General features: G+C 38.1%; 4 protein-coding genes across 4 annotated transcripts in view; 2 read left to right on the top strand and 2 right to left on the bottom strand.

The window, feature by feature from the left end:
* Positions 1-216: 216 nt before the first annotated feature.
* eps8l1a (EPS8 signaling adaptor L1a) lies at positions 217-14,622 on the bottom strand. Its single transcript, XM_084744564.1, has 14 exons — positions 14,471-14,622; positions 13,074-13,188; positions 12,888-12,946; positions 11,297-11,435; positions 8,431-8,519; positions 8,249-8,323; positions 8,018-8,166; positions 7,722-7,931; positions 6,876-6,984; positions 6,624-6,764; positions 6,076-6,211; positions 4,273-4,447; positions 3,510-3,642; positions 217-1,244 (listed from the first exon to the last, which is right to left on the bottom strand). The coding sequence occupies exons 2-14, from the start codon at positions 13,186-13,188 to the stop codon at positions 1,176-1,178; spliced, it is 1,599 nt and encodes a 532-aa protein (XP_084600690.1). The 5' UTR covers positions 14,471-14,622; the 3' UTR covers positions 217-1,175.
* A 4,492-nt stretch (positions 14,623-19,114) lies between these two features.
* On the top strand, positions 19,115-37,321 carry slc6a16a (solute carrier family 6 member 16a). Its single transcript, XM_084743932.1, has 12 exons — positions 19,115-19,361; positions 27,683-27,893; positions 28,174-28,331; positions 29,975-30,101; positions 30,189-30,364; positions 30,657-30,767; positions 30,957-31,198; positions 31,485-31,677; positions 33,710-33,911; positions 34,970-35,129; positions 35,239-35,401; positions 36,837-37,321. The coding sequence occupies exons 1-12, from the start codon at positions 19,359-19,361 to the stop codon at positions 37,185-37,187; spliced, it is 2,097 nt and encodes a 698-aa protein (XP_084600058.1). The 5' UTR covers positions 19,115-19,358; the 3' UTR covers positions 37,188-37,321.
* A 6,404-nt stretch (positions 37,322-43,725) lies between these two features.
* On the bottom strand, positions 43,726-48,288 carry LOC146309982 (interferon-inducible GTPase 5-like). The gene is made up of 3 exons (XM_084745116.1): positions 48,142-48,288; positions 45,494-46,058; positions 43,726-44,527 (listed from the first exon to the last, which is right to left on the bottom strand). The coding sequence occupies exons 2-3, from the start codon at positions 46,041-46,043 to the stop codon at positions 43,890-43,892; spliced, it is 1,188 nt and encodes a 395-aa protein (XP_084601242.1). The 5' UTR covers positions 46,044-46,058; positions 48,142-48,288; the 3' UTR covers positions 43,726-43,889.
* Positions 48,289-53,338: 5,050 nt separating this feature from the next.
* The window catches only part of slc17a7a (solute carrier family 17 member 7a), a 21,749-nt gene continuing 14,139 nt past the window's right edge, over positions 53,339-60,948 (top strand). The window contains exon 1 of the mRNA XM_084744144.1: positions 53,339-53,460. Within this exon, the coding sequence (XP_084600270.1) occupies positions 53,399-53,460 (62 nt within the window). The 5' untranslated portion in view covers positions 53,339-53,398. The remainder of the gene's footprint in view (positions 53,461-60,948) is intronic.

Raw genomic sequence — 60,948 nt, 5'->3', positions numbered from 1 at the left:
ATCATATTACTTATTAATGTCAGAATATGAGAAGAAAGGTTGCAGTAAACTCATAGCAGTGATCCAAAATGCACATAATGTTTTCTATTTTCATTAAGTTCCTGTATTGCACATTATTATGTCATTTTGTGTCCCTCAGCTAAAGCCACAATTAAACACAGAATGAGAAAACATTTTAGTCTGCACAGAACATCATAGAAGGAAGCAAGACTGATATTGTACATTTATGACCTCAGTTTAATGTGTATTTCGTCTGAAGCAGCGTCTGGCTGCAACAAATGACAACAAGTGTCTCAATACAGGTTGATATTCACGCAATAAAAACTCTTAATCAATCAAACATCTGACTGTTCTGTAGAGTCATGCACATTTTTAACAGAATTCACTTGTTTATATTGCTCTAAGATGCAGATTCAGTCCATTGTTGTTAAAGGTCCAGTGAGTAAGATTTAGGGACGTCTATTGGCAGAATATGTCAGGAATGGAATATAACATTCATAAGGATGTTTTCATTAGCGTATAATCACCTATAAAAAATATATTCATTGTTTTTCGTTACCTTAGAATGAGCTGTATGCAGGCCGCCATGTTGAACCACCATATTGATACAGTAGCTCAGAAAAGACATACCAAACATTTGGTCTAGATACAGCTTTTACTGCTTTTTGCAGTCACCGTAGCATCTCCTATACATTTGGAAGGAGAGGGTGAAATTAAGTGTTTGCAATCCGTAAGTGCACAGATGTCACTAAAGTCTACACAGTGGCACTTTAATAACTAATCATGTGTATGTGATTCTGTTTATTGTACTGCATTTGTGATTACTGATAATGTTTCAGGTGTTTCCTTAAAAAAGAATGATATAAATAGTATATGGTAAATACACACAAATGGTTAAAATAACTTTAGTAAAACTTTAAAGTTTAAAGCCCCTCTGTCATAAAAACATCTAAAAATCAAATAAAAAAAAAAGAGTCCTGATATCAATTAGTATTGGTGTTTGGGCTTTATCTTTAACACAGCTCACTTTTCTGTCCCTGTAATCTGCAGCCTACCAGAGATATGACAGCAGGCATGATTAAAAGATCATCACTCCGTGTCCGGCTGTGTATAATACATTTATTGCCACTGATCTTTGATGTCACATCTGTATTAGTGGATGTCTGAAAGCTCCTTCACACGGCGTCAATCTTCAGCTTTTGCTTCTCCATCACCGTCTCTAGTTCTGTGGCTTTGCGCACATCCTGTGGAGGACACAAGACGAGATGTGCTTTAACAGAGAACTGTAAAGGAAACTTTTTTAAGGCAAACCTCAAAAGAAGCTTGCCAACCATTTTAGTCAAATAAAGGCCAAATTTAAAACACACCCTATAGACACCTATTATTAAATTCAGGAACAAGAAGGTTCTCTCTATGAAATACAAACACAAACTGATCTAAAACGTTTAATAAAAATGTGAAACACTGGTTGAAAAAAAAAAGTGATCACTGATCTCTGATCATGAACTTGTGCACACATAATGTACATGGACATGAACACACAGATAGGGACAGACACCTGGATAAACATACATGCTGATAAAGACTACGTACATGCATGTATATGGATACCTGGTTCCAAAAAAGGTGGGATGTTGGGTAAGAATTTAACCATATCCAAATCATTTTCGACTTGTATTTAATTGAATACAGTGCAAAGACAAGACATCTAATGTGCAAACTGAAAAACTTAAATGTTTTTAGTAAATATAAACTCATTCCGAATTTGATGTCTGCAACATGTTTCGAAAAATTTAAGATAAGGGCAACAAAAGACTGGAAAGCTCAAAAATCACCTGTTTGGAACTTTCAAAAATATTATACAGGTTAATTTGTAACAGGTGACAGTATCATCAATGTATGTGGTTGTGTGGGCAAATAGTCCAACAGTTTAAGAAAAACATTTTTCAACTCAAATCTGCAAGGACTTTAGGGATTTCACCACCATCCAAAATCCAAAATATCATTAAAGATTCAGAGAATCCAGAAAAATCTCTGCATGTAATGAGCAAGTCTGAAAACCAACATCAAATTCCTGTGACCTTTGACCTCTCTAGTGGCACTGTATGAAAAACTGTATTAAGAACCCACATCTACAAATGCAAGTTTCAGAAGACAGACAGTGGTACAGTGTGCTGTGGTCTGACGAGTCCACATTTCAGACTGTTTTTGGAAATCATGGATGCTGTGTCTAAAGAGGAAAAGGACCATCCAGATTGTTACCAGCGCTAACTTTAAAAGCCAGCATCTGTGATGGCATGGGGGTGTGTTAGTGCCCAGCGTATGGCCAAATGTCACAACTGTAAACGCTCCATTAATGCTGAAAGGTTCATACAGGTTTTGGAGCAACATATGCTGCCATCTGGACATCTTTTGCAGAGATGTCCCTGCTTATTTCAGAAAGACAATGCCAAGACACTTCCTGCAACAGTGTGGCTTCATAGTAAAAGAGGTTGGGCTGCCTGCGGTCCAGACTTGTCTCCCATTGAAAATGTACGGTGCATTATGAAGCAAAAAAATATGACCATTGACCACCTGAAGTCGTTTATCAAACATGAAGGAGAAAGAATTTCACTCTAAAAACTTCAACAATTAGTGCTGTCAGTTCCCAAACGCTTACTGGGTTTTATCTAATGAAAAACTGACGTATCACAGTAGTAAACATGCCCGTCTCAACTTATTTGAAACATGTTGCAGGCATAAAATTCAGAATGAGTGTATATTTACAAAAAACAGTAAAGTTAATCAGTTTGAATATACGTTAAACTAAATGTCTCGTCTTTGTACTGTATTAAATTAAGTATACATTGACATTTTTGCAAATCATTGCATTCTGTTTTTATTTACACAACGTCACAGCTTTTTTGGAACTGGGGCTGTACTATGCACATACATACATAGCCATGAATTAGGGAACATACACATACAAAATGCGCATAAATGAATGCACTGTGATGTAAAATTGTAATTTTATATGATTATGTCACCTGTATGAGCACATCACTGTTTCTTATGTGCTCAATTTAACTCATGTACTCTTGATAATGATGACATGTTATGACATTTTTCAAGTAGAAAAGCATTAAAAGGGACAAGAGTTACAAATTAGGTAAAAATCCTAAATGCAGTACATCTGTATCATGTTATTATAACCTGTTTAAGTCTTTTTTTGTATTGTGCATGGCAAATAAACTGATAAATAATTAAAATAAATAGTAATTAATAATTGTAAGATCTACCCACTGCAACAACTGACCTATGAGGTGTATAAAAGCTAATACATATTTTTGGTTCTGTGAATTGAAAAGTGAATAATCTATCATCAATGTAGGTCAGTAACAATGTGGTAAAATGACGTTCAGACTGTTCATAAGCCAAGGCTGAGCAAACAACTGGCTTAGAACACACAGACCCAAGCGTAAACCCACAAACACACAGTACAGTACATCCAGAATAAACAGTGGACAAACCTCGAGAAGGGCCTTCTGCACCATAATTTGGCTGTAAACTCTTGCACCTTCCTCTGGTGACACTGTGCGGAGCTCCTCCTTATTCAGTGAAAAAAGCTGCGCACCAGTTAAAATGCCCAGACTCTGGACCGTCCTAACAAAGGAGGAAAGCAACAAAATCAGTATCGGTGTCTGTTCACCTCTCTTTGTCAAACGTTCACCTATTCTAATTTAAACAACCGGATTCTGCTTATATCCAGGTTATAGGTTAAGAAGATCTAAGGATCCTCATTTTCTTGTTGCACTTAACAGTCCCTCTGAATGTTTAGTTCTCTGTTTTAGTTCAACTCCAACTCCACTCAGTTCACATTTGAGTTGCAATAGCAAGGACGACATTTTGACAGTTGAGGGCGCTATTGTATACTAAACAAAATCTAGGAATGCCCTTTCGAAAGCTGCTTGTGCTGCATGTGTGATGCTAGAAATTGTGGAGATGACAATACAATCTGATTCTTGTTCTACAATTCTTGGTACAGCAGAATCTGTATCACTTTCATTTAGTAAAATGTTAAAACCATTAAATTAAAACTATTTCAGCACAATGTGGGTAATTATATCATATTATTAGGCACACAACTGGTTTTGGACACCATGTTGGACATGAAATTGGATCTGAATAGTGGATGGCTATAAATAAACTAAGAGGTTCTACAAATTAGCCTTATTCGGAATCAGGTTTTGGATACAGTCTGAGCTGGCGTTTCCTCCAACAGTGCACACTCACTGCTGACTGAAGCCCTTGTTGGTGAGCCAGGCCTCCACCTCAGCAGCTGGTGAGTGGTAGTTCAGGGGAGCAGTAGTTTCAGCAGAAGTTTCAGCTGTGCGGGGGACAGCCGGCTGACGGGCTGAGCTTCTTCTCCTTGCCAGCCGCTGAAGAAGCTCCTCATTCATTATCAGGACTGCAAAATACACCACATTTCTCCATGTCAAGATTAGAGCTCAGCCTCCAGGGATAGCCCTGCCAGGTCTCAGCCTGGAGGGTATCATACAATCGCTTGTATGTGTGTGTACGTGCAGCTAATCTCTCAAACTACAGGTCCTATCAGCCTAATTTTTTGTGCACATGACTGTATGATGAACAACCTCTGTGATTCTCAATTTCTGAAAAAATCTTGAAAACCCTTTTTTATGGCTCCACACCACATTATGCTTTTTGGTCCTTCAAATCTTGTAAATGCGATATTTCAACACCAAGAGGGAATTTCTTCAAACTTGGCACAAATGACCAGTTGGACTTAATGATGAACTTTAGATTTGTGGTTAAAAGGCCCATCCCACTTTTGAGAACATGATATCTCAGGAACAGGGAGGGAATTTCCTAAAATTTGGTTGGTCAAATTTTGGTGGTCAAAGGTCACTATGACCTCAGAAAACATGTTTTCGACATTAACTCAATAATTCATATGCTAATTATGACATATTTTCACACAAATGTCTAATAGGATACTAGCAATGCTACTTACATGTAACTAATTAAAAGTAATTACAAAATAAATGTAATTGTAATCCATTACAGCTACTGCCAAAAATATGTAATTGAACTACAGCTGATCATCAAAATGTTGGTGATTACAAAGGGACTGAATCCAAATATTCTTTTCAGGTTACCTGGCAGAAATCAGCAGAGCACCACCTTCTCGTTTTTAATTTATTGTGATGTGATACATGTTCATAAAATGTCTAATGACATTTAGACCACAGTCAGAGGTCTGTTATAACCACTTTTCTCTGTAGTCACTATCAACATTATCCCAGTGTTTTCAGTTTAAAACATCTGACTGCGCCTGACTTCAAGTGCACCATGTTTTTGAAATCCTTTTCTGCAAATGCATGTATATTTCCTTGTCTTACATGAAATTATGAATTCATATGATGAATTGTGTCCTATCCTGCGAAAAAAGTGATATCTATGTAATTGCGAAAGCTACAGACTTTTGGCACTATTTGTTTTAAATTCATAGTACCGTATTTCAAGTATAGATTACATTTAGTATAGTATAGTATAGTATAGTATAGTATAGTATAGTATAGTATAGTATAGTTCCAAACCATTTACTGTATGTCAGACTAGTCTGGTTTTCCTGTCTGTAATATGAATTATATGAATGACATTTGACTATTAAGCCCTTTTGTTGCATCAAAGACATCAGTGTCCATGTAGGATGGTGCACCTTGGAACTACAAAGGATATTGGTAACCTGGATGTGAGGGTGTGGCACTCAGCTTCTTTCTCTTAGATATAGCTGCACAAAAGGCCAGAAAAAGCAGCTTAAAAAACATGTCCATCTACCAGAGACGGGACCTTAGTAGCACTTAAGTGACAGATGAGAAACAGTGATATGAGCTACTGCTGTTATATGCTGAAATATTATTTGATCACTCTTAATATAAAATATATATTTTGAGAACAGTTTGGTCTTCAAACCCCAAAGCATAACATACATTTGTTTATTTGCCATGTCTCTGGTTGACTTTACCCATAAATGCTGATATTCAGCATGCATGGGTATGGGTATGGGTACATTACCTTTGTCATTGTCTTCTCCCTGCATTGCTGTAGATGGTAAAACCATGCTCTGTGGTCGCAATGGACTTGTAGGACTGGTCCCAACTGGGCTTGGTGGGGCATAGGAGAAGTACTTTGTCCGAGGAGAAAGGGCCGTCTGTTGCAGAAAAGCAGGAATGAATAAAACTGGTAACACTTTACAATGAGGGTCACAAAGAACATTAATACATGGCTAATTATTGTTACATAATGCTTATATAACATTAAAGGTTAGATTATAAATTATGAACATCAACATGAAGATAAAGGAACAATCAAACTTCTTGACCATGGCTTGCTTCCACTGATCTCAACTTTTACCAAAAATAAGTCTTAAGTTGGAAGATGAACAAATATTGGACAATTACTGAGTTTAATAAACATTTATATTATGATATAATATTAACTTCTTGATATACATGTTAGTTTTATCAACAATACTAATAATAGATAGTATCCTAATTAATGTGTAAACCTTTGGAAAAAATGTTAACAAGATATTTATTAACAGTTTTGTGTCTGTACTGTACCTTTGACTCTCTGCGTACCACTGGGCTGTTTCTCCCAGTGTTATTAAGAGCTGACAGAGGCTCCAGAATGTTAGAGGGAACAAATCCTATCTGGTCAAAGCGATTCCGACACTTCCACCATCGCTTCGATGACTCAATGACCTGAAGAAAAGATGACTCACAAATCAGTTGAGGTTTGTGACATAATCAAAGAATATGTCTGCTATTTTTATAGGTGGGTCGCCACCTCTATGTCTAATTATGGGTGTGTACCTCTAGCGTCTCTCCTTGAAGCACAGAGAGTTCACTGCTGTTTCGAGCCACAAAGTCATAACTACAGCAGTAAAGTCTCTCACCCTCTGGGGGGAGCACATTTCCTTCTCTGAAATAAAAACATAGGCAACGTAAAAAATGAATTGATTTAGCAGGGTTTCGTCAAATTACTTTGAAATTTAGTCAGTTACTCAATACAAAATATATGGCAATTTTTGCAATAGTTACATTATCCAACATTATTAGATTACAAAAAAATCTAATCTGAATATTTTTGGATTACTTCAAAATTATTAAAAATATTACAAATAAAAACTGGATGCAGCCACAGAAATTTAAGTTGCACAAATATTCTTTTTTTTTTTTTTCTATTTAAACATCTTTAAAAGTTTTCAGTGCAAATAAAATGTATTTTTGCATACTGTTCTCTTTTGTGGAGCAGTTGTCTTATCAACCCTAAATGCTGGACACATGTTTTTATGAGTTAATAGAGCATTGTTATCATCAGATATTCATAATATTCATATTAATTTCTGACAATGTAACTATAATCTACTTACACATTTTCAAATGTAATATGGGCTGATTATAGCTCCTTATATTTTGTAGTCTAATTATGTAATCTTGATTACAGTAATCCATTATGACCTAACCCTGGAAGTCAGATATATCAATAATCCTTATCCCTAATGAGAAACATGGAAGTGAGTTATTCTGAGACTTAACAACCACCAGGCTGATTTTATTAGGCGATCTACTGCTAATTGCAGACATTAGGAATTTAGCTGGCATTGTCACTCCTGCTATAAAACAGAAATGTTCCTTCTGTAATGTCTAAAGACTTACACTTCATCAGTGTTTTCCCCAGGGCCCTCCACTGCCTGTTGAGCTTGGTTCTGTAGAGTTTGTGCAGCCCTGCTTTCCCTGAAAGCGTCTTGTTTGTGCTGCGACTCGATGGGATCTTCCATAGGCTGGCCATTTGAGTCATAGGCCTGAGGCTGCCACCCATCCAGGAAGACAGGCGAGTATGGAGGAACAGACACACTAAGTTGCGAGCTGGGAAAAAGGGCAAGAGGGTTCTATTTTAAAATGTGACACGCTCTAAAACCAAGATTTACACAAGCATACAGAAACACACAGACCAGGGTGAAGTCCAGTTGGGTCCCAGTGAAGTCCACAGCTCCTTTTCCTCCTCAGACAGATGTTCTTGGAGCAGGGAAACAGCACCGCTGGTCATAGCAGGACTGACCACTGTCGCACCTAAAGCTGGCCCTCCAGTGGTTTTCACCATCTGTGAAAGACAGCATCATCACAGTCAGTATCACAAAGAGAGACACCAAGAACCTATTACATGAAACAATACAAAGACCCACCAGTCTAAGAGGCACAAAGATGGGATGCAGCAGCTCTGGTGCGTCAGGCTGTGTGATGGATGACTTGAGACGGTCCTTAATAAACCAGCATATAGTGTTAGTTATATTTCCCTCTACAGTGGTATTATCAAAATTGACATATAAATTTCCACAGTTAATCATTATGACTGGTCGAATCTCACCAGCAGACTGAGGGAGTACTTGATTTTTTGAAAGATGTCCACAAATTCTTCCTCTGATGGAGGACAAGCTTTCATTGTCAACAAATTATCTGCACACAGAAGAGCACAATCGCAGCTACAACCAATGCAACATAACTAGATACATATGAAACAGACACATAAACACACCACAATCACTGTTGTTATTATATACACATAGACTTAATATGTGTTGATGGCAGTATCATTTGTATGCACATTCTTTACATAAGTAGAAGGACAGACACGTTAAAAAAAAAAAAAAGAAAGAAAGAAAGAAATAGTGATTCAACTTCTTCATTCAACCAAAAATCATACAGGAGAGGCTCTGAAATCTCCTACTATCTCCTAGTAAAAGTTGCCCTCTGAAGGAAATTTCCACTGACTGTTGAGTTTCCCCTTTATTTTCTGATTCATATTTTTTCGAATTCACCTTATTATTTACTTATTTTTGTCTTTTTACATCCTTTACATTGTTTTTTTTTTGTTTTGTTTTACATTGTCTTTTTTTGTCTAATAATTTTTTTCATCTTGTCACGTCTTTTTGTCTTGTTATGTCTCTAACGTCAATTTCATCGTGTTACTTCTTTTACTTCAATTTCGTCTTGTTACATCGTTTTTGTCTCCTTCCTTCTCGTTTATCTGTTTTTTCTTGTTATATGACTTTTGTCTAGTTACTTCGTTCATGTAATTTATTAATCTTGTTACATCTTATCATTTCCGTTGTGTTTCTTCTTTTACATCACTTTTGTCTCTTGTTACTTCTTTTTCTCTCTTGTTTTATGCCATTTTTTTCTTGTTATGTCTTTCGTGTTGTTTTTGTCTTGTTGTGTCTATTGTGTTTGTCTTTCCCATCCTCATTTAGACTGAAATAAGTCTTAATGTTGTCCGAAAAAATAATGACTGCATTAAAACTAAAATAACAAGCCTGTTTTCAAAATGTAAGGAGTGGAGTGTAGGCAGTAAAAGTGAAAAGTTGTCAGAAAAATTAATACTCAAATAAAGTACAGATCTGAATTTGTTCTGCATTTTTTTTAATATATAGGACCATTTATAAGCTGCCAAATGCAAGTTAAATAGCATGTTTTCAACACTTTGACAACTTTGAGAAAATGAATGAGTAATAAACACAGTCTATATTGTCTTCAAGTAGAGGTGTGGAGTGCTTGTTTTAGCTTGTTCCAGCAACTACTCCTATACAAAACAATGCCAGTGTTGGTGACTAATAACAATCCTGTCCTCTATTTCATTATTAATACATTCATACGTCCAACGCCTTTAGTCTTATCTAGGGTCGCGCCTATCCCAGCATGCTGGCCAGAAATGTGGGAAACACCCCAGTCACGTTGCCAGGACAACAAAGGGCAAAGACGGACACTCAAAGTCCCAATCCCACCTTTTGGCAATTTATTGTGCCCAACGATGAAGAAACGGCAGTCCACAACAAAATGCTTGATGTCAGGAACCAAACCTTAGTCCCATTTTATTTTATGGTACAATGAGAAAAAAAAAAACATAACAAGCCATACTTTGTATCAAATTAGACAAAAACTACAAATAAAATGTTTATTAGTGTAGTTATACTTTTATTAGAGCCTAATTAGACTTTATTAGAGAGCAAATACTGACACATTACAGCAGAACTGTACTTTAAATCAAAGTGGAGTCACATATCTGCTTACTGAGACACACCTTCTTTGGCTGGTCCCATACAACTTGCAGGGTAGCCAACACTGACGCCTATTTCTTTGATCACTTCACATTATCTGTCTACACCATAACAATAGGTCTGTGCAGTTGGCCATAGACAAAATTCACCTTTACTTCTACATGGTAGATCTACTTAACACATTGTTTTTAAATGAGGGAGTAGCAGATATGTGATTTACTTTAGTTTACAGTCCAGTTCTATTGTAATGTATCTCATTACCATCTAAGAAAGTCTAATAAAGGTCTAATGAAGGGTTTTATTTAGTCTGATAAAGCACATATTATTCTAGTTTTTGTTCAAGTTAATACAAAGTACAGTTTGTTGCATCTGTAAAATAAAGTGCAACCCAATCTTTTTTTGCCGTTCTTTCTGCTGATCTTCATGTCAAATAAACTGGTTATTGAGAAAGTCTGGCACTGGATGGCCACTTAATGCCAGGTGCATTGTCAACCCAACAGAATAAACTGATGAATGATTGAAATATTTTCCTGTATTGACTTGACCCCAGTTTCAATGGCTTCTTTGTCATGTTTCTTGGCCATGCTCAATGCAGGAAAGAATTTTTGGAATTACCTGAAGGATTCTTTTTGGCAACTAGCTTGTGGGACCTGCTCCCAGCGTGTAAAATATTGTGCCAATAATCAGCCTTTGTCTCCAGTTACCTGCCTCTACTCTTCTTCTGTTTCTCACAGACATCAGCATTCTCTAATCCAACTTTTCAACCTGTCCTCCTGATCTGATCTACGCTTCTTCATGCTTCAAACCCACCTTAAAATTATCATCTGACTACTGTATATATTTTAATTGTTGATGGGGATCCTGTAATTGCCTCTAGGTGTGCGCATATTTGAGTGCACGAGTGACTGAGTGAGTGAGTGATCACTGGACCTACAGCTTGTCTGCAGGTAATCTTGAATGCCACTGGACCAATCAGCCTATTTTTGTGCACATTCATGACTGTATACTGAAAAAAAACCTTGAAAAAGTTTTTTTAATGACTTTTATGGCTTTATGTCTTTATGGCCACAGGCATTATATTTACAGGTCATCCCATTCTTGCGGATGTGATATCTTAGTAACACCTAGCTGAACTACAACTGCAGGAGTTAGTTGATAGGTTTGAAGGAGAACTCTCACCATCTTGGTCCTCCTTCTTCTTGCTCTTTCTGCTTTTCTTCTTCTTGGTCCTTTGGTTGAGAACACTCTGGGCCTCAGCTGCCTGCTGCAAGCGTGACATGAATCGCTCCACATCATCGAAGCAGTGATTCAGAATCTCCTGATGAAGATAAGATAAGATAAGATAAGATAAGATAAGATAAGACAGTAAGATAGAGCTTTATTTATCTCAAATGACATCATTGTGCCACCAAAGATTAAAAAATGAGTAATCCTCATGATGTTACTGATATGAGACCATATGAAAAACATTCATGTTAAGCCTTCTTTGGTGTTCGTCTTAATTTGTCATAGTCATAAAATGCAATTCAGTGCAACAGCATCACCACAAACAACAATCTCAAATGTAACCATGGAGTTGAAGTGCTGCCATACAGTCCAGACTGAATCAAACCCCTTCCTTCATGTCTGTGAGAACTGTCTTTAACAGGCTCTTGCCGAAGTTTAAAAAACAAAATAAAATAAACCCCACGACCTTCTTCTATAATCACTGATGTTTGTTTTAATAAGTCTAATAATAATACCAATAATATGGCATAACATCCTGTACCTTTCTTATCATAGTCTGAGCATCATATGCACAACATTTTACATTAACATGGCCTGATGTCCTATTCTTATCAAAAATTCAAACAACACTTTGATTTATAAGCATAATAAACTGTCTTTTGGCTCTTCACCTCCTTCCCAGTGCTGATAACTGATAAAAGCCATGTTTTGCTTTGTTTTTTCACATACTCAAAAATGGAAATATTACATTTAAATTTATTTTAAATAAATTCACTGGCCAACTCCTTTGACTTTAAAAGGACAGTTCACCCCAAAATCAAAAATACATATTTTTCCTCTTGTCTGTAATGCTATTTATCCATGTTGATAGCTTTAGTGTGAGGTGCCAAGTTTTGGAGATAAGTTTAGATAAGTTTAGATAGGTTTTAAGATAAGATAAGTTTTGGAGTTTCCATATATAATATAACTAGTTGGCACTCGTTGAGCACTTGTCATGCTCAAAGTAGCAAACAATACATTTGAAAAACTCAATAGCAATGTCTGGTTGGTGGGTGTAGTTCAGTAAAACGTAAAGCCGAGGAGGATGCCAGTAATGTTTACATCCCACGCTGAAACAAGCATGAGCCTTGAGTAGATGCATGCCTTCAGTGCAGTGATACAGTTGTTGGGTGTAGTTCGATGGAAAGAAAAAAAATAGTTCATGAAACTGCTTACAACAAAGTCTGTGGATTATCTTGTAATCAGGTCATAATTTCTAGAGAGTCGTTGCTGTTTTTTCAAATGTATTCAGTTTTTTAAATGTATTGTTTTGGCACTTCGAGCACCACATGCCATTATATTAGAGAGAAAGTGAACATCTCTACAACTGGAACTCGGCAACTCACACCAACACAATCTAGACTAATTAACTGCAAGTAAGGGGAAAATATATATTTCTGATTTTGGAGTGAATAGACCCTTTAAGCTCTTACTGAATATTCCTAAATTTATTTGTAAACATGCCTGCCTGTAAACATAATATATTATTTGCACAAGTACATACCACTTCTCTCTCTGCATTCAAAAGAGATGTGTGATTTGACTCTTCACTGGTACCATTCTCTGAGCAGAGCAAGAACAGAGGAAATCAGTTGCAAGTTGGAGGATAATTCACAGAAAATGAAAATACAGCTTTGTGGCAACAGCACATTTTCATACATACACATACATATTAGGCAGATGGATGTACCTTTGCCAGAATGTGTGTAGCTGGGCAGGCCACCAGGAGGAGGCTGCTCTCCTGGAGTTATCATGACTCTGACCCCTGAATGTTTTCTAGGGACCACCGGAGGTGGTGCAGACATCTGTTGTGTGTGAATGCAGACAGAGTAAAATCAAGCATAGACATACAATGGGGGATAATGTAGTATTATAATGCACATTTTTCAAGGTAAATTTTAACCAATATATCACCTTTTGTGTGATGTTTCCAACACCTAATGTCTTGCTCCTTAGAATGTTGTATTAGCCCTCTATATATTATATAATTATTGCCTCATGTCCATGTCTGGATCTATGCTCCCTTCTGTGTATTGATATGGTTGCTGAGTACAATTTGGTAAAAAACAAAAATAGTTCCTACTTGAAGCTACTCAAAACAAGGTCTGTGGCTTATCTTGAGTAATCAGGCCATAATTTCTAGAGAGAGAAATTGCTGATGAGGTTTTTTTATTTTTATTTTGGTTTCTTGGCACTTTGAGCACCACAAGCCGAGTACCATATAGCTTCATTGTATTTGAAAGAATCCAGACATCTCTACAGCCTTTATCTTCAGAACTCTTCAACTCACACTAAAACACTCTAGACTGACAAATAGCACTACAGGCCAAAGGGAAAATGTGTATTTTTGCTTTTGGGCTGAACTGTCCCTTTAATGGGGCTTGTTCTGTACTGTGCCTCTTAAATGATCATATATATGTTTTCACTTCGCTAAAGTAACACAAAGATTTTAATAAACTTTACCCAACAACTCATCTTGACTTCATCTAAATCTTGTAAAAACTGATGAATGAGAGCTCGATATTCCATTCACATTCCACAAGCTGGTCGTAAGAATGCTGAGTATTCTGTCTGCACATGTAAGTGACAGATACACACGACAGGAAAAACCACTGTCACCAGATGCACGGTATGCAGTTGACGCAGCCACCAAAACTTGATTAAGAAACTTTAACAGCTGAATATAAAAGTCAGTTCATCACACGTTTTTGCTATGCAAACGCATTCTTTTACTTGTATTGTCTTTATGTTCCTGCCTTTCTTCTGTCACTCCTCCTCTTCCAACATGTTGATAAAGAAAAGAATATTGCATAAAATATTTTAAGCTCAACGATTTCTGTCATGCAATTACAAATTCAGAAATATTTATCAGAAAAAAGTGAAGCTGCTTCGAAAGTCTCCTCTGAGCAACATACTGACACAAGGCATCTGTCCTTCGTGTGACAGGTGCGCCTGCCTTACTAACCCTCTCTCAAACACATGCACGCACGCACGCACGCACGCACGCACACACACACACACACACACACACACAAACACACATGATCTGAACAAAAGTAACACATAAACTCTTATACATCACTGTACCTTTTAGTGTGGTTTGAGAGTTTAAATCCAAGGCACAGAAACCAATCCTCGTGCTGAGCTGTATATGCACTGAGCTTAGCTATTTACACAAGGACGTCCCACCTTCTTGAGACATGCAGAAACAAGAAAAACTAGTCTGGCTTTCGTTTCGCAGTTAATCTGTGTTGCTTTCACTCTCCTCTGATTCTCTGATACACAAGCACACACATACACACACACACTTGCTCCCTCCCCCCCTCCCTCCCTCTTCTCTCTGCATCTTTCTGAGCCTTTCCTTCCTTATGACAGGCATTTCTATCAACAACTGCCTGTGGCTTGTGCCAAGGGGCTAACATGATCTATAAGACATGCCATTCAGGAGATGTAATGTAGGCTTCTTCAAACTCCCCACCTCCACAAATTCAGACATCACGTTTCGTTTGAGACTGTAACAAGAAAGCAGAGGCCGAGATAAGGCTCGGAGGGGGGAAAGGATCTTTAAAAGTACAAATTTTAAAATATCAATAAAAAGGAATGGAAGTTTTAAAAGCAATTCATTATTTGGATTTTTCTCAAAATAAAAATTGCACAAATTAAGTCAGTTTAACTAATTTGATTGAACATTCCTTCCATTGAGTACTTGGCTTCATGGCTATTCTACCTGGGGAGGATTAATCTATTCTAGTCTAGTCTATAGAGGCCCCACATGTACATGGGTCCTGGATTGGCTAGACTATTGAATTATTTAAAGGTATAATATGCAAAGTTTTCCTTAAAGAACATGTATTGACTATATAAACATAATTCATTTCTATCAATTGTTTGTTTGACATCCTGGTATCTTTCTTGTGTGTTTACAAGCAGCTTGGACGTATGATTCTACCTTTAAATTAACTTCATAAAGAAAGAAAAAGTGACCCTGTCTGTCAACTGCATTTTCCACACTTTTACACATGGCACTAAATTACTTTTTTCTGGCCTCATATAAAGAGTAGCCCATGGCCACTAATCCACCACTGCACACAACCACCTATAATTGCATGATAAACAACCCACTTTCCTATAGCTGTATTTTACTGCACTTGTCTACTATTGAAATTCTCTAACTGGCTAAAAGAATTCAATGGTAAATTTTTAAGCCTGAAACATTTAATTGTCTTAGCATCTGTCAAATAAAATGTTGCAAATGAAAAAAATGTGTTGATGAAAAGTAAAGAACTGCGTAATTTTTTTCAGAAAATAACAGGGAATAATGGCTGAGAACTCTGGTAACTGTTCCTGCTCTTCAAAAGTGTCTATGAAAATGTGTGGGAAAAGATGTTGGCAAAACCTTGAATATCTAGTTTCTGTTATATAGAAAGTAATTAGCAAACCTACAGTTGATAAAAGAGATAATAGTGGATGTGTGTATTCTTTCCCCAGCCAGACAACCAGGCAGCCAGACAGTAATGGCAATGATGTTTAACCAAAGCAATGCACAAGATCAACAGAGTCCGGGCAGAAGTCCTCGAGCATTCCTGAACAAAGTGTAATTCCATATTTACTCTATTTCTTGGTGCCCAGTTTACCAGAGTACAAACAAAGATGAACTGACAACTGGGTCTACTAAACATTAAAGTTGCAATTGTGTCTCAATCATGATTTTAACATCTTGCAATCTCCAGTCAGTAAGCAAGGTAAGACACTCTGGGATACATGAAGAATCTGAAGCAGGTAAGACAGTAGGGAAAACTGAGCTGTTGATGAACAGTGACACCAGCTGGTTGTTATGGGTCAGGCTCCACCTGTCCCTGCAGCTCTCCTCACGTTTGGCTTGAATGTTGCACAGGTGGGGAAATCATAAACAGGTGTTCCAGCTGAAAATGAAAGAGCTGGTGGTATGCTTCACTTTTTCAGAACTAGTTTTGGCATTGCATACTGAAGACATTCACTATGTCCCAGTTACTATACTGATACAATGAAGAGTATACTACCACTGTTGAAACTGCAATACTACCAAAAGTAACATGCAGAAATCACATTTTTCCTATAGTTAAATCCATCTAAAAAAAAAGTTATTTTGCATTTTTGCTGTCAATACGATACACATAACTTTGAGCAACAACAGGTCTTATCTCAGCCTAAGAGCTTTTCACTTGATCTCCACAATTAGCTTAGGATTTACTGTACTGCTGTGAGCCTTGCATTCATTCCAAGCTTTGACTTGTTGAAGGACACTTATAATCTGCATCCCAACAGTAGGCGTAAGTAAGGCTGTTCCAGTGATGTTTACATGTAATCAGGACTATGTGATAAGATTACAGAAAATAATAACTCAGCCTAGATTAATTTGACAAATGAGTGATTAGATGATAGTTACATTGTCAATTTTTTTGACTACATTGAATGCAAAAACTGCATTTTATTTGCACTGAAAATGTTTCGAGGTGTTTAAAAAGAAAAACATATATATATTTGTGGAATTGCTGTGGTTGCATCTATTTTTTGTTTTTTAGAGTAAGGGGCTATATTTTCATTGTATGATTTTGAAGTACTCCAAAAGTATTAAGATTAGACTTTTTTCTGTAATCCAATGGATTACAAAAACTATATTTCAAAGTAATCTGACCCAACCTTATTTAATACACATAGTGGATCTTGTCAGCAGTATTTAGGGTTATCTTGGCACCTTTTTTCCACTAGATGGAGTAGGTCTTCTCCTTGTATCCAGATGGCTGACAATGGGTGACAACTGACTACTAACTTGTTTTGATTCAGTTGTGTGACCCCAGAGGCTTGCTGTCTATACCAGTGTTGTGTCTACTCACCAGTGACCTGCAATATGTCAGATGTCATAATCTAGTTTATATTGCATTGTGTAGAAGGCCTAATAATTTACATGCTTATCTGTTTGACCTCTCATACAAAGCTTAGACTACCCATTCATTTTTTCAGGAGGACTCTTTTATGATCTGTTATTGGCATGAATGACTCAGTTGACCGTGCAATGAGAAATATTACACGATGACTCTCTAGACTCCATTTGCTTGACAGGTACATTGCTGATTAAGATTTTACATAGACACAGAAGTAGGCAGAATTTTTGTTAAATGATTTTAAAATACATATTTAATTACTTTTAGCATTTTGTAAGTTAGACCTGCATTGTGAAAGAAGTGGTGGTAAAACAGAAGATACATTTTGTCCTTTAATATTTGGAAGTTGCATATTTGGAATATACCTTAAAATGCCTCAATACAGGTCATCTGGTGTAATCCAAGTGTCCTGTTTTTAGCCTAAATCTTCACTATAGATGCTTAGTTTGGAGGCATGTTCACATGTGCATGCACACTTTCTGAACTTGATGTGTGTGGTGTTACAGTGTATCTGCACAAGTGAAGGGCATGTCACCAAATGAATAGCATGGAGGCACTTCATGGTTATTTTCCAGTTGTTTTACATTTGGAAACTGGTCACCTTTCACTTTAATTGTTTGGGAGCTCTCTGCCACATGCGTTTTCCTGTGAAACTCCAGCAGTGTTTTGTATCCCTTTAATGCCTAAAATGTGATACTATCAGATTTTATAAGATGTATTTTTGTATTGTCAAATTACAAAAAAAGTACTTAAATTAAGTAAGTACAATTGATGAGTATATTTGTAATCTGTAATAAGATACTTTTTGATATATTGGATTTGATGTATTGTATACTGAGTTTTTCCTTTTGAAGAATGCACAGAAAAAGCAGTCAAAGCAGGGTGCTGACTGTTTGATCTACTCGGTGTTAACTGGACACTAATTAACCTGTAGCGGAGTTCTTTACGACACAGTCAGCGCGTGTACTCTAATGCCATTAATTAAAAGCAATTATAATCGGCGGCTTTCAACTTTTTCTATTTAACTGTAGCGTACAGCAGTCAAGCTCACTACAGTGGAAGAGAAACCGGCAGGATACATCCAGCACTGGACTGTGCCACTCTTGTGTTGTCCGGCCCCGTGAACGTTTTGGGGTAGGGCCGTTCAGCCCACTCCCTCTTTCCATTGGCTCCAGCTGCACCAACTTCTCCTTCATGTCTTCTTTGGTGAGTAGGGTCTCTCTGCAGAACCGGAGGCAGCAGTTTCAGGACCGCACCTCCAGGACCGCAGTTGTAGGACCCTCTTGTTTTCACAACAGCGCCACGTTGCGAGTCGGATGACATCCTGTCCCCTACATTCTGTAGGGACACCGACAATGTTCGACATCGAAAATGTGAGTACTAATGTGTCATTTGTTTAACGTTAAAAGTCAATTCTGCTGTCTTCAATTAGCAAAGGTAACGTTTATTAGTTGAAATGAATAGGTATATTTCATAGTAACTTAAATGCATTGGCAACAGCTAGCTATGTTTAGCATAGCAAGCTGTTGCAAAAGAAAGAATTTGTGCAGGTGTTGAATAAAACCGTCGCGCCATTTAATTAAAACTTTAATAGTGAATCACAATTATTTTGGCATTTGGGTAGAATAAACCTTCAATATTATCGTTAGACAGTCAATAGTATTTTGCTGTCATCCAGTTCAATAGGTGGCGCTATCGCAGAAAACCTACGGTCTTTCGCAGAAAACCTACGGTCTTAGAAATGCGGTCCCAGAACTGTGGGTCTGAATCTGCAGCCTCCGGGTCTGCAGATAGGTACTATTGGTCTTTGGTTGGCGACGGCTGAGTTTGTTCCCTCAGGAAAAAAAACGTGGTTACCAGTTGTCAAAATTCCCTGTTCGGGACTTTTCTCCAGTAGAAAATTATATTTTCCACCCTGACCTTTATCAAAGCCAAAGAAAAGGACGAGTTTAAAAGCTGTTTTGCCAGAAAGGACGAAGGGGGACGCGCAGAGAAACCAACACCAGGGTTAGGCTGCTGGAAACTCTACTCCTCTCTTGGACCGTGCTGTCAGCATGGTATGTCCACAACACTACACTTTATTAACGTGACTTTATGAGCTCTACTGACTACTGGCTCTCATTGTTCACTTCTGCCTTTTACTTAACTGTCCTTTACTTTCTTTCATGTGGTAAGTTTTGGACTTAGAGGTTGTATAATTTACTGCTAACAATTATACTCCTTTGTCCGTTACTTAAGCAGTCATGCAGTGGTCAGGGTTTAAGGCTGTGGTTTAACGTTACCTCACGTCGGATAATCTCCCCCATGGAGCTGATTTTCTGTGCCTTTGTTCACAGGAATACCTATGCTGCTCAGTGGGTTCAGGTACAGATGTTTAAAACCAAGTGGCTATGTATCTACATGAAGGCGAATGTATATAATATTAATATGCTATATTTGCAAAAAATATTGAATATAGTAGCATTTTATAAGTCTGCATTCATTTTTACCCTTAATTTTGAGGCAGTCCTATAAAATTGACAGCAATTGCTACACGTGGAAATGATGTGGATGTAGATAACCTCAAAGCAGAAAGGCAGCACTTTGGTTATTATTTAATTTTAAATCACAAATGATTGAGCACAGAGCTGGCATATCAATAATTTGCAACAACTATCTACAAACCTACAGACTGCACTGTTGCCAGTATGTTTTTATTTTGTTTGTTTGTTTGTTTGTTTTTGCAAATGTAGACCTATGATAACATACTGTGGCCAAGATATTTTTCCATGGTGTCCCATAGGCAGTAAGGTACACTGACAGGGGGGAAAATTAGTGAGTGTGTTTATGATTGACGGCTACTCGGGTTATGTAATACTATGGGTTGTGTGATTCTGTATATGTGTGTAGGGGGAAGCATATCATATGTGTATTTGCTAACCTATACCTGTGCAGGGTGTTAGCCCTTTTCCTTTCTATAAGTGTGTGCTCAGATAAAATTCCAGCCTGGAAAAAAACAAAAAAACATGGCAGGTAGAGAAAGTGACTAAATAAGCTCATAGTGATAAACATCTCTGTGCTTGTTGATAGTTGATAATATACTGTAGCTCCCATTCTGCAGTGTCTTGGTGCAGTTGTGCCACAGATGTGATTTATGTTAGCAGAATGCCATTTTTATATTCTGCCTCTTTAGCTCAATTGAATGTATCCCACATGATAATTTTCCTATATTTTGTGGTTACACGTGTGTTGACACACAGTTGCGTGATGCTTTGCACTAGTTAGACACCAGTCCTGCAATGGATCTGATGAGCGACTAATTTTAAGAACTGACACAGCATTGTAAAGGTTAACAAGATATTAGGTTTTGGCTCTTCTTTAATTCCTGTTTTGCTATCTGATCTTCATCCTGGAACAGCTTGCTTGAAATGAAAGTTGCATATGTATGGCAACCTGATGGCCTGTGCTGATGGAGTGTGATTGAGTGTGATGAGTGTTTATTTAGTCTTCAGCCAAGGTGGAAGCATTACAGAAATGTTACTATGTCCCGAGATGGCAGATTGCCAAAGACACTTTTTCAGAAAAAAATGGCTCCATGCCTCACTTTCAGACATGACTTTGACATGTAAAATTGCGTGTTAGAAACAGGCTTTATGCTGTTTGTGTGAGGATGGGATGCCTGCAGAGTTTTTTACAAACTGAATATGTGTACCAAAAATTGTTGCCACTTTATGGGTTTATATGCAAGCAGAACTATCTTCTTATATCTTCTGTTGTAAACACAAGTAGAGGCACAATTGTAAAGAACGAAAACATAAAAGCATATCACACAGTTAAACATGTTAGTTAATATGTATAATTTGTATTATACAATTTGGATTGTAGTCATTATCCAGCTAGATAAAGGCTTATCAAGGCTTTTGGTGTTTTAATATAGCTGCAAGTAAACATGAAAGAGGTATGATGAACCTCCAGATATCTAAAGTTTCTCCACAATATATGGATGAATGGATTTATAGTCATTTTTGAGAATGCAGTTTGTGGTGTTGTAAAATTCTATTAAATTACTCATCTAGTTGTGGACATTTGGTATAATGCAGTGTAATACAATTTAAAGCTGCATGGGAGGGGTTTAATGTCACTTTCTGTGTGCACTATGTGTCGCTAGAGAACACCCACTAATTATATGTTATGTTCCTGTACATCGTGTGTAAAATTTCAATCAGGTGATTGTCACTCAAGGGTTACTTTCTGTTGCTAGTAGGCGGCACAATGACTACGATTCTTAATTGTCATGTAAATGTCTTCAGGCCAGGACTATTATCACACATGTGGCATTTGGGGCAGATTGGACCATGTATATTTGAGATACAGTAACTTCCTGTTCCATGGCGAAACATCGAAATTTGCAGAGCCGCCATGGGCAGGCAGTTCAATGAAAACTGACAAGCTTCGCAATAAAGCATCATCAAGGTCAAACAACTTTTCTGATTGCACTCAACTCAAGCTTTTAATAGTTTTAATAGTTTTCATCATGAGGACCTCTAATTTAGATTTTGAAGTCAATCTGATCAGTTCTCTAGGAGGAGATTGTTAAAATACAACGCCATGAAATGGCAAAAACAGTGCACAAACTGCACAGTAAATTCAATACGGTCAACTTCCTGTTGGGTTTGAGGTATTTGCCTCCAAGAGGCTTTTTTGTAAGTCTGGACATGATACATGTGCATAAGTTGAAATTGCGTGGATGTGATTCTTTTAGGGGGCACTACTGAGACATTTTGTCACACCCATGTGCACCACGCCAGGTTTCATGATATTCCAAGCATGTTTAGCCCCTAAAAATGCCATTCATTTACTGAAATAATAATAATACTAGGAACAATTTAAGCAGGGTCCTCACAGTGGTCGGTTCTCAGGTCTAAAATATACTAAGCAGAATAATCAACAAAAACAAAATATTTTATGTATACCAGTATTAATTGTTGGTTATTGCATTGCATTGAATCATACAGTTGTTTTCAAGTCAGTCTATCATGAAAAATCTTACTGTGTTATTGACTGCAAGAGTTTATCTGATAAAATGAAAGTGTACTCAAAATACAGCAGCATGCCAGTTGCATTCAGTTACTGTATTTACTGTGTAAATAATGGGATTGAATATTACATCATTATAAAGAAGAGTCTCTTCTAAAATGATTGGCAGACCCCAAAATCCCTCGTGCAGTACAGTACTGAACAAGTCCTGAGCCCCACACGTCCTCTATGACTACTTTAAGCTGTTGCCCCCAGGAATGCATGTTGGGTTGCCTGTTCGTAAAACAAATAGAAGAAAGTTTGGTTTCTTTCCAGAAGCCATTAGACTTGTAAACAGCCACAGTACAAAAGATGATCCAGTTGCCTTGTGTGTAGACCAGGGATCAGCCACCTTTACTAAAAAAAAGGAGCCATTTTTGGCCAAAACAAAAATCTGTCTTGAACCACAACTATTCAATTCTGTATTAATATATCCTATATTAAATTCTATACTTTCCTAAGACTATTCAGATGTAACATTTGGAGGAAAAGGTGCTCAACTGTAGATGTAGGCAATGACTCAGGCTGGGTGTCATTAAAAAAATTATGATACCAGAACCAATACAAGTACTCTTAAATGATGATACTGATACTTGATACAAATACCAATGCAGTTTTGTGTAGCCTATAGACAACATATTTGGAGAATGTAACAATGAGGCCTATAGTAAATGAAAATGAAAATGTTTAAGAAATAGTCAAACAATTTTTTTGTCAAAGCCACACACTATTAATTAAAGCTCTCTCAAGCATCAACATCATTAACATATTTGTGTAAATTAACTGTTAGTGTGAATTTGTTTTCGCAGACTGGCTCACTTTGATTTGCTCCTTAAAGCACTAATAAAATATTTTTAATGAATGGACTTGAATATTACCATCCTTTGTTATCCATATCCTGTTTTAGTGGATACTGGTTGTGGTGTAAATACCTTGACATTGACTAATAAAAGCAATTAATAGTCAGTAATAAGCTCTTGTGGAATATGGTCCAGTTTAACTATATTTGTACAAAATGTAATGATATTGTACTTCTAAAACTTTTCAGTCTTCTATAAAAACAAAACAAATGTGTTTTTAGAGATTAGTTTGGTCGGCTGGACCAATGCTGCATGCTTTGCACCATGAAGTGTGGTTGCCTGTTTACCAAGTGTATCCAGAGATAGCTGACCAATAGGCAAAAATTTACAACCGCTCTCTCTTTCGCTCTGTGTGAGTGTGTGTGTGCGCGTGCATGCTGGGGGAAGGGGGCTATGGGGCTATGTGGCAAGAAGATAATTTAGGGTTAGCCATTTATAGAAAAGGGGAAGGAAAGAGCAAAATACAGTAGTTCTATTGCAAAGGACTGTGGCAAGGCCCAGATCTGTGTTTAGATGTAGCTTAGTCTTTTTTGCATGTCCTTTAAAAAAGTGTTAAAAGTTAAACACAGATTAGAGTCCTCTTTACAGCATTTAAAGAAGTGGAAATGAACATTAAATACAACAGCCTCACAATTTATAACAAATTACAATTGTGTGCAGATTGGTTCATCACCAACAAACCAGGGACAAATTTTACATTTTACATACTTTTTTGGGATCTTTTGTTTCTAGTCATTTTGAAGGGCATTTTGCTTTGCTTTGAATGGAAAGACTTACACCACCAAGGTTACTCACAGATTTGATAGCTTTATGATGGCAGACTTTATCAGTCCACAATATAGTGAATAAACAGTACAGCTAAATCAGGTCCAGGTAACCTTGGTGAATGGCTATCCAAGGTTACCTCAATCTGGAGGTAACTATGGCTGCAATCAATTAGTCAGTTATTTGTTGGATGGTGTGTAACTAATGTGACACCACTACTTCAGCAAAAGCCTGATTTGGTCCATGATAAATGGGTCTTCACATTTTTTAATAAGAAATTCTAATAGCCTGCCTGCCTTGTTATCAACAATATCCACTACATGGTCCAACCATGCACCTCAGCACCACCCACAGTGTGAACCAATGTGAACCTAACACCTCCCATTAGGTTCTCCCACCTACTCTCACCCACACGTCACTCAAGACTGTCCCTCTCACCCTGCCCAGTGGATACTCCTCTTCCCATTTCCCCTCCTCTCTATTTGTGAGTGCATGCATATTTTTGTCACTCTCTCACACTCTGTGCATGTGTGTATACATATTTCTGAAATCACCTGACTTCTCTGGCCATGTGTCTTTACTAGCCATGTACTTTTCTAGGTCATACACTTCTTGTAATTTTCCATTCTCACCAGCTGATACCAGCAGTGGCACATACAAATCATCCAGCTGGGTCATGTTCTTAAGCCAGTTTGGCTCATGTTAGACCATTCTGGATCTTGCCCATTCATCATAGTTGCTGGGAGAGTATAGTTCAAGTGTAGTCTGGTGATCTGGTGTTCTTTTGCACAGAGTTGAATTATAGGCAGAGGAGTTTTCTGGTTGTCCATCCGTTCCATTCTCATTAGGGATATACAAATCCAATATGATCCATTAGCTGAAACTATCATATCATTTCTAAATTCATCTTTGAAACAACATGCCATACAGAGAAATGTCACTAGTAACACAGGTGAGCAGTATAGCTAGAATGTGAGCGAAATAAAGCTAAACAGCCAAGTGCAATCAAGTTCAATTTGATGTTGAATATTTGAATTGGGCTGACCAATCAGAAATGTTGCTAAAAGTTCTGTGTGTGGAAAAAGTTTTAAAAAGTTTTAAATTAAAGATTGGAGAAAAATATCTGTTTCACAGTTTTAGTATGATGGTTTGTTTTAGATGGCTGCATTAAGCAAAGTACATCCATGCAAATCTATTGTCAACAGCTAAGTTGTTTAAGAGAGGGAAAAAACGGTATCAGATTGGTATCATATTGAACATGAAATGGTGTAAAACATCCCTAAATCTTGTGAACATGATGAGGAAATTTCTTCTGATTTGGTACAAACGTGTTTGTCTACAACTGTGTCAAAAATAGTCCCTGAGTTAAGACAGCATATTTCTCAATGGAAATTATTCACTAGAATCATATATGGCAATGTAATGATTACAGTCATTTAGCAAAAAAAAAGACTAAATACCTGTTACTAAATTCTGAACAGATAACACCTTGATAGTGTAAACTTACAATAGTCTATGTTGTCAAAAGTATTGATACTTTTTATATACCACATGTTTAAAATGAAACAATGTCCATTAATTATATTATCAAAAGTACTGGAGCTGCAAAAAACTGATTTAAGTGCTTATTCAAGACTTCAGTTCAGTTTAGTTCATCGTCCTGTCTGAAATTTGGCCTGCAGATGAGCAAATCCAGACAATACTGAGTGACTTTTTCTGTACCAGCACTCTGTGCAGGTTGTTAATAAAAAATTATCCTATTTTGTGCACCTAACTTTTTGTTGTTTTGCTGCGGTATTAAAGAGGTATTAAGTATCTTTTTAAAAAAATATATATATTAGTATTATATCAACTTTTAAAATTCTGGTATTCTGACAATACAACTTCCTACTTGGTAACCGTGGTTACCAGTACTATCAGCAAGTGCAAAAACGTCTTGCGGATGCATTTTTGTTGAACAGTTAAGGTTAGAAACTACATAGCTGACAAGCACACTGCATTTTCTATGACTATTTCACAATAAAATCCACCCTGAGTTTTGTCAGTTGAATGGTTTTAATGTGAAGCAAAGGGGTTTGCATCAGCAGTAACTTAACACAATTCTGGTACAGCTGTGGGAGAGTGCGGCTAAAAATAACATTTAAAACACTGTAATGCTTGAATAGAGGGATGCATCATTTCCTGTGAATTCCTTGCACTTGAAAGCAATTTGAATCCAGTGAGGGAATGATATACTCCACCACTAACAATGGATACTATATAGAGAGGTAATTACAGCAAGGAATTAACACTGAATAGCTATTGCTGAAAAATTGCCAACCATATTGATTTCATTAAAATCTAAAGAATTTTAACTCCAGATACTGCACAGTGTACGGACAGGATCTCAGAGTCTCATGTATTCTCACATGGGAAAAAGTGAGACTGTTTATTTATGAAAGCGCTGCATGAGTTAAAGCACATAAGTCTTTTTTCACATGGCAGGTGAGGGGTGGAGGCCAGAGTTTAGCACATACATTTTCATTCCTTCCTCTGGACTCTCAGTGGTCTGTAACCAATCCCCCCCAGACACTGTACCCCTTTCATATTTCATATATTAACCACCCCACAGTTTTCTAAAGGATCTTACTTTATGGGCTTGGGAACACTATAGAGCACAATTGTCAGTCAACAAAGTTTGTCGCTGCATCTATAAATCCATATTAAAACTCAAAGCAAAAACTGTTTATTAACAACACCCAGAAACACAGCTGATTTCTCTGGGACCCAAGCTCTTCTGAGATGGACTGACAGGGAGTAGAAAAGTATGTTTTTGGACATTGTGTCCTCCAGGAAAAGCACCATCCAGCACAAAGTTCAAAAGCCAGCATCTGTGATGCGATGTATTGATGTGCATGGCATCATGGGCTACTGTCACATCTGTGCAGGCCTCATTGATGTTTAAAGGTTTTGGAGCAACATATGCTGTCATCCAGACAATGTTTTTTTCAGAGACGTCCCTGGTTTTCAGCAAGACAATGTCAAGACACATCCTGCGGATGTTACAACAGTGTGGCTTGTTGTAAAACAGTTCAGGTACTAGACTGACCTGCCTGCAGTCCAGACCTGTCTCCCATTGAAAATATGTGGTGCATTATGAAGTGCAAAATACAATTATGGAGACCCTGAGCCGTTGAAAAGGTGAAGTTGTATATCAAGCAAGAATGAGAAAGAATTTCAATTTCAAAACTTCAACAATTTGTGTCATAAGTTCCAAAAACTTTACTGAGTGTTGTTTCAAAGAAAAGGTGATGTAACACAGTGGTAAACATGTCCCTGTCCCGTCTCTGTTGGAACATGTTGCAGGTATCAAACTCAGAATGAGTGTATATTTACAAATAACCCCAATAATTTATCAGTTTAAACATTAATTATCTTGTTTTTTGTAGTGTAGTGTTTTGTGTGTTTGATTAAATATAAATCAAAGGGGATTTGGAAATAATTTCAATCTGGTCTTTTTTTTGAATTAGGATTTTACCTCATACACAACCTTTTTGTTTGCATGTGCATGAGTGAAATATTTTACCTGGGTGCACAGAAACTGGTGTAACATATCATGTTTATTGTTTATTTTATCTTGATTTTTCCATGTCACTAGGTAACTTGATATCAACTGCTTAAATTTGTTATACATCTTCTTCTTCTTTGTTTATGACAAGACGGAGAAACCTCCACTGGACAGTAATGAGGATGGAGCCTGGCTCGGTGAAGGCCAGTCTGAAACTCAGCTTACAGCTGCAGCTGAGACTTCTGATGATGACCGGCCAGCATGGGACTCTAAGATCCAGTATGTGTTGGCCCAGGTGGGGTTCAGTGTGGGTCTAGGGAATGTGTGGAGGTTCCCATACCTTTGCCACCAAAATGGAGGAGGTGAGTGTCTTCAAAGAATGAATTGTACATTTCAACCCAGTGACTGATCATTGCAGTAACTTTCTTGAAACCAACAGCTGAGGTCTTTTATGTTTTTTACATGGGCAAATATAATGCGTAACAACACAGCTATAAGAAAAAATGTTCAAAAATAAATGAGGCAACCTGCAGAACAAACATAGAGGGAACTATAAAGGAACAAAGCTACAAAGTAAAATGGTTCAGGCATGTGTTTGTATATATGCATTCATGTTTTAAAATATTCCTTCCTTCCTTTCAGGGGCCTTCATGCTGCTGTATGTTTTTCTTTTACTGATTGTGGGAGTTCCACTGTTTTTTATGGAGCTGGCAGCTGGCCAGAGCATTCGCCAGGGGAGCATCGGTGTTTGGAAACACATCTCCCCGAAGCTCGCGGGGGTTGGCTACTCTAGCTGTATGGTGAGGATTAAGATTTTTTGTATTCATTCACAATATTTTCTTTTCTGTTTTTTGGCTGAAACTCTTCTTCATGTATATCTAAAAAGTTATACTTTGGATCATTTGTTAGTTGGAGCAAATAAATATATCCAAAATGGGGAAGCAATGAAAATCCATTCACCATTCTGTGCCATGACTGTGACCACTGTTCAGAAATAAAAGGTTGATGTTTACACACACATCAGCAAAATGCTTACTCATAATTTATAGGGTCTGTGGTTTGGTAGCTGGTTGGTTCTTTGGGTTTCAAAGACAGGGCCATCATCAGTATATTTAAAGGAGCAATAATAAGCCATTGTGTATGCAAAAATAAGTTCAGCAGTCCAAACTAGGAGTTGAGAGCTATAGACGCTATATTAAATAGGTTTAAATCCTATTTAATATATGATCCGTGCTTGAAGCGAGATGTTTTCCCCACCCCCTCCTCCCCAGACTCAGGGAAGATCGGGCAGGCTGCAAGAACACTGCAGGAGCGCAGGAGCATGACAAGTCCTGCACTGTAAGTTGATCAGATATTTATAAATGTCAGTTGTCTGACAATGTCAAGCTAAGCCCATTATCTTGAAAAGAAAAGCTCACTTATATGAAAATATACAGTCTGGAATTTAAGTTTAGCAACTGTCTGGCTCATTGGTGGCAGGCCTCCATTAACATATTGCTCAGTTTAACCGTTATAAACATTTGTTTCCTCTACAAAATTAATGATTTTGCACGACTCATGAACAGACACTTACTCATTCTGTGAACAGTCAGCATTAATTTGAACTCTAATTAACATGAGATGGGCAAACAAAAACAGTTATTCTGGCCTGGAATAGAAGACTGGGAGACTGCAGCCATAGCTTTGGAGTATTTTAACTTGGTAGTTTCCTTGATCTCTGATGACATATCATGATCTTTTTATGATTTATTACAGCAAATATATTGATTTATTTATATTGATTATTGATTTCTCCTTTAATATGTGCCCAGGATGAAAAGATTCATAAGCATGAATGTCTTCCTCCGTTTGTTTCATTAAAAACACTTTAGTTTGTACTGCCTCTTTTATCACCTTTCTGTAAATAACTTTCTTTTTATTACTAGCCACACTGTGTGTACACTTAAGAAAGGACAGTGATGACGTCTGCCATGCTGTAATGTGAGAGAAGCAGTGTGCTGTAGTGCTGGCAGTTCGTTGCATAACACTTTTCTCTGCAGACGGGACAAGGCAAACACAGAGTGTACAAGAACTTTCTGTGCACATACAGCTCATATATACTATATATACTTGTATGCTCAGACGCCCATGTTTTTTTAACACATCTTTTCCAAAAAGCCTCATTGCTCTTTAAGTCCTAGGCAACGCCAGTGTCACAGTTCATTATGGCTACAGTTTACTGTTAGTAGCTTAATAATAACTTAATGACTTTTGGGTTACACGCAATATGTAGAAAACATGTAGCTTGCTTTTCTCCACATAGAAAACAGTTTTGACCTTGACAGAACTTTTCACAGACCAGAATACAGCTCAGCAGATACTGTATCCTAATTTCAAGGACTTGCTATGTAAATATTGATAATTTATGAAGTCAATCATTCATGAACCCTTTTTTCTCCTCTAGGTCTGTTTTTATGTGGCTCTTTACTACAATGTTATCATTGCATGGAGCCTGTTCTACATGGGGAATTCTTTTCAGTATCCTCTGCCATGGCAACAGTGTCCAATTGATGTAACTACCAATGCCTCAGGTACTGAAATAATTCAGAAATTAATCAAACAGATGTCACATAGATGCCAGCTGAAGGTCCTTAGTGCTTTCTGTCCTCAATCAACAGTGAAAGAATGTGCAAGTTCTTCCCCAACATCGTATTTCTGGTTTCGGAAAGCTCTTAACATCACAAATTCCATCGAAGAATCTGGAGAGTTTAACCCCATCATGACGGGCTGTTTATTGGCTGCTTGGGCAATCGTCTCCTTGGCTATGATCAAGGGCATCAAGTCTTCTGCAAAGGTAAGCTAACCTCTCTTTGTTACCAAAGCTCCCATATCAACAACCAGTATTTCAGCAGTCATAAACATTTATCCTTGTATCATTGGAATAAGGCATCATTTTGGGAAATATGTTTATTTGTCCTCTGGCTGAGTTAGATGAGGGGATCTGTATTCATCTGTAAAAGTGGTATCAATCTTTTCATCTAACGTCTGCCAGAGAGCAAGTAACCAACCATTTTTCCCAAAATGTTAAACCATTCCTTGAAAAAATATCTTGAAAATCATCCTCCATTTCTTTTTCCAATTTTTAGGTGATGTACTTTTCCTCAGTCTTTCCCTATGTGGTGCTCTTTATTTTCCTCATCAGAGGGTTAATGTTGGACGGTGCGATGGAGGGGATCACGTATATGTTTTATCCTAAAGTAAGCACAGATTCTCTCATGTGGTTGATCATATTCATATTGCCTTTTCTTCAAGACGTCTTTTTCTTCATTTTATTTTAATTTTAAATCTGATGAATGCCAAATAGAGAACAGAGAGTATTAAGAGCAAATTTTGTAGCCCTTACAATAATTAAGAGCTAATGAGACTTTAATTTGTGTTCATTTCAGCTGGAAATCTGGGGCAATTTGCAGGTGTGGCGGCAGGCCGCTACACAAGTGTTTTTCGCCCTCGGACTGGGATATGGCTCCGTTATTGCATATTCCTCCTACAATCCAGTGCACAACAACTGCCACAGGGACGCGCTGATGGTCTCCTCCATCAACTTCATGACATCTGTGCTGGCCTCACTAGTGGTTTTCATCGTGATGGGTTTCCGTGCCAAGAACATCGCAATGCGCTGCGTGGCTGAGTACGGTTGTGTGTGTGTGTGTGAATATAATACTGATAATAGCAGTAGATTTTTAACCACATAAACAATATAACTACTTTCACATAAGGCTGATTGTTAAATGTGAGAAATCAATTACTCTGCAGGCTGATTTACAGATTTATTAAATACAACAGTGTGAGAGAGAATATTATGCAATAATCTCTGATATCTGATGTGTATTCTCAACCATAATGGCTTTTCACAGCAAATATCATCTAACCCTAACCCTTCATGTATTTTAGCATTTTATCCTGATGTCTTTCAGAAATCTTGGTCTTCTAAACCTCATGGCGTCCGATGTGTCTAACCAGCAGTTGGTTGCCCGTGGTTGGCCGTGGATCAACACAACAGATCCAAGCTCTGTGTCTATAGCTGATTACAGACAGTGGTACAGTCACCACAGCGACATGATTGGTCCTAACATCACTGACTGCAATTTGGAGGAGGAAATGAAGAAGGTATTCTTGATATATAATCTTAATTAAACTTTATATTTCATTATATAGGGGTTATCAAGACAGACGTCATTACATAGAAAGCACTTTGAGAAGAATTATTCAACGCTAGAAGGGATAAAAAGAATCTGAAACAAGCAAAATCAAAGCAGTTCAAATAAGGTTTAGTATTTTAAAAAGTATAAAAGTGAGGAGTTTTATTGTGAAACAGATCAGACTTGTAGGTGCAGTAACTGGCTTAAGTCGAGGGTTCATCAACCTGTAACTCCGGAGCCACATGTGGCTCTTTGCCTCGTCCAGTGGCTTCCTATAGCTTTGATATGACAGAGTGAAAACTGGGTACTGCTTTACAATAACACTACTCCTATAAAAGGGTTAGAATTAGGTTAAGTTATAAACATTTTATATATAATTAATAACCTGTTACAACACATTATAGGAAAACCATGACCTGTCATTTGCCAGATGTTGAGCCCACATTTTTTTTGTGCTGTTAAACTTCAGATTTTACTGCTGGCAGTTTGTCTTCTCCATCAGCCAGCATTTATACCTGTCAGCTTCACCAGATAATTGTTAATAGCATTTAACCACCATCAGCACATTTTATCGGCATAAAGTTTAATTTGGCATCAAATTAACATATCACATCACCAGATTCACACGCTAATGCTTTGGCAATATTTTTACCTTGACATTTTCAGTATGCACAGCATTACACTTTACAAAAAGGCTCCTTTGCCAGTTATAAATGGTAGTAACCCATTAGTAATATAAATTAGGAGTAAGCCGCAACTGAATCTCGCCATATAGTGAGCCCAGCTCTATGTATGAAAACTGTTATAACTTGTTTATAAGTCTTTATCAGTAGTTATGAAGTGTTTACAACCAAATTATGAACAATTTATAAGTCATTTAAAAGGGTGACCTTATTAAGTGGTACCAAAAAATGTTTTCATATTTCATCAACTACAATGTGCATAATAGCCTACGTCTATGGCTTAGCGTCTTTCCCTCTAAATTTTGCTGGTGGTTAGTCTTGAGTCTCCGACGCCAGCTATGGATGTCAAATCCAAAAACAAGAAAAGTACCTGAGGAAAAAAGAGAATTTAATAGCTCAAATAGCTCAAGTGGATGGTGGATGATTGTGGCTTTGTTGTAATGTACTGTATGAATGCACTAAATTGTATGAGCTACCCAACTAAAGTAGGTCCAGCAATATGGAGTGGCCACTGCTATCCAATCAGGCCTGTTGTGCACCACTAAGATGAATGAATCGTTGATCCCTTTTTAAAGAACAAAATATGAAAGAGAAACGACCACCACAGGTTGCTTTCTGAGGTGCTGGACAATGGCTCGCTTTAGAGAAGAATGAGGGAGGTGAACATTTCAACAACAATAGTGTGTAGGTGGAGTGCTGAGGTTCCCAGGACCCCTGAGGAATCTGTGAGGTACAGTAAACTATACAGCTCACAAGAAGAAGAAAACATATGGGACACTGTAACCAGCAGGTGTCCAGGAGAGATGGAAACAAGCTGGGGTAGAGGAGTGAAAGGAGAAACTAAAGAAACAAAGGAAGGCGTGCTTAAAGTAATGTTATCTAACAGTGTTTATTTTATCAAAAAATGTCATACTACAAAAATGGAGGAGTATATTTTTGTGACGAAAAGTATATTTTATATAAATGTACCAGAATGGGCACATATTAGCCCTTCTTCTGCAAGGTGTGTAGCTTTTGATCTACCGTAAATGTGCAAAGCAGTTTCAGATGTAGTTTAAAATGTGAAAGCATGAAATAAAGAAGCACCTTGGTTACGAGGCCCTGGTAGCACAGGGAAAAAAATTCCTCACCCCCTGCTGCAGAGACTACTACAGTGGCTACTACAGCAGTGCTTCTAGTATGGTGCTATTGAATGCTATCAACTGAAAGTACATGGAACCACCAAATACTTGTTTTCAATCCTCAGACAACATTTATGAAATTCTTGTTCAGACTTAATTCCTCTACCTTTTCTGTTTTCCCTCTGTGCGAGCGCAGGGTGTTGAAGGGACAGGTCTGGCTTTCATAGCGTTCACTGAGGTGATGGCCCTTTTCCCTGCCAGCCCCTTCTGGTCCACTCTCTTTTTTCTAATGCTGCTCAACTTGGGCCTCAGCACCATGTTTGGGACCATGCAGGGAATCCTCACACCTCTCATGGACAATTTTAGTCTCTTGGGGCGCCACCGGACCATACTCACTGGTAACACACACACACACACACAGACACACATCAACACAAATTCAATTGATGCTCTGTATAACAGGCACTCAATGTTTGTTTACATGACTTTTGTCCAGTCTTGTGTGGTTAAAATGAAGATTTATATAGTTAAATGCACAACATGTAAGTTCTGCTACTAAAGGTGTCTCTCAAATTTAAGACAATAACAAAACACCTAGTTTGATTGCATCTGTAGTAGCGTGGCATTTGTCTGACAGCTTGACTTATATACTTTACAGATTACAGTTTTCATAGCCAACCTGTCCATTGAAAACCTTATTTATTTCCAAGATGGATTAGCTGGAAATACATTATTACAAAATTGAAAACAGGCCTGTTTTTTTCTTTTTTTGTTGTTGTGGCGGGCGGCACGATGGTGCAGTGGTTAGCACTGCCGCCTCACAGCCAGAAGGTCCTGAGTTCGGTCCCCCAGCTCCCCGGCTTGCTGGGGCAGGGCCTTTCTGTGCAGAGTTTGCATGTTCTCCCCTTGTCTGCGTGGGTTTTCTCCGGGTTCTCCGGCTTCCTCCCACAGTCCAAAGACATGCATGCTAGGTTAATTGGTGACTCTAAATTGCCCATAGGTGTGAATGTGAGTGTGAGTGGTTGTCTGTCTGTGTCAGCCCTGTGATGAACTGGCGACTTGTCCAGGGTGAACCCTGCCTCTCGCCCAATGACAGCTGGGATAGACTCCAGCAGCCCACGACCCTTACGGAATAAGCAGTTACAGAAAAAGAATGAATGAATGTTGTTGTGGCACATGGTTCTCACAGGCCAGCAACACTACAAACATCATGATCTTATAGACCATGATGTATGCTGTAGATTAAATTATCCAACAGTACATAAAATAGTTAAAATTAGTTCAACCATAAACATCTACAGCAGTTAAATGAAACATACACATGTATGTTGGACTTGTAATTGTAGGAGAGTATTTTCAGAGTGTGGTATTAATACTTTTACTCAAGTGATCATGTGCTTTGTTTTTTCAGATAACTTATTTTCTTACACTGTCTGCCTTCTTATTTGTTTTTCAGTTTCCAGCTGTCTTTTAGGGTTCTTATTGGGACTGTTGTTCACCCAGCGCTCAGGCAACTATTTTGTGACTATGTTTGATGACTACTCTGCAACTCTCCCATTAGTCATTGTAGTGGTCTTTGAAACCTACAGTGTGGCGTGGGTTTACGGAACAGATCGGTAAGAAACCAATACTGTTAAATTATCTTTGTCTTTGTCTGTGCTGTTTTATTTTCTTTATTTCTTATTTTGAAAAGATGTATGTCATAAATATCCCCCATCACTGCAGCTTCCTGGATGACATTGAAGTCATGCTTAAATGGCGCCCTCCAGTGGTATACAAATATCTTTGGAAATATGTGTGTTTGCTGGCGATGGTTGGTCTTCTGACTGCCAGTTTGCTACGCATGGCCTTCAAGGGGCCCACATACACAGCCTGGAATCAAAACACAGTAAGACACCCGACCACTGTTTTTTTTTTTTTCCTATTCTAAAGTAATTTATTTCAAATTGCCCTTAATTTTTGTCAATTAGTTACATTTATCAGAATATCTCTTTGTATGTTTGTTCACTCAACTGCACTCAACTACAATAACCACTGTTGCTTTCTTTTAAGATACTGAAGCATATGTACAATATTGTGCTCGATTTTTATCCATTGCACTTGTAATGTTGATTGATGTTGTGATGAAGTCTTAGTTTTGATTTACAACCTTTCTTAAAGGGACAGTTCACCCAGAATCAAAAATTCGTATTTTTACCCTGGCCTTTAGCAATATGTACCGATCTAGATTTTTTAGGTTTGATTTTTGGAGACATTAGCCATAGAGATGTTTGCTTTTCCTCTACCATAATTGGATTAAATGACAATCAGCTTGTTGTGCTCAAAGCACAAAAACAAATATATTTGAAAAATTCAAAACCAGTGTCTATTTTCTTTCTGCAGTAGAATCTACCGGAACCTTCAAGTAGAAAGAAAGTAGTTCCTACATGAAAATGTTCACAATAAGGTCTGCTAATTTTCTTGAGTAACCAGGTCATGATTTTAGGAAAGAGACACTGGTTTTGAATTTGTTTTGTGCTTTGAGCATGACAAGCCGAGTGCCATTTATAGTCCCATTATTTTAGAGAGAAGGCAGACATCTCTACATATGATATAAAACTGCAACTCACACCAAAACAATCGAGATAGATAAATGGCACTACAGGCCAGTGGAAAAATATGTATTTTTTTCATTTGTGGGCCAACTGTCATTTTAACCTTTTTCATATTCTTATCTATGGATATGCAAATGTTACCTGCAATAAAGACCCTCCTACAGCATTAGTGTCCCAACCTGGGGTCCAGGCCAGCCCAGTAAAAATCAGGGGGTCCCCAAGGCTTTCTCTACTCTAAGGTTGTCAAAATTAGATTTTTAGATGTTAACTAAAATAACAATTTATACAAAAGTTTGTATACAAAAATATTTAAAAAGATCCATATTTTTGTCCTCACTCAAAAATAGTGTTGGTGCACCTCTGTGAACTCCCAAGCTCTGTAGTAATGAATCTTTACTACTCTTTGAATAAGGATGAGTGTGTATAAGCCGACACTGTTTGGTTGTTAAAAGAAAAAAATGTTTGACATTTACCCAAAGAAAAATTGCAATGGAAACAAATATAATTGATGTGTATTTTTGACAGTTAAGCTTTGGAAATGATTCATGTATTCTTTTGGTAGATAAAAGTAGTAGGGGGCTCCGAGGAAAGGAGGTAGTAAATGTCCTGCAGGAATCATTTAATCTGAAGTTGTTGTTTTTTTTTATGGTAAAGAAGGTTAAATCTTGAGCAGTGGTGTGCCTGCCCATGTTTCTTTCTCTGACATGCTCTGTCTTTTCCCCTCTTCAGGCCTCTGAGATGACACTCCAGTACCCTGGCTGGGGTCTTGCTATGATCGTCATGCTTATAGTCTTTGCCAGCTTGCCTGTGCCTATTGGCTACATCCACTCCATGTTGAAAAACCGCAGACAGCGTAACGCTCGCACTGAGGAGGTGGGCCATCAGGAGATGCACCGCGAGATGTACACCAAGTGCAGCTCCACTGAGCAGTTGGATTTCAACTCTCACCAAGACCCTGCTGAGGAAGACGAGGCTCATCCCAGGACTGCCTTCGTCCTGCCGTTGCCGATTGGCAACGAACACTACCAGCTCCTGCCGCAGCAGGAGGAGGAAGATGAAGAACAAGATACGGTGGTGTGAGCACGGCGGCAGGAGGGCAGTTGTTTGTGAAAGGACGAAATGTTTAAAAGTTGAACCTCACAGAGTGTATGAACAAGACCCTGCAAGAGAGATTGCAAAGTGAAGGGAGGGCAGTCATAAACAAAATTATTCTTTATCTGAGGATGAGTCTTTTTGTGTGCTCTACATTGCCGAAAAGCTTTAGATTTTGTTGTCATGAAAGTACAGCTACTCCTTATACCTCCCTTCATTCATTTTCTGAGCCAGGAATAGCCATACTGTTCAGAAAATAAAGGAATAAGCTGCTATATTTGGTGAATTAAACAATTTATGGAAAGTTGGAAATTGACCAGCCACCAGCATGTCAACCTTGGTGTGTCTATTGTTTGTAATAGCCTTATTTCACATTGGCATCTGTTGTCCTTTGGCTGGTGAGGTGAGGCAGCAACAGACAAAAATATGCTTTGTGAAAATTTTTTTATCTACCTGTTAAGTATAGATTTGCATGAAAACATTCTACCTTGAGGATCTGTGATGTATGTGTGTGTGTGTGTGTGTGTGTGTGTGTGTGTGTGTGTGTGTGTGTGTGTGTGTGTGTTTGTGTGTGTGTGTGTGTGTGTGTGTTGGTGCACTAGTGGACTTGGACCTGGTTCCCCCATGTTCAAAAGAACAATGTAAAAGTGCCCTTTAGGGTGCCCTCCCAGTAGAGAAAATGTGATGCAGTGCCATATAGGCTGGCCTACATGCTAGAAAAGTATTTTGCCTCCATGTGCCTTTAAATGATTGTTATTATTGTTATTAATCTGATTGGTGTTAATATTGTATATAGTATGATTATATCACAATATGAAATATGATGAAAAAATATCTGATTTTGAAATATGTTTTGAAACATTAAAGGAAACTGTAGGGACATTTCCATAACATTACTGACATTTGAATAACAGTTTGTTTTTTACAGTGTTTTTTATGTTGTAATTAGGGCTGTGTATCTCACTGACTGAGACCGATTCAATATGTATCTTGACACATGTTCAACGATACGATATGTCTTAAAATTTTTAAATGGCCAACAATTTGGTTCGATTTGATTCAGCTCTGTCACGATACGATACAATACGATACGATATGATATGAACGCAATTTCAATCAGGAGAGACTAAGAGTAAAGAGAAATGGTTTATTGGCATGTGCATGAGATATGAAACATGAACAGACTTTGGCGGTTAGACCCCATTGAGGTGAAACAATATGCACATAAATGGGGGTGATATTACAAAACATAAAAATCTATGATTGCTTTGTAAGAGACATGTATTCTACCCAGTGTGCACTCTGCAATAAAAAGAATATTTAAAAAAAAAAAAAAAATGGGGGTGATGAAGCTGTAGTGAAGAGAACCCCCGGGGTCTAGACACTGGTGATGGTGGTGAAGAGGTGCAAAGCAAAAATACAGGGTCCAACGAAACAGGCGAACTCAAAAAAACAGTCCAGGGTAAAAAATAACAGAAGAAAGTCGGGAGAGTGACACAGGGGCAGCAGGCTGACTGAAATAGAAACACACACACAACAAATTGACAAAGACACAGAGAAACACACGGACTAAATAGAGGTGAAACATGAAAATCAAAAGGGAGGGACAACAGACAAAGACGGAGTAAAAACAAGACACATGAGGGAGAACTAAGACTACAAAGTGCCTATGTGTGATTGCTTCCTCTTTGTATTTGTGTGTGCCAGATCAGTGCTGGCAAGTGTTTTAACTACACAGATGGGACAACAGGAAAGGAAAGAGAATTTGCTCCCCAAGTTTGATGTCAAGGCATTGCTTCTCCCCAAGATGCCATTTTTATTTTACTCTACATCAGCATCTTACAAAGATTTGAGAAAGGCTCACATCATTGCATGTTTCAGCTGAAAAACACCATGAAAGAAGAAATATCAAAACTTTAGAAGAGGTGAGATCCAAATTACATGATACATATTAGGTTACGCTCTTTATTAGGATGGACTGTCTTACAATATTTACCAAAAGTGAAATTACTGAAGAGACTGTTGGACAGAGGACACTGCTGAAGTGACTTTCAGTCAGTAGTCTGCAGTGAAAGGGACCTCCTGCAGCTCTCTGTTTGTTGTTAATCACATCATTTCTTGAAAGTCAGCTGCTTCACAATAATCAGTGAGTTACTGGCACTCACAGAATGACATTTTCATTGGTCTAAAGGTCTAAAGTGTCTAAAAGGCGGAGCTTTGATAAACCTTAATCTGTTGTTATTTACTGGAGCAAAGAAACTAGCTTGTCTTGCAGGTCAACAAGTCATAGTAACTCAAAGGCTGGTCTGCTCTTGTCTCTGTTTCAACATCAAGACATCGGTGAGTAACTTCCAATATTCAGAAAAGACTAGTTCTTATTTATTTATTTGTTTGTTTGTCTTTAGAGTTTTCTTTTATTGTTTCCCCAGTACAATAGAACAAGACATCAACAGGAATAATAAAACAGACAAAAGAGTAGGACAGACATGTCTTATATTTTTTAAGTGACCCTTTCAAAATGGATCTCAGCTTCTCCATTTTAAGACACATCATGACTTCCTTATAGAGCCTTCTCACTGCAACGGATCGCAGTTGACCCGTGTTCCGTACAGATCGACCTCTACGGTTAGGCACGCATGTTATCCACGGACTACATGTGAGCATCATAGTTTTACTGTCACTGCTACTTTTGTATAAGTTATAATACCCGAAATCTCAATGCAGAGTTGCAGTGAACAGACAGGACAGATGCTGCTGTGTGCAGTGCATCTCTGTGAAGAGCGACTGATTTAAAAGCCGTCACATCAGGTCCTACCATAGTAATTGAATGGAGGTCTGAAACTGACTGCAATCTGACCTGGTGACTTAGGTGATCAAAAACGCCATAACTCAGGAAATCTGAGGTGTATCAACACAGGGTCAACTGTTCCGGAAAGGTCTTGGAGAGCCCTACAACATATGTCAGAACCAGATCTGTAGCTCTTGGTTTTGGCTCAGATGTCCGACCAGACCTCCTCAATCAGAGGTCTATTCAGGCCCATGGCCTGTTAGAACATACTTCGGACTTAGGCAAAACGGAGTAGGTCGACTCCCTCAGGTCCCAGCAACACAAGATGGGGGTCTATGGAAAGGCCTGGTCACGCTGAACGCGGCGATGTCAGAGCCAGGTCTGTGGGTCTTCCCCTCGCCGAGCTATGGGGCACCGAATACATTGCCACCTCTGCCTCACTGACTTTGCATTATGACCTGTTGACTTGGGTGATCAAAAACGCCTTAATTCAGCAAAACTGCGGCGTATCGATGTGGGGATGAGTGTTCTGGAAAGGTGACATCATGCTGAGCGTGGCACCGTCAGAACCGGGGCTCTGGGCCTTGCCCTGGCCGATCTATGGGGCACCAAATGCATTGCCACCTCTGCCTCACTGACTTTGCATTATGACCTGTTGACTTGGGTGATCAAAAACGCCTTAACTCGGGAAAACTGAGGTGTATCGATGTGGGGCTGACTGTTACAGAAAGGTCTTGTTGCGCTGAGTGCCGCACCTGGGCCTCCTGCACGTGAATGGCCTTGAAATTTGGAACGTGCTCAAAATGGCCTCAAAGTGCACAGAAAGGTCCCAGGAGGTCACACAGAGGAGTGTGTTAGCATTTTGACTGGACCCCATGGCTTCACCATGCTGTTTGGCCTCATAGCAATGAATGGCATTTGGAAATTGGAACATGCTCAAATGCTCAAGTATCCACATTTTACCCGATTTAACTCATTTCAATAATAAACTTCTTTTCTTTTCTCCTCTTTCAATTGCAATTATCACTTTGGCTAATTACACATTTTCATTTCCAAAAAATGATCTCCCAGAGGCATGGGACTGGCACCATTGGAAAGGCCACTGTTGAATACCGCCTGCTAGGACTGGATTGCAAGTCTCTAGCACCTTCAAAAAGCCGTATTTCATTCCATATTCCTTAGTTGGATTTTGGAATTAGAATCTGGAACTGGAATCTGGAATTGGAATCTGGACTTTTTAAATGTGCAAGAGACTTGTCATCGAGTCCTAGGAGAGTTTTCATAGGTGGCCTTTCCAATGGTGCCAGTCCCGTGCCACTAGGAGGTCAGCCTGTAGAAATGGAAGCGTGGCAGATGTGGAAAAGCAAAGCTGGAGTCAGAGAAAACATACAAAACATTACTAGAAACCTTTATTTTTAAACAAAAAAGTGCTCTCAATTGTGCTTTTCCATCAAACAAAATGTAAATAGTGCCCTCAAAGGTGGCCTTCCAAAATATTGAATAAAGTTCCTAAAGTGCACCTGATAAACACCTGATAAACATGATCAGAGCCCTCCTCTCAGAGGTTTAAATATGGAAAATACAGAAAAAATGAACACCCTTAAAAATGTGCCCTGTGGGTTTCCCACGCAATGAAGAAAACATAAAATGCCCTGAAGGATGCTCTTCCATTAAACAAAACTCAAAGTGCCTTCAAGCGTGCCTTTCCATTGAACAAAACATAAACAGTGCCCTCAAAGGTGGCCTTCCAGTGGACAAAATATAACACATACATATATAGTCCTAAAAGGGTGCCTGATATACGTTACAAGTTTAAAACACATTTGTACAAGAACATTATATAATCAATAAAACTTGGTAAATACAGGAAAATGTTTTTTTTTAAAAAGTTCTCACCACAGATTTCGTTCTCCCCGGCTGGGGTTGCTAGGGTTGCTGGCATGGTCTCAGCAGGCGTTTCATCCACGCACTGAAGCGTCATCTGACCTTGGGGCTCAGGAACACAGACTTTGTTCTCCCCGGCTGGGGTTGCTGGCATATTCTATTCTTATTCATATTCTACCATTTTGTTCAAGAAGAGGGGAAGAGGGAGAAGTGGTTTTTCTGGGTGGTTTGCCCACATCTTAAGATCATAAAACATATACATACATATATTGTACATGCATTAATATAGGTGTGCGCAACACTATTTTTCCAAGAAACACACAAAAAGGAAGAAAGAAAGTAAAAGATCACATAGCATTTTGTGAATGTTTTGAGGTGTAGTTAATTTATGACATAGTTCTGCTCAAGCCATTTACGGATCTGTCAGGTCACCCCCAAAGTTAAACTCATTCCTACGCCCTTGCTTCAGCCAACTTCTTACTTTATGAAAATACACTTTTAAGTATGCTGTCACGTGCCGCAGTGTTGTGGGTGGATGTTCCTTGCTGTGTTCTCCCGAAAGTCTTTTTTTTTTTTTTTATAAAAGAACCTTTGTCACTACATTTGCTTCAGTTTCCCTTTCTGCCTTTTTCCCAGGGTTTATTTTAAATGATTACACTCCTCATCCCCTGCATGACCAAACCTTGGGGTTGTAATACACACTCTCAGTAAACCACTACTTTAATAGTTTTATACTGCAAGTCTACTTGTAAGTGAACTTAACATTATACTTACAGTTTGCTATGCATATATTATTTTTGCACTTTCAACTATTCTATTGATGGATCTTTTTTAATTCTTGAAATATACCTTTAAATGTACTGTGAGTAGATTTTAAGTTAACTAAAGTTAAGTTATGTAAACTAGTTGATTACACATATACATTCTCAGGATTAATAACATCAATTTCTTTATTAATCAAAATTTTCAAACATAAAGGTGTTGTATTGGATGTCATATAAGATGCAATATAAGAATGACAACTCATATCTCAAAACAAAAAGAAAAAACAACAGTATGAACACAGTCTTTAAGGTTGGTTAATATCAGAATCTGTGTCATTCTAGAGCATCTCTGAAATCAGCCCGTCTGCCTACAAACATAAGATAGTACATAAGACATATGCTGGAATATTGCCTTAAAGAAGGAAACGTGTTTTAAAACAAAAAATTTCAAATAGGCTCTGTCAAGAGAATAAGGTCAACTACAAGACATATAAACTTCAACTTTCTGTATAAGGTAAGAATATTTCATTACACTTTTCTTAAGTATATATGGATCAGAAGATTACAAGTATAAACTAAATATACGTAGACTTTTCTGTATACTTTTCAGTACAATCCAAGTATATCCAATAAGTACATAAAAAGTAAACTGAAAGCTTTCTCCCATCCTTACTTATCCTTAATTATGTCATAAATGTCAAAGACAGTCTAATATTGCCACATGGACGTTGTGGATCAGATGCCCTTTCTCAGGAAGTGTTCTGGCAAGAACACAGGTGGGATTAATTAGATGACTGCAACCATCATAGCAAATAAATCCCAACAGGGGGAGCCATTCTTTCAAGCACAGAGACTCATGTGGGACACTGAAGCATGACAAACTAAAGACACAAAATACAAAACATTTTAAGAAACAAACCAATGAAATCTCCTCATTCATCCTGTTGGGAATAAGAATATCACATACATCTCTGTGATTATAACTATCACATTACAAATAGACCATAAATGATGCTGCAGATGCTGGTTTTGTGTTGTCCCCACATAATACATATTACATGGGCATTTTCTCAAAAGCAACAACATGAGGTAAGTTTCATCAAACAAAGATCTGTTCCACTGAATGACAAAACAATCAGCTTCAGCATTTGTCAGATGAACACCTGCATATATAAAGGCCACTGGATGGTCATCAGCTGCTTAACTAATTCTGTATGTTTGCTAAAATGTGCAGCTGGAAAACAAACTAGGATTTTACTCTTTACTACTCTGCAGAGCCATTTCAAACACCTTCTGTGCATCATCAGCGAGCATGTTGAGGAAACTATTGAGAGCTCTGTAGGTTGCCAGAAAAGAGAGGGCTGTTGCTACTGGGATTCCAATTAGTGGAATGAATCTGGACCCTTCCTCTGCTATGGACAGAGCAGCTATGCTTCCACACTGAAGAAGCACCTTCGTGATAAGACTGGGGGTTACTTTTGTTGCCAGAGCCAGTGGTGAAATTATGACAGCCATCAGATCATTAAATGGCACACCTGTGCCATCAGCCAGCCTCTTCAGGGACGGGATATCAAGACCAAACCCAACTATGTATCTTGTGACAACGGCAACTATCATGGTTAAATCAACAGCAGCAGAAAGCCCAGGAACAGGTACAGCTGCTGAAGCTGCAGACAGAGAAGCAAAACGTTTTATTTCTTTCTTGAAAGCCTCTTTCTTCTTGTTGATGATCTCCAGACTGATGTTGGGCATGGCAAACAGCAGAGCATCCCTCTGGTGGGCAGGAAGTTCTCTCTCTAGGGTCTCATGTAGGAGAGTGAACTCATGCTTGTGGAGCTCAAAGCAGGACAGCAGGAAGACCTGAGGAGACTGGATACCCTGATCTTGAAGACCTGTGAAACAAAAAGAATAAATGCTTTGATGACCTGTTATATCAAATGATGAAAGCATTTAAACTGTTTTTAAAATACATGAACAATAATGTTCACCTTTAAGTCAAGAGGTTTTGCTCCCCAATGTTTTTCTCACCAGTGCTGTGATTTTATCAACTATTTTACTGCCTACAAGATCTACATTGCTGTTGTTCATTGTTTTCATAAGCCGATGCACTGAATAAAATATCTCTATATATATTCACATAGAACTCCTGCAGTAAAATTTTCTCTAATTGTGAGCAAAAATCTCAAAGACCTCAGAGTCATAAGATGAATTGATTTAGAAATCTGTCAGGTGATTTAGTTTTCTCTGTTTTCTCTTTCTTTTTGTGAAAGCATAGTTTTCACGAGTACATATGGCTACATGGATAATTATAATTATGCAAAGTCATTTTGATCCTTATAATGTAGGCCATTTAATGATAATTAATTTAAGGTAAGGACACATTCAGTTACCATCCAAGCTACTGTTAAAGAGCTGCACATAATAGAGTGACAGTAAACCGACCACAGCAATGTCTGTAGCATTATACACTTACTGTTTGTTAAAATGTTAAAATGTACTGAGGTGTATTTATGCTGACATATAATGCATGCATTTATAAACCAACAGAAATAAATATTTAATCTTTATGTTATACTGAGTGACCCATTCTTAAACTATTATGTGTATCATAAAGAACACATTCAAGGATTTTCATTTGTGGAATTTTGTCTGGTACAATTTGCTTTCCTTGAGTGGGAATATGAACTGAATAACATAACTTTGAAATATGAACATTTTTTAATGAATAGCATATTTTAAATATTAATAGATAGATTTCCTTACTGTCCCAAAGAGGCTAGTTCCATTTTAATAATGGAAATAAAGGTATTAATATGATCATCTCACAGTTATTATAAATGATTCCATAAACGACTCACCTTGAATACAGTTTTCACTGATTTTTGCAAGAGTCTTTTCTGCATCAAAGTCCCTCTTTCTTTCCTCAGCTCGTAGATCGTTGTCAATCTTTGAGCGAACAAAGTAGAACTTCTTGCCCATCCTCTGAATCTCCAGAGCCAGTTTCACATCATTTTCTTTGAAGCGAGTGGCTGAGATGATGATGAAGAAGTCAAACCTCTCAAATCCAACATGCTGCAGGTACTGGTCAGCTGGAAAGTTGGTGGTGCCAATACCAGGAAGATCCCAGAGTTTAACATTGGGATACTTTGGGTGGGGGTAATCTTTAACCTCCATGGTGGTTTCTACACAACCAGTAGGGGCAGCTTTCTCATCCTTGTGGTCTACGTCTCTAAAGGCATTGACAAACGTGGATTTACCAGAGCCAGACTCTCCAGTGATGGCGATGTTTAGTGGAGTGTTTTTCTGTTGGTCCAAGCACTCCTTGATCTTTGCAACAGCTAAGCCTTGATCATTGCTCTGTAGAGCTTCTTTAATTTCTCCAGTGATTTCAGAATGTAATAGATCCATGACGAACCCTAAAAACTGGAGTAGAAAAATAAGTTATTAAGACACTATTGGCAGTGATGGAAAATTGAATCCTACAATGATCAAACATCAAATCTACCATGTGGTGATACAGTAACACATATAGCTAATATCATCATCGTCAGCAGCAGCAGCAGCAGCAGCAGCAGCATGTGCAGTCTTTGCAATGTGACATCTGTTCACACAGACAGTAATATTACAAGTTTAGTGGATCCTCTTTAAAGTGTCTGTTTTAGACAGTGATAAGCAGCTCATGTTTCACTAAAATAAATAGTATAATATAAACAGATCACATAAAGATGATACGTTCAGATGATACTATTTGTGAGCACAGAAAAATATTTTATTTAATATTTTTCACATAAATCAACTTCTGTGAGCAAAAAAACAACAACTTCAGATTGAGCAGACACAAATCTATTCTGCGCTAAATAAATGTCTTTGCATGTTTGCTAATGCTATGATCAATATGAACATACAATAATTTCCCCTTTCACTCTGTTTCACTCTGTGCTCTCTCACAAACTCACTTTGTGTGTGAGCAGTCTGCAGCATACTCGCTCAAGATGTGTCTCTCTGATTGACCAATCAGAATCAAGTATTTAAGAGTGCCGTGTTCTAATGTTAGTAAGCTTCTGCTTTTCTCCCCCAACATTTATTAACTGACCTAACTTTAGCAACCTACCAAGATAGCTAACTTGGTTTAAAAGCTAAAGGTGTACAGACAAAAACAATCATAATTTCATAAAGGTTCATAAAACATGATATAATACTAAAGCACAAACTACTTACAGGTGACTGTGGTGTGACATTTTCCTTCGGTTCAGAAGACATCGTCTGAAGTTAGCAGCAGGCAGATTGCTAAAAGAGAAATACATAAAAATTGTCACTCAGCAGCTGATGTTTCAAGATACATGGAGGTGTAACGTTAATGTTAACAATCAACGCAACATGGCAGCACTATAATGTAATAACATTCAATAATACTAATATAATAATAATACTAATTTCCTCTTTCTTGACCTTTGGTGGGTAGCAACAATGCCACCAGGATGCTGCAACCTCATTGGAGCTGAAGCAGCCAATCAGAGTTTACCCGCCTCCGAGTTTTCTGATTGGTTGACATTGTGGCTCCAACACTGAAGTCCAGTCCAGTTTAGTGAGTTATATATTGGAAGTCTATTATATATCTACAATAAAACAATAGATCCTAATCCACATATTTGGCGTTAGGAGAGAGCGGTGTCGCCTGACCAAGCGGCATGGCGCACCGCTCGGATCTGCCGCTGACCGCTGCGCTCAAAGTTCAAATTTGACCTCGTTTGCCGCTGACCTTTCAAAGTGCAACCAATGAGATAACAGCTGAATGTGACAACGCAGGCAGAAGAGACCACAGATGTGTGGAAGTGACACAAGCAGAGGAGACAGTGACTGACTGTCGAGTCTCGAAGGGAACCCCAGAACCGCGGAAGGTCTCGCCAGAGTGATCATTTTAACGTGACAATGAAGAGACGGCATAGAAAAATCTGGCGAGCATTTCGCAAATCAAGGGTTCCCTTCCAGGCACGACCTAAAAAAAAGTGTTTCAGGGTTCCCCAAAATCTGTAACACAACAATAAAAGCAGACTCCGATCTCTCCAGTAAACATAATGCATGGCCAGATGTAAACAGTCAGACTGGGTTATAAGATTTGTGAATCATACAGTTTATGAACTTCGTTACTTCCAGAGCTAAAGTTAGCTCAGCTGTTTGTATACCTGGCAGACAGGACGTAACGGTTTTAGTGCTGTGCTTTGCCTCTCTGTGCACTACCAGGCGGTGAGGCCGAGACACATTTCTTATCATGAGAAGGCTCTATAAGGAAGTCATGATGTGTCTTAAAATGGAGAAGCTGAGATCCATTTTGAAAGGGTCACTTAAAAAATATAAGACATGTCTGTCCTACCCTTTTGTCTGTTTTATTATTCCTGTTGATGTCTTGTTCTATTGTACTGGGGAAACAATAAAAGAAAACTCTAAAGACAAACAAACAAATAAATAAATAAGAACTAGTCTTTTCTGAATATTGGAAGTTACTCACCGATGTCTTGATGTTGAAACAGAGACAAGAGCAGACCAGCCTTTGAGTTACTATGACTTGTTGACCTGCAAGACAAGCTAGTTTCTTTGCTCCAGTAAATAACAACAGATAAAGGTTTATCAAAGCTCCGCCTTTTAGACACTTTAGACCTTTAGACCAATGAAAATGTCATTCTGTGAGTGCCAGTAACTCATTGATTATTGTGAAGCAGCTGACTTTCAAGAAATGATGTGATTAACAACAAACAGAGAGCTGCAGGAGGTCCCTTTCACTGCAGACTACTGACTGAAAGTCACTTCAGCAGTGTCCTCTGTCCAACAGTCTCTTCAGTAATTTCACTTTTGGTAAATATTGTAAGACAGTCCATCCTAATAAAGAGCGTAACCTAATATGTATCATGTAATTTGGATCTCACCTCTTCCAAAGTTTTGATATTTCTTCTTTCATGGTGTTTTTCAGCTTTCTTAATAGTTTAGATTGCTTTGGAAACATGCGATGATGTGAGCCTTTCTCAAATCTTTGTAAGATGCTGATGTAGAGTAAAATAAAAATGGCATCCTGGGGAGAAGCAATGCCTTGACAACAAACTTAGGGAGCAAATTCTCTTTCCTTTCCTGTTGTCCCATCTGCATCGATGCAAAAACTAAACAGCACTTTACAAATGTAGCATTAAGTGAATCAAAATGTAAAGATTCACACATTGTGTTGTCTTGTATTGCATCATATCATATCGTATTGTGACAGAGCTGAATCAAATAGAAACCAAATCGTTGGCCATTTAAAAATTTTAAGACGTATCGTATCGTTGAACATGTGTCAAGATACATATTGAATCGGTCTCAGTCAGTGAGATACACAGCCCTAATTACAACATAAAATACACTGTAAAAAACAAACAAACAAACTGTTATTCAAATGTCAGTAATATTATGGAAATGTCCCTACAGTTTCCTTTAATGTTTCAAAACATATTTCAAAATCAGATATTTTTTCATCATATTTCATATTGTGATATAATCATAATCATACTATATACAATATTAACACCAATCAGATTAATAACAATAATAACAATTATTTAATATTATCAATATTTTAACATTATTGCCAATAACATTATCAATACCATTACTACCATGCCATCATCATTGCTACGACCACCATCATTATAATGATAACAACAATAGCAATAACTGTAATAGCAATAATCAATCAGTACTGAAAGATAAGTTCTGATACAGAATGTATGGAATCTTTGTAACAGAGTCATTTCTAATGAATACTAACAATGCATACAGCAGTCTGTCCTTAACTGACAACCAATTAAGACTTTTAAGCAATGAAACAACATTAATTCTATAATTACAGCACTATGCATACTGCTCTGTTCTGTGTCATCTGTGATGTCTTTGTCATGTCTGCTGGAGCATTAGCATTAGAACTTCACAACAATGGGTCTGGGTCTGATCCAGTAATCCCATCAATGATTAGGTTATTCCTTCTTGATTGACTCTCCAAATATTCCATCTTCTCAGTGGCAGCTAGTAGACTGTCACATACATTCAGGATGTCCAACTGCATTGTGGATCGTTATTTTACAGCAATATCTATAAAGCAGATGATTTACAAGAAAACACAGATGACGGTCATGTTTATCACAAAACTGAATTCTTTTTCTCACTTGCTGTTTTCACTTTGCAGTTGAATGACTCCTGCTATGTCTCCTACCTTATAGTTTTATTATTTCAGTGAGGAGAGATGCAGTCGGAACAGATCCTTAGAATGAATAGTTAAGGAGTAAAGAGCAATGCTGAAGATTTGGATGCATATGACATCTCAGTGACAGTGCTGTGTGTGAATGTGCTAAAAGAGCTGCAGTCATTGAACGGGCTCATGTTTTTGGTGAACAGTGAACTGAACGAATCAGTTTCCGATTAAGGAACGTGAACCATGTTCACTCCTGAAAGAAATAACAGTGCTCACATCATCAGCTGACTAAAAAAGTGCAATCCAGCAGAAAGAGAGAGAGAGAGAGAGAGAGAGAGAGAGAGAGAGAGAGAGAGAGAGAGAGAGAGAGAGTTCAAATATGGACAAGTGTCAACGTGACAAAAAAAGTCTCATGTTTCTATATAATGCTGAGGAGTATCAGTGAAGTGTGTGAACTATATACACTGCAGACTGGAGGCTGGTAACAGTGGGAAACTGAAACAGTAGAGTAAACATAGGTGCTACCAATGATAATTATCAAGCTCCTGTTCTATTTATTAGTCTTTCCAATGAGCCGCCATGGCTGCCATGAGAAAGATACACAAGAAGAAGAAAGAAATAATAGAAATATGAAAACAAAAACACAGATCATAAGATTTACGAGTGGAAAAATATGAAATCTGACATGATTAAATGGATGAATCTCCATTCAAACTTTGCAGGAAGAATCAATCTATTTAAAATGACATGGCCTCCAAAATTCTTATTTTCAACAGTGCCAATTATCCCAGCAAAACTATTCTTCAAAAAAGCATATTCTATCATTACAGGCTTCATATGGAGGGAGAACAATCATAGAATTAAAGGGAAGGTTTTACATACTCAAGTAATATTTGGTTATACTTTTCAGCTTCTCCTGTCTTCTCATTTTTCCTACCTCTTCCTGCCTAAATTCCCTTCACACACACACACAGTTTTACTCTTTTGCTGCCAAAGGACATGTTGCTAGCTAGCACCATGTTAGCTGTTGGTGTTTGCTGACTGAGTTGTGATGATTAGCCTAGCTAGCGATTGTTGTGTTGGACGTCTTGGATGTTGACAGAAGTTTCCTTTTGTTTTTCCACAGTAAACACCGGAACGTGTAACTGTTCTGTGAGGACTCGATAAGTAACATGAACTTGTTAAGGTTTGACCATGGAGATTCACGACACGTACACGTCTCTGCCCCCTCCTCTACCACCGTCTCCTGCTGCACACGTTCCATCTTACCCCGCTGTGACAATTTGCGGGCATTTTTTTTCTGCACAGTCTATGGCGGCCATCAGCAGGAGGGCAGGTACATGACGTCACATGGAAGAGACACATTTAAGGTTTAGAAATGCATGGGGAAATGTAGCTTCTGTGGACGCTACCGTGTTATTTGATCACTAAAGTAGCTTCACTACTGAAAAGCTATTTGATGAAGAAAACAGCAACATTACGACCACGTTACTGAGAAATGTAGTTAAACTAGTAACGCCGCTACTTGTAACACTGCTACTGTCCACCACTGAAAATCAATGGGACACTGTACTCAGGACGGCTGGTGTGTTTACACATTGTTGACACCAGGCAGAAGATTGAATCAACTTTGCTATGGAATCAGCAACTGTTGTTTGTGTATACAAGATAAGACCCTGTGAAAGACCTTTCAGAGAACACAGTGCTTGAGTCTTCTCTCCATGCTGCATGAAGTAAAGAGATTTGATTCATCACACTGTCTTGGCAGTTCTTCAAGAACTAGCAACTCTCACTATTTAGACAAAGAATTTTTACAACACATGGGCAAATATTGCTAAATATTAAAAATGGTTTGAGTCATTTATGAAGAAAAATGCCAAACATGCTTCTGTTTTTCTGCCAGTTACAGATCTTATATAGAGCAAATTCTGCGTAAATACTGCTTAATTTTTAAAATAAATGAAATAAAATTAGGAATTAATTTCTAAAAAAAACTATATATATACAGTACTCAACACATTTATTAGACCACCTGTCATAAAAATGAGAAAACATAAATATTTTAGAAATCTTTCAAAAACTTGTTTAAAACTAAAAATTTTACTGTTATTTATGTGGCAAATAACAAACTGAAACAACTAAATAGTCTTTTTCACACATAATAACCAAAACACTTCATATTTTGTTTGGCCTCCTTTGGCCTTGATAACAGCTTGCATTCTTACTGGCATTATTTTTATGTACTTTTCTCTTTTATTGAGTTCCAGATAGTTTCCCACAGACTTGCTTTAGATGAAACTTTTGTGCGATCAGTCTTTGAATCTACTAAATTCCAAATCTGGACTTTGACTTGGCCAGTCCATCAGTTCCAGTCCTCCAGATTCCTTTTTCTTGGTCAAATAGTCCCTGCATGGCTTTGAAGTTTGCTTGGACTCATTGTCTTGTTGGTATATGAACCACGACCAATCAGATTCAGTCCAGAAGGGATTCCATGATGAACTAAGATGTTGTGGTAGACGTTTGTGCTCCCTAGCAAATCTGAGGCGTTTCTGGATGTTTGCAGGCCTCAATAATGTCTTCTTAGTAGCTAGTCTTCCCTTTAAGCCTTGTTCCATCAGTCGTGAGCAACATGCTGCTGCAACCATCCCCAAACTAAGCAGCCACATCAAAACGGACCACACAACAGTATCATTCAACATAAACATGTCATTGTGTGGTACATAAAAGGATAGTTCACCCAAATATAAGCGTACGTGTTTCTTGGCAAATTATTCCATTCTTCCCATCTCACACTAAAATAGAGAGGTTATTTGGCATCTGTAACATCTGCACATGGTGTTCTACACTTATATGAGCAAATTAGTGATGAGCAAATTCTTGAACCCTGCATCAGAGCCTGCAGGTGGATGCTGGGGTGGTGGTGGGGCTAAAAGAGCAGGCAGCGACAGGAGTGCAGGCCTGCAATGCATTGGCAGGCAGAAGGAGAGATGGGAGATTTAGCAGTTTAAATAGACCACCAGATTGGAGGGGTGCGTTTGCATGTGATTGGCAGTGCAGCTCGAGTTGACTGCCTGAACTAGCTCACAGGCATCGCCAAATTAGTGAATTTAAGTCATTTTGGGAGGTACTTCTACTTTTTAAGTATTTTTCAAGTGTGTCATTTTATCCACGTGCATTCACTAACATAGAGAAAGTGTTGCAACTGTCCCCAGTCTCCCCTAATTAATACAGTGGTCACAGGTTTTTTAGTTATTTTTCAATTATATCATGTATATTCAGTGAAATAAAGACCACAAGCGACATGTCATTTGTTCTAGTGAAATAGAAGGCCTCCACCTTCCTGTGGCCCATGTGAGAGGAGGCTGGTGTGGGGAGGGAGGGATGAGAGAGAGAGAGACACAGACAGAGAGAGAGAGAGAGAGAGAGAGAGAGAGAGAGAGAGAGAGAGAGAGAGAGAGAGAGAGAAAGAGAGAGAGAGGACTGTGCGCGCAGGCAGGACAGGAGGGCGCGCGGGACATCAGCACACCGGCCGGGTCAAGACGCTGCGAGGATGGAGATCCGACCAGACAGGTTTAAGGCGGTGGCAGGCAAAACTCTGGGGAAAATTCACAGGTACACACCTATTTCATATATTCCCGACTCAGCCTCTGACTTTTCTCCGTTTTCACGCGCTTGCTGAGGATAGTTTTGTTGTGCGGGACACAGCAGTTCATATCCTATCCTCTCTCCTCCAACCACCAACTGTGCTGTGGAAAAAGTTTGCTCCTTATTGATTAGAAGTGGAAGATGAAGCGAGTGGCGGGTTTAAGCCTCAAATGTCACGCAGGTAGCGTCTGAAGTGCAGCTTTGCGACGCGCACAGTGCAGTGATTGGGTTGACAGAAGTGGATGAAAAATGATGGAGAAAATGGTTGTCTGACATTTCATGGATAGCACATTTTCACTTGGTACCTTATGAGGGGGAGACAAATAATAGCATCCAGAATCTATCAGAGAAGTCAAATTATGGGGATGTTATCGAGACAAAAGTGTGCAGTCAAAGTGCACTGAACTCGTTGTACAGTTCATGATTTTCTCGTTGTGGTTTGCTAATTTATTACGTGCTTTTATTTAAAAAAAAAACAAAAAAAAAAAACAAAAAAAAAACATAACTGATGTTGTTGCTCTTATCAAATATGGCCCGGCTCAAAGTGGATTGTGTTTATTGGTGTTTCAGGCGAGAAGAAAGTGCGATTACATAATGTTTGCGTTATTGGCACGACCTGTCTTATCTATCTATCTATCTATCTATCTATCTATCTAGGGATGCAAAACATTACTGACAACCGATAATTACCTGCTTCTCATGGCCGTTACTTATAAGATAACAGATAACTTCATGTTTCTGTATTTTTAAAAGTTTATATAACCTGTAGTTTATGCAGAGCCGAGGGTAAACAGGCTAATATGTAGTGAGCAAAGATGGATGAATTAATATCCCACAGCTATCTATCTATCTATCTATCTATCTATCTATCTATCTATCTATCTATCTATCTATCTATCTATCAAAAGTTGATCAATGAATCTTGAGATCTCAGGCTATAATTCATTAAATTTACCAATGAACCAACTAAAACTTCATTTTATATAAAGCAAAGCCAATACTATAACCAGTTTGTTGATCAAAAAAGAGGCAAGAATTACTAATAATTATCAATAATAATTACAGTAATATAGAGCTGAAGCATTAGTTAATTTGTCATCAGCAGTAACTTAACTGGTAACTATTTTAATAACCAAGTCATATTTTGAGTAATTCTTCTTGCAAAAAGTCCCAACTTAATAACATCTGCATCACTTCTTCAGCTTTTAGATGACACGCATGGTTTATGAAAAGACCTTGATACATTCATGTTGGTATCAGTGTAATTGTTAGAGAAAATATTAACATATATCACTGCAGTCTCTGATTCATAAATATGTTAAAGTTCTGGATATATGTGAATATATGCATATTAATACAAAAAACCCAGGTTGGTGTGCTTACAATATTTCAGTGAAAAGAGAGATTAAAGACACTGATAGAACCTCATGCAATAACCATTGCTTTAAGCTTTCGCTCACTCAGGATTTGAGGTAGCAACCAAACGTATAAATCCCGTCCTGAAATAGCCTGTTTTTCAGTCCAGCTGTCGAGCCACGCAAATCCCTAAACTCTCCCCTCCCACTCACTCCATCCCAGCCCATGTCACTTCCTCCAGCCGCTCCCTCCTCCTCCTCCATCCTCCATCCATCCATCCATCCATCCATCCATCCATTGAGCCACTGAGACACCAGCACAGACAAGTTTCAGCCTATCGGGGTGTCCCAGATTAACGGACATGCAAATCTCAGGCCTTTTCTCTCTTACTGGTCATGGGCCATGCATGTGCACGGCCACAGCTGAGACTATGAGAGATGTGATGTATCAGATTGGATCCAGATTGGTTTTAGTGGGTGTTTCCTCGGCTTAGCAAGTGAACTCTGCTTTATGTGGCCAGAGCGTTAGGTGCAGGCAATGGCTTCAGTAGGAAAAGTGATTTTTTTGTTGAAATATATGTGGAAAATGTTTGTTTTGAGGCATGTATAAGAGTGTGCACGTGTGAATATGTTGCATTGTCAAAACAGGACATCCCTGCAATGTGTGGATAGATGAGTGTGTCTGTGTGCAATCTCACCACCTCTCAGACAAAATCCCTCCTGATGAAAGCAGCCAGGAGTTCATCTATTATTTAAACATTTTCTCCATCAGAATGCATCTCCTGTTTCTATATTAAACTCCACTAGGTAAGCATAAACTTCAGCACTGTAAGGTCAAGTGCACTCTACATCTGTACTCTTGCCTTTTTTAACATCTTCAAATTAATGCAGTAATATTATCTCTTTATCTCTGCATATCAAGGAACTGCTCCACACCGCAACATGAAATATAATCATCCTACATCTGTCCTCCCATCTCTATTTTGACTGTGTGTAAAAGTTTACAGTAGTACCCCTCAGACATTTTGCTTCTCATGAAAATGCCATATATAGGTTTATTAAAAGATGTTAAAATTAATCAGCTGATGTCTGCGTCAGCTGGATTGTATGGCCACAGGAGGAGAGCTCATGTTTCACTTTGCACAAGGCAATACAGAATATAACAGGTAATCCATTTTTAATCCATTTTACTTGTGGTGGAGTGCTACATTTTCTGTTTCCTCACACAGTGGTTTGAAAAGTGAATTCAATAAAATATTCAAATAGTAATGTGATGAACCTATGCCTCGATTTTTTCCATCTAGCCTTTGGCAAACTGCAAGAACTGCAGACTCTTTGGCATCATTTTAATCATAGCATTCACATTGATTTACAAATGATTGTGAATTGTTGTACTATATATTACATAGGGCTGCACAACATTTGCTAAAATGTGAATCACAATTTTTCTTACTAAGAATTGAGATTGTGATTCTCTCAAAAAACATTTATTGCTGTCGTACAAAAAGAGAGTCTGAGATGCTTACTGTCTAGGCAGGGCTTTAAACAGATGACATAAAGATATGACATAAGATAAGAAATTCCCTTTTCAGTCCCACAGTGGGGAAATTGTCAGTGTCAAAGAAGCAAAGTGAATAGCAAAACTATAAAGAAGCATCAAAAAAATATGAAAATATAAAAATAAGAACAATGTAAAGTAGAGGAAATATAAAAATAGGAACTGTATACAATATAAGCACACTCAGAAGTTGAACCTACACCATTGCATGGAGGGAATATTGATATTGCACATAGAATGATGATAATTCACCTGATTATTACACTTTGAAATTAAAATTCACCTAAGTGAAATATTGATATTGTACACTGAATGATAATGCACCTGACTGAAGTATTGAGTATTGCACGTTGAAATTAAAAATACACCCCTGTGACAAATCAAAGTGCTTGAATTAAACATGATATACATTAAAGGCTGGGCTTAAGCTTACAAGTCTCTTGTAAAATACCTCAAGTCTCAACTTGTTCCAAAGCAAATCAGTGAATACATGAATGCAGTATGACATGAATGCATAGGGGAACAGAAATAAGTCAATCGTCACCATTTAGAAATGAGATTGTATAGATGTATGAATTAGGGTTGCAATTTTTTTAATGATTACTCATGCCGCCCTAATATTACACCATGTTCTTGATATTAATAGTTAAGTACACCCAGACACCGAGCAGCTTCACATCTTCACATCCTCCCTGTGCATGTGCACAAGCAGAGGGGTTTCCTGATGAATAAGGGGTTTGTATTACATTTTGGAAATCTGTGAAATGTAATATTGCAGTTAACTTACTTTTGTCAGTTCTGCAGAATAGACAGTAGTAAGTAAATATCTTAAAAATGAAAGTAAAAAAACAAAAAACAAAGTCTTGACTGATTCAAGGCTGTGAAAAGAAAAAATCCACATATAACTGCATCAGTCCAGGTATTATGATAATTACAGTATAAACACTGAGATTATGATAACAGCACTGGCAATGTTAAAACTACTGACTGGTTGTCAAGTGTGGGGCTGCCACTAACAATTATTTTCATTGTCGATTAATCTGACTATTATATATGATTTATTGATGAATCACGGAAATGTGAAAAATGCTCATTACAATTTCCTATAGCCCAAAGTGACATCGGCCAACAGTCCAAAACCCAAAGAACTCTTCATAGATGACAAAGATAAGCAGCAAATCCTCGCATTTAAGAAGCTGGACCCAGCAAGTGTTTGACATTTTTGCTTGCAAAATGACTGAAACATTATCAGAATAGTTGGCAAGTAATGTTCTTTCCATCAACTGATCAATAATTGTTGCTAAAGATGGCTACTCCGCTGGCTGTCAGTGCCAGTATGTCACTCTCTCTGCCTGTTTTGTTCTGTATGTGGATGTAGCTACAGGCACACAGGTTTATCGAAGGGTGTGCACTGATAATGATCAGAGCTCAGCAGTTTGTAAAGTCAGCTGTAAAGCGCTCAGCATGCCTGGTTATTGGCAGCGATGCTTTTCAGATCCATGATGTCAGTAATGTTTCAGCATTTTATATTTACACTGGCTGCATATGTTTTTGACTTTAACAGTGTGGCACACAACAGAACGGGGAAGAAAAGAAACTGAAGAGATGCTTTTTTATAATATGTTATTTCTTGTAATGTTACGACCCAACTCAGTTCAGTCAGCACTGACTCAGTGATTAAGCGATACTATGTAAGTATTTAGGTAATAAGTCTATGAAGGTCACATGAGTGGGTGTTTGAACGTTGTGTGTGTGTGTGTGTGTGCGTCCACAGGAGAGAGAAAAAAAAAAGTGCTGTGACAGGATGGGGAGGAGGGTTTCTCCCTGGGTGACACAGTCCCACCGAGACCCAATCTGTTCACTTCAGGGAGAGTGAGAGGCTCGTGGAGGAAGGGGGAGACACCACTATCGAAATTACAAAATAACTGCAGAAATTTCAGCTTGAAATTTGAAAAAAAAAAAAAAATACTCAAGCTACCACCCATACTTTGTCAAAACACCTGACCTATAAATAGAGGGCGATAAGGGGGAAATAATTTTTAGACAAGAAGACTAGAGTGGGAGAGCTGACATGTGAAAAGAAAAACATGGTTCACATAAAGCACAATGGAGAACCAATTCAGCAAACGGATGTGAATAAATAACGACCAGGGCGTCTGGCGTTATATAATATTTTTACTGTCAACCTCCCTCACTGTGTCTCTCTCCCTCTCTATCATCCTCTTATGAGAGGATTACGCAGAACGCTCTGTGAATTGGTGAATTTAATATACACGGTGACAAAGGTCCCAGGTCACCAACCAGCACGTGAGTATCACAGTGGATATATTATTGTCAAATCACAAATTAGGCAAAATTCTAAATATTTTCTCACCATTTAAAAGCAGAACTGGTTTCCAAGCAGATCATCACTAGGCCACTTTTTAGAACACTTTTTTTTATATCAAACTATTCTGAGACAATTCAATCTCAAGAACATTGCATCACACATTATAGAGCTCACTTTAAAGGGGGAAGCTGTTTAAAGACCTGGTGTTCCAAGGTCTTCCAAACAATGATCCCCATCTTTTGATGCAATGTAGTGCTGCGTGTCTGATGATTTGCTGATGCTGATGATATTTATGCCTTAGACATCAAAATTTGGTATTGAATGACAAGTCATTTTTTGATACTCAGTTCAGTCAGTGACATAAAGTTATCAAAGGTTGACACCCAGCCGTAATCACTGTAACTTTCACCTGCTTATGAAAAAGAACAATAGGGGTCTATCACGCTGACTGCAAATAGAAACTATATTAAAGGAGGTTCACATTACATACAATTAAATATTCCATGCTTTATGGGAAAAGTGCTGCAAAAATTAGTTGATTATTCAATTGTTCAATTAGCCAGTTGGCAGACAATTTGACAATCTTCAGCTATTTTGAAAATCAAACAATAGTTTTGGTCATTTTGAGCAAAAATGCCAAAGTCAACGAGGACTGAGGATTTAATATATAAGAGTTAACTAAAGATCTGTTGGTTTGAATAAAATAAGATGTAAATTCATCACCTGGATGTTTCTTTCACTAATGTTCAGATTTTTATAATACAACAATTAATTGTTAAATTAATTGGAAGGTAGAGCTGCAACAATTAGTAGTTTAAGTGATTAGTTGATTGACAGACAATGTTTTGATAATCAGTTAATCATTTCAGTCATTTTGCAAGCAAAAACATCAAACATTTGGTGCTTGCAGCCTTTTGAATGTAAGAATTTGCTGCCTGTCTTTGTCATTTATGGCAGTAAATGAAAAGTTTTTGGGTTTTGGGGGAAAAAAGGGCAATTTTTGTAGATGTCACTTTGGCCTCTAGGCAATTAGCATTTTTAACTTTTTCGTCTTTTGGCATTTTAGACTAAACCAGTGGTTCCCAAACTTTTTTCAATTAAAGCCTAATATTTATATATTTAATATTCTCAGACATTACGTTTACTGAATCAAAGAGTTCAAATCCAGTGTATTGATGTCTGTTCATTTCTTGCTCTACCGCTTTAATTGACTGTCAGATAGATTAATGTCAGATTTTTATTCAGGTTTCATATTGCAGGTTGAACTTTGCTTCCTGTGCTCAGGTGAAAAGCACAGATAGGAGCTCAGTTTGAGGTGTGAGTAGTCACCACTGAGCCTGTTACTCTTGTAATTATGATATTTCAGAGAGCCTGAGGTCACGGGACTCCTGCCTGCTCACGCTCTCTCGCTCATTAATTGTTGCCAGCTGAGACCAATCAGGTCCTCGCTATGCTAACGAGAGAAACTACATCAGTGGCTGTGAGCCTCACACGAAGGCAAATGTCCAGGGATGAAGCTTCTTTTCTCTATGTGTGTCTCATTCCTGCACCTATTCAAAGAACTGGCACTTTGTACCAACCAGCACAAAAGTACCAGTGAACTTCTTCTTTTATTACCTCGCAAAAACACCAAATTAGAAGAGGGACACCCTCAGCTAGTCTACTATTTCAAGACACTTACACATGTATTAGGGTGAGATTGCCCTTTAGAGGGAAGCATCTGTAATTAACGACAATTTTTGCTGTGGGCTAGCCTCGTTAGCTGGTAGCGTATGTGTAGGTGTCAGAATGCAATCTGTCGTGAGCTTTAATGAGGATGCTCCTGCACCCTTCACTAACTCTGAAGTAAGATACTGAGCTCCACTCAGGGGGCAAGTCAGCACATTTTCTCAGTACAGAGAGGACAGCACTGATTCGACAGAAAAAATGTACGCACACACCTTCCTTAGGATCACATCAGCTTTTTGATGAACTTTTTGCTTTGATTTACAGGATTGGTAACAATTTCATCTCTCTTGTGTCTTGTGTTTGACGCCGTGTGGTGCACATGTCTGGAGGTCAGCGCACCTTCTCTCAAATATACTGTATAACCTGCATGTGAAACACTAATAAGGAGAGTCTATTTGTGACTGCAGCCTGACCCAGCATCACAACACCATCAACTGTGACTAGGGATGTCATGTTACCAGAAATTTAGTAGTAATTTAGTAGTT

This window comes from Lutjanus erythropterus, chromosome 19 (assembly GCF_056507025.1).
Source record: "Lutjanus erythropterus isolate fLutEry1 chromosome 19, fLutEry1.hap2, whole genome shotgun sequence".
Taxonomy (NCBI): Eukaryota; Metazoa; Chordata; class Actinopteri; order Lutjaniformes; family Lutjanidae; genus Lutjanus; species Lutjanus erythropterus.
This window is presented reverse-complemented; position numbering and strand designations above follow the sequence as displayed.

What these genes read in the sequence shown, in the direction of transcription:
- eps8l1a (XM_084744564.1), bottom strand. Translation starts at nt 13,188, where the DNA reads ATGTCTGCACCACCTCCGGTGGTCCCTAGAAAACATTCAGGGGTCAGA. An exon ending in GAAGAAGGAGGACCAAGATG is followed by an intron (nt 8,520 to 11,296) that starts GTGAGAGTTCTC and finishes TTCTGTGTGCAG; the next exon opens with ATAATTTGTTGACAATGAAA. An exon ending in TGCAGAAGGCCCTTCTCGAG is followed by an intron (nt 1,245 to 3,509) that starts GTTTGTCCACTG and finishes TGTCCTCCACAG; the next exon opens with GATGTGCGCAAAGCCACAGA.
- slc6a16a (XM_084743932.1), top strand. An exon ending in GCAATGCGCTGCGTGGCTGA is followed by an intron (nt 31,199 to 31,484) that starts GTACGGTTGTGT and finishes GATGTCTTTCAG; the next exon opens with AAATCTTGGTCTTCTAAACC. An exon ending in TGGAGGAGGAAATGAAGAAG is followed by an intron (nt 31,678 to 33,709) that starts GTATTCTTGATA and finishes GTGCGAGCGCAG; the next exon opens with GGTGTTGAAGGGACAGGTCT.
- LOC146309982 (XM_084745116.1), bottom strand. Translation starts at nt 46,043, where the DNA reads ATGGATCTATTACATTCTGAAATCACTGGAGAAATTAAAGAAGCTCTA. An exon ending in CAGTGAAAACTGTATTCAAG is followed by an intron (nt 44,528 to 45,493) that starts GTGAGTCGTTTA and finishes TTTGTTTCACAG; the next exon opens with GTCTTCAAGATCAGGGTATC.